General features: G+C 37.4%; 2 protein-coding genes across 2 annotated transcripts; both read right to left on the minus strand.

Annotated features, from left to right (window-relative positions):
- Window positions 1-44,939: 44,939 nt before the first annotated feature.
- Window positions 44,940-45,335, minus strand: LOC149223655 (uncharacterized). Its single transcript, XM_089387965.1, has one exon. It carries the CDS (start codon window positions 45,333-45,335, stop codon window positions 44,940-44,942), a length of 396 nt encoding a protein of 131 aa, XP_089244091.1.
- A 2,404-nt stretch (window positions 45,336-47,739) lies between these two features.
- LOC149223656 (uncharacterized) lies at window positions 47,740-48,723 on the minus strand. Its single transcript, XM_089387966.1, has one exon. The coding sequence runs from the start codon at window positions 48,721-48,723 to the stop codon at window positions 47,740-47,742; it is 984 nt and encodes a 327-aa protein (XP_089244092.1).
- Between the last annotated feature and the right edge of the window lie 23,366 nt (window positions 48,724-72,089).

Below are 72,089 nucleotides of genomic sequence, written 5' to 3' on the forward strand. Positions count from 1 at the left end.
ACTTTAAAGACTAGTAGTAATATTTTGCTCTTTCTAACTCTCTACTTCAGCCATATGTACTATGCAAAGTATGGTTAGAAAGTAGTGAAAGAATAGTCCAAAAAGCACTCAAAACCGACTGCAGGTTAGTGATATTCTGATCTTAAAAGATAACAGTTTATGATGAAGATCATTCATGTGTTAGCAGCTCTTTGAGAAATAAGATTAAAAATCAGCTATAAAAACAAAAGCAGCACTTGAATTTGTCAACTTCAAATACCAGTAGTTTGTAAAGCAAACACACACACATAAAAATAAATCCCGGGCTAAAAGAAACCTGCAAAGAAATAACACTGATCAGCTTGAAAGAAAGGAAAACAAGTAAATGAAACTATACATGCTTAAGGAAATAAATAAGAAAATAAAGAAATACTGCACATAAAATACTTTACAGAGGCTGAGATGAGCAGGGGCCCTCTATTCATTCAACCACAAGAAAACTCAAAGATCTGGAAACTTCAAAACAGTGCTATGTCTATTCCTCCATTTGCAAAAAGTGTACAAAACAGAGTGCTAGGATAGCACTAAAAAACAGAGTTCACAACGCTCTTAAATTTAACACAAGTTCAGAAATTACAACCAATAAAAGTCTGATGAGCGTACGCAGACGCAACTATTTATAGAGGTTTCTAAGATAGCCTACTCGTACAGCTAATTAACTGAAAAACAACAAACAGTCATGCGTATTTATGGTCCCTGGACACATCATACGGCTGCGTGGATGAGTTTAATGCTTCTGTCGTCATGGGTAATGAATCCCATGTTGGATCATGTCCCCTGCCACCTGTAGAACGTGGACAAGTCACCGTTTAAGATGACGTGACCAAGCAGCTCACAATCACCGTTAAACAGCCTTGAGTTGACCGTAACTTGACCAGCTTTGACCATGGGTAAAGATGACGTGGATGGCTAGAAAAATGGGACAGGAACCTCGAGCACGTTGATACCTAAGTGCCCATGTGGCTCATCTGGCAAACCGACACGTGGAACATTGCGTTTAACAAAAAGGCTGCAGGATCTTCAGATAGCTGCAGGATCGTCAGATAGCTGCGGGATTCCTGCAAGTAAGTCAAAATCTAAACGAATAGTCATTCATTAGCAAAACTTGCTTGATCATGCTTAATGACACCTAATGTAATGATCTGGGTGGTTTTATGGTGAAAATGAGGCAAAAGTGAAGGAAAGATAAGGAAAAACTGAGGAAAATGGTAGACAAGTAGGTGTAGAATAGAGGCTCTACATACCCCCACTCCGAGGGTATTGCATGTCCTCATGCAATGAAAACACAATTCAATCCACCTGCTGGGATGCCTCAGCTAAGACATCCAATCTCCTTCTCTTCCTTTGTGTGGAAACATTAACCTTTGGTCTCTTGAACATGCATCTGAATTTCAAATTGATTAAGGCTCTGTTCAGCCTTCTACATCTCTTCTTGAGTCTGCTGTGTTTCTTCTGCCACATGCTCATGTGAAGAAAGGTGTTATCTTGGATTGCTTTGGCAATATCAGCTTGCTGCTTCATTTCTTCATTTCTCTGTTTAATGTGACGGTTTAGCACCTCAAGTTCATAGATCTCTTGTTTGAGTAAGTCTATTTGCTGCTCATGAGGTATGACATTACTTGGGCCAGCAGTGTTCTGCTCCAATGTTTCAAAATAGTTGTACACCTCTTGTTGAATTGGGTCAACAATTGGTGACTTCCTTGGACTATATTCATGCTCAGTTTCAGTTTCAAACTCCGGCTGAAACGGACTGTCCTCCCTTGGAGGAGTAGCTGCCTCACGTTGTGGACTATCTTCAAGGTCTGTTTTTATAGCACCCTTCTCAGGTGTGCTTAGATCAACGAAGAGTGTCCTTGTGGCTTTCCCTTTATTCTGCAATCTACTACTCCTTCTTACAGTGGCAGCACTCTATGTTTCTTTTTGTGCCTTTTTCCTTGGTTTTTGTACTTTTACTTTCTTGGAGAGGGAAATTTTCTCATGGAGTTTAGCTAACCTTTGTGCTAAGGGCTGGCTATCTCTTTCTTCATCATTAGAATGCTCTGGAGTCTGATCAGTTTCTTGAATTACGGATTTTCCCTTGTCTTGTTTTTGTTTCTTTTTATCTTCTCTTCTCTTTTTGGCAGCTTCTTTGGCAAGTTCAGCGAGGGTTTCTGAGATAATCTCTTGAGCACTGTCTTCAGTAGGTTCAATCTCAGGTTCAGGATGATATACTTCTATTTCCTCTACAGTTTGTCCTTGAACAGTTTCCTCTAAGATATCAGTCTCAGAGATACTTTCTTTTCTCTTCCTTCTGCTTTTCCTAGGTATAGAAGATTCTCCAGGTTCTTCAAAATGATTCCTTACAAGGAATTTCTCCCATGTGTCTTGTTTTTCTTTTAATTGTTCTTCTATCAATAACTTAACAAGACTATGGTGACAGAGGTAAGCTTCTATGTTTCGTGGATTCCGTTGAGCCATGGAACACATTTTCCTAAGGCTTTGGAATAGAAAGTAGGGAAGATTTATATCATGTTCTCCTTGAAATTGCAGCATAATTTTACCATGATAAACGTACAATACTCCAAATCTCCCTTCACACGTGAAAAATTTTTGCACTAACAACAGTAGAACTTTCCATTCTTCTTTAACATGAGAGATAGGAATTCCTTTGGTGAAAACACTTGTATCCATACCTGGGTTTTTAAAAATCCGCTTCCATTGTTGATCCTGGACTGCCCGGTTTTTGAACCAACGTTCACCGGTTTGTGGAAGAGATGTAGCCCTTGCTATGCTTCCTTCACTGACTGCAAATGTTAAATCACCCACCTCTACTTGACTGTCTTTATCCTTGAATGACCTTGCAAAGGCTTTTGTTACTTCTTTGTGGTAGCCCTTAAACTTCTTGATGCACTGTAGCCAATTGGCTTTTTGCAATGCCTCCTCAACCTGAGGGTATGCCTCCAAGAATTTCGAACCTTCTGGTTCAGCCCTTAAAAGTTTTCCCATCGACTCCTCAGCTCTGTTTAAAACACGACTTTGATGGTGACTTTACACAGTAATTCCGTGACTTTACACAGTAATTCCTCGGTTCCTGTTCAGACTTTGTGGAATAGAGGATATATGGGTGCATCAACAGCCTCAGACACCGAGAATTCACGGCTTGAATCAGAGTTAAGTGGTGGATAACAGCGTGAACACAGTGAAACAGTGACTAGCAGTCGTAATACAACTGTATCACACGTTTACTGGCTATACAGCAGAGGGAAAAACAGAGTATGGTTTATGGAGGTAATCGTAGTGAGTGAAACGGAATAAGGGAGATGATAGCGAGGAATGGAGTGTTATGAGCGCAGAGGGTTTCGAAATGATGAATGGAACGGCTATATTCTCCGATTTCGGCTGTGGATTGACACATGGCTGCGGGATGAGAACTGAGAGACGTAATACGGTAGGTTACGTCATTAGGGTATGAGACCTTAATGACAGAAACAGCCATATGTGATTTCAAAAATCATGGGTATTATGAGCTGGTAGACGTGGAGGATTCGTAGATTTGTGGTCGCATGGGAAAAGAAAATGGGTAATCATTATGATTAGTGGCCAACAAGACATAATCCAGAAAATTCCGCGTAATGAAATAACTATAGGTTTAAAATTTTAAACATACCTCAGATCCGCATTTGATTTGGCTTCTGATAATTTGCTACTAACCTTTTGTTAACTTTATTGCTAGCACATGATTCTTTCCTCCTTGTCTTTGATGATTTTGAACTGTACATATTTTCTTCAGACAGACTGTGTTTCTTGTGCAGGTGCAGAAGGCTGCAGAAAGGCTAAACGGCTGCAGAATTGCCAAATAGCTGCAGGAACTGTAATGGAGTCTTCCAGCTGCATAAAATACTTTAGTTGCCTAAAAAAAACTTTATTAATGAAATGAAATGGAATGAATGAATGAGTGAAAAGCATTGAGGTGAAGTGAGGATGGTGAGATGGAAGGAAATGGTGAGATGGAATAAATGAAATGAGATGAAAGAGAGAGAGATTTTTTTTTTTTTGGAAAACATGAGGTGTCAGGTGACCCTGATTTTCACCTCATGTTTTCTGCATGAGACTGCCAATCAGAGATTGGTTTTCAGGCTCATACATTTATTTTTTTATTTTTTTTATTTTTATTTTTATATTGAAATTGAAAGAAACAGAGATTAGGCTAAGGGAGGAGAAGAATTCTTCTCAACCAGCCTCATTTCAGAATCGCCTTGGAATAACTTAGCAAACTCCTCTTTTGAGAGTGGCTTGTGGTAGACTTTCAACCTGTGGCCATTCACAATAAAGGGAGTTTGAAGTTCATCAATAGTCTTCACTCTAACTGCTCCATTATTAAAGACTTCATCAATCTCATATGGCCCAAGCCAATGAGTTTGAAATTTTCCTTTGAAGTCCTTAAATTTTGAATCAAACAAGAGTGCCCAATCACCCTTTTGAAACTTCTTTTCTTTGATATGTCGATCATGCCATTTGCTTCTTTGGTGCTGAACTAGATCGGTTCTTAGAATTGCATCTTGTCTCATTTCATCTAGTTCGTTTAACTGGTCCATTCTGTGCTTCTGGGCTTCTGATAAGCTCATCCCCAATTGAACTGCTGTCTTGAAGGTCTTGATTTGGAACTCAATGGGGAACAGGACTTCCTTCCCATAAACAAGTTCATAGGGAGAATGTCCTGTGGTGTTCCTCCATGTAGTTCTATAGGCCCATAAGGCTTCAGGAAGCCTTTCTGCCCAATCTCTTCTATGAAGATGAACAGTCTTTGTGATGATGCTTTCAAGAACTTTATTTGTAGATTCTACTTGACCATTCGCTTGCGGATGGTATGGAGTAGACGTTCTATGCTTGATCTTATATTCCTCCATCAGCTTCTCTATCATCCTTGATGTAAATTGGCTTCCCTGATCTGTTACAATTTCTCTTGGGACACCAAAACGAGTGAAAATATCCTTGAAAAGAAATTGAACAACTGAATTTTCAGTAGCAGAAGTTAATGCTATAGCTTCTACCCACTTGGTAACATAATCAGTACAAACCAGTATATATCTATTTTGCTTGGATGGCGGATTAATTGGTCCAACAAAATCTAGAGCCCATTTCTCGAAAGGTTCGATGCATACCTGTGGCTGTAGTGGCATTTCATTTGAAAGAGTTGGTCTCCCAATTCTTTGACAACTGTCACACCTTTTAACATATTGCTTTGCATCCTTAAAGAGAGAAGGCCAATAATATCCTGATGAAAGGATTTTATAGGCAGTCCTCTTATCAGAAAAATGTCCGCCACAAGGTTCGTCATGACATGCCTTAAGGATGTCAGGCATCTCATCCTCCCGTACACATCTTCTGATCATCAAATCTGGCCCTGTTCTGAACAATTCATTAGAAATCCAAGAATAATGTGAACTATCCTGAATGATTTTCCTTTTCTCATTAGGAAATAAATGTAAAGGTAACTTTCCAGTAACTAAATAATTAGCAATATCAGCATACCAAGGGGTTTTGGTAGTTACTGTAAACAAATACTCATCTGGAAATTTATCCTCTATAGGAGAGTCCTCATTAGTGTTTTGGATTCTAGACAAGAAGTCAACTACTGTGTTCTGTTTACCTGGTCGATCTAACACAGTTATGTTGAATTCTTGTAAAAGCAAAAGCCATCTTGTAACTCTACCATTAGTGACTGGTTTGTTCATGAGGTATCTAATGGCAGAGTGATCAGTGTGGACAAAGGTTTCATAGCCGGTTATATAGTGTCTAAACTTGTTTATAGCATGAACAACGGCTAGAAATTCCTTTTCAGTAACAGTATAATTTAACTCAGTAGGAGTCAAATTCTTACTTGTGTAATAAATGGCATAAGGGATCAAATCCTTTTGTCCCAAAACAGCTCCTAAAGCTGTATCTGAAGCATCAGTAGAAATGTGGAAAGGGAGTTTCCAATTTGGACCCCTTAAAATGGGTGCTTCAGATATTCTAGTCTTTAAAGCTTCAAAGGCAGATTGACATTCAGGATCCCACTTAAATTCACAATCTTTAGTAAGTAGTTTGAAAAGAGGGGATGCTATCTTAGTGAAGTTTTCAATAAATCTTCTGTAATAACCAGTAAACCCAAGAAAACTTCTAACATCTCTTTGGCAATTTGGAACAGGTAACTTAGAGATGACTTCTACTTTAGATCTATCAACTTTGATTCCATCTCCTGAGATATGATGTCCTAAAACAATCCCTTCAGTAAACATCATAAAACACTTTTCATGACTTAAAGAAAGATTTGTTTCCTTACATCTTACCAGTACTTTTTCCAAATTTGTCAAAGCTTCTTCAAATGTATTACCATAGACTGTGAAATCGTCCATGTATACCTCTACACAATCATGAATCAGATATGAGAAGATTCCTAGTACAGCCCTTTGAAATGTAGCGGGTGCATTGCACAATCCAAAAGGGAGTACTCGATAGGCAAAAGTTCCCCAAGGACAAGTAAAGGTGGTTTTGTCTTGATCTTCAGGTGCTACCTGAATCTGATTGTAACCACTAAAACCATCCAAGAATGAGAAATACTTTTTACCTACTAAAGTGTCTAATACCTGATCAATAAAAGGTAGAGGAAAATGATCCTTTAAGGTTGCCTTGTTCAATTCTCGATAGTCAATGCAAACTCTCCATTTACCATTCTTTTTGGGCACTATAACCAAGGGAGAAACCCATTGGCTATCTGAAATGGGGTAAATGAAGTTTACCTTGAGCAATTTCTGAAGTTCTTCTTTCACAATTTCCCTAAGATTTGGATTCATCCGTCTTTGTGGCTGCCTAATGGGTCTGCTGTTTTCTTCAATATAAATGTGATGAATACAGGTCTTAGGGTCGATTCCTTTCATGTCAGTATATTCCCATGCAAAGGCAGTGGAATGTTTTTGCAACAGTTTAGTTAATTCTTCTTGTTGTAGTCTTTCCAAGTTCTTGTTAATGTTTAATGTTTTTCCTGGAAAGATTTCAACTGTAGAACTACCAAACTCTTCCATTCAGAAGAGAGACATCTGTCTAGAGGAGAGATATTCAATATCTGCATCTAACTGAAACTGTGAAGAGTCATATTCTAAAGGTACCTCAAAATTTTCTAATGTATTTAGAATTTGACTATCCTCACTGATCTCAAAGATGGTTAGAACAGGTTGAAGAGTATCCTCATCATCAATCCACTCATCTTCTCCTATTTCTGTTATTGCCTTTGCGGGAGGATACAAGTTGAATTTCTTGGTAGAATTACCATCTGATATATACATGTCTCCAGACCTACAACTTATGAAAGCATCAGCTGTGGCCAGCCAAGGTCTTCCTAAAATAAGAGGATGTCCTCCTAGATTGTTCTTGGGAGTTAAAATCATAAAATCAACTGGATATTCCCAAGAGTCTAGTGAGACTGGAATATCTTCCAATACACCATCAGGTTTAATGATTGATCTATCTGCAAGTTGCAACAAAGTAGGTGTAAAGAGAAGGTTAGGAAGTTTTAACTGATCCATGGTCTGTCTACTCATGATGTTGATAGCAGCTCCTAAGTCAATCAAGGTATTTGGGATTTCAACCCCATTAATATGAGTTTTAACAATAGGGCTACCGGGATCTACATATTTTTGCATGGTAATTTTACCCATCATAATGTCTGCAATTTTTCCAACTAGATGTATCCTTTTGGTATCTCTGGTTCTTTTTATTGTTTTTTTCAAACTCATCTCCTTTATTGTCTTTGCTAGAATGGGAATCTCCTTAATGGCTGTTAACAAGGGAATCTTGATACAGACATTTTTCAATTCATCTAGAAAGCTATAGTCAGGCAACCAAATCTGCTTCTCCACTCCTTTATCAATTTGCAATCTTTCAGGAAAAAGAGGAATAGCTGAAGATGTGGGTTGCTCTACTAAGGGAGTTGATTCTTTTTCTTTTTCTTTAATGCTTGGGTTTTGAAGGGATACTTCAGAACCCTTATTGGCTTTGAGAGATTCTTCCTCAGAAATGCTTGGTTGTTGAGCACTTGTAGAAGGTTGGTCTAGGATTCTACCTGATCTGAGTTGGACCTCATTGAGAGGAACAACCATATAGGTAGGGAATGGTTGACCTTCCATGAGTGGTTGACCTTCCATCACATAAGCACTTTGAGGATTCCTATTATTGGGGTTTGGTTGAGGTTGAGAGGGAAGTTGATTTGGCCTCTGTTGAGATTGTAACAAGAGTTGAGAATTTTGATTTTGTGGAGGAGGTTGTTGTTGTTGAGGGAATGGTAATGACAATTGTTTACCTTGATTTGGAAGTTGGGGAGCTTGCTGATTTTGAAAGGATTGAGGATATTGATGGAATTGGGCAAATCTCCCATAAGGATTTTGCATTTGCATGCTTTGCAACCATGCTTGGAAAGGATTTTGTGGTTGTGACCAAGGTTGTTTCCAAGGATTCCAATTTGGTGGGGGTTGGAAATTCATAGAGTTATTAAACCCTTGATTTTGCTGCCCTTGCCAAGGTCTTCTTGCAACAAAACAAAGGGATTCAAGCGTACTTGGATCTTCTTGAAAGACTACTTTGAGGCCAGGGATTGAAGGACATTCCTTGGTCTCATGGGTTTCTGAGCAAATTACACAGGTTTCCACAACTTGTGCTTCCAAGGGACATTCCCTTAAAGCATGCTTCTTTCTACACTTCGGGCAAAAGATAGTCATAGCCTCGGCTTCTGCTTTTTGTTTATTTTGAATCTTAAGGGTATCAATTTGTTCACTAAGACTCCCTAAGATGTCAGTTTTAAATTCATCTAGCATATTACCGATTTCAGCCCTACTCACTGATCCTGTTGCAGATTTATTTGCCCTAAGGAGAGAAGGATCTCTAGGCCCTTTTTGAGTTTTTGATTTGCCCCTTGAGAGATGGATACAAAGTTCTGCTATATCATTGAGAGAAAGTTGAGAAATATCCCCCTTTCCCATCATGTTTAAGATATCTATCCATTCATCCCTAATGGCTTTTAATAAGAGGGCTTTTAAGGTCTCTTCATCCAAGGTACTCATTTTTGCTCTTTTTAAATTATATTGAAATCTCTCAAGTAAATCTTCTAAGCTCTCATCTTCTTTTTGCACCATTTTAAAAACCTCATCCTTATGATTAGTAGGCACACAATAGTCTAAATACCTATCCAAAAAGGTTTGTTTCATTTCATCCCAGGTCCTAATGGATTGAGTAAGTAACCCCATGAACCATTTCAAAGCTTGATCTTTTAATGTTGATGGGAACAGTTTGAGTTTCTGAGTATCATCCAGATAGTCATAGGTTCGACACACAACTTCAAATTCAAACAAGAATGTTTCAGGGTCCTCAGTTCTTAATCCATGAAAATTTGGGAGGACGGATGGTGATATGTTTTTCATGGTGGCTCGGGAGTCCTCATCAACAATGGGAAACCCAAATGAATTATCCCCGTCTCTATTTCCTCCAATGGGACCTCTACCTCTACCTCTACCATTGTTATTATTATTTCCTCCTCCTCCTCTACCTCTACCTCTACCACCTCCTTCTTCCTCTGCCATGATGATTCTCCTAGGGATTTCAAAATCTTCTGGTTCTTCTACAAAGGGTGAATGAGAAGAGATTTCTCCTTCCTCCTTAGGTGAGTCTATTTCCTCAATTACAATTGGTTTTCTTGTAGGAGAAAGAGAAGAGTCTCTTCCTAGTTCAAACTCAATAGAAGGTGTAGGAGAGTCAACTCTTGGCTCTTGAATTTCAGGAATTCTAGGACTAGGAGTTTCGGTTGGAGATAAGGGAGGTGTCTCTTGTCTATCTCTTGAAGCAGATGGACTTGTAAAAATTGAACTTCGAGCTCTAGCTAAAAACCTTCCCCTAGAATCTCTAGCTCTATGCATGTCATTTTTTATTTTATCTTCAAGTCAAGTTAAATAGTTCTTTTTCTGATCCTCCAGATCACTTCAAAGTGCAAGAGGAGAGCATACTTAGATAGGCTATTAACTTCTTTCCTTGAAACTTTATATTTTTTTTTCTAAGAATATGGCTACTTAATTTCACTTCCCCGGCAACGGCGCCAAAATGTTTAGTCAATTTAGTGTTATCTAAATTGCTAGTATTTATTGTCAACCCGGGGCTCGTAAGCTGATGAAGCGAAGGTGTACTATATGTACTTAAGCAACCTCTTAGAGTTTTTCTTATCGTTGGGGGTGTTGTTGTGGTTAATTATGTTCCTAAGATGGAGTGATAATTTATAAACAAGTGAGTGATGGTGTGTGTGTAGAGTGAATCCTAAATGAGTGAAAGTGTGTGTTTAGTGATCTCTAACTACTTGCTTGAAAGGAAATGCTTGAAAGGAATAAGTGAACTGAAATGACTTGAAATAAAATTGAAAGCAAATGACCACTTCCAATGGCACTAGACACCGTTCAAGCTGCTGCTAATAAAAGAAAAGAAAGTCACTTTTAAAACCCAAAAATAAAGATTATCTCTCTCTAACTCGATGCTTCAAAGCACATGTACTGTGTAAAGCACGGATAGAAAGTAGCTTAAGTTGAATTAGAAAAGTGAGAAAAATCTGCTTGAAAGACTAATGATAATGGTTTGCTCTTTCTAATTCTCTACTTCAGCCATATGTACTATGCAAAGTATGATTAGAAAGTAGTGAAAGAATAGTCTAAGAAGCACTTTAAAATCAAAACTCTACTTTAAAGACTAGTAGTAATATTTTGCTCTTTCTAACTCTCTACTTCAGCCATATGTACTATGCAAAGTATGGTTAGAAAGTAGTGAAAGAATAGTCCAAAAAGCACTCAAAACTGACTGCAGGTTAGTGATATTCTGATCTTAAAATATAACAGTTTATGATGAAGATCATTCATGTGTTAGCAGCTCTTTGAGAAATAAGATTAAAAATCAGCTATAAAAAAAAAAGCAGCACTTGAATTTGTCAACTTCAAATACCATTAGTTTGTAAAGCAAACACACACACATAAAAATAAATCCAGGGCTAAAAGAAACCTGCAAAGAAATAACACTGATCAGCTTGAAAGAAAGGAAAACAAGTAAATGAAACTATACATGCTTAAGGAAATAAATAAGAAAATAAAGAAATACTGCACATAAAATACTTTACAGAGGCTGAGATGAGCAGGGGCCCTCTATTCATTCAGCCACAAGAAAACTCAAAGATCTGGAAACTTCAAAACAATGCTATGTCTATTCCTCCATTTGCAAAAAGTGTACAAAACAGAGTGCTAGGATAGCACTAAAAAAACAGAGTTCACAATGCTCTTAAATTTAACACAAGTTCAGAAATTACAACCAATAAAAGTCTGATGAGCGTACGCAGACGCAGCTATTTATAGAGGTTTCTAAGATAGCCTACTCGTACAGCTAATTAACTGAAAAACAACAAACAGTCATGCGTATTTATGGTCCCTGGACACATCATACGGCTGCGTGGATGAGTTTAATGCTTCTGTCGTCATGGGTAATGAATCCCATGTTGGATCATGTCCCCTGCCACCTGTAGAACGTGGACAAGTCACCGTTTAAGATGACGTGACCAAGCAGCTCACAATCACCGTTAAACAACCTTGAGTTGACCGTAACTTGACCAGCTTTGACCATGGGTAAAGATGACGTGGATGGCTAGAAAAATGGGACAGGAACCTCGAGCACGTTGATACCTAAGTGCCCATGTGGCTCATCTGGAAAACCGACACGTGGAACATTGCGTTTAACAAAAAGGCTGCAGGATCTTCAGATAGCTGCAGGATCGTCAGATAGCTGCGGGATTCCTGCAAGTAAGTCAAAATCTAAACAAATAGTCATTCATTAGCAAAACTTGCTTGATCATGCTTAATGACACCTAATGTAATGATCTGGGTGGTTTTATGGTGAAAATGAGGCAAAAGTGAAGGAAAGATAAGGAAAAACTGAGGAAAATGGTAGACAAGTAGGTGTAGAATAGAGGCTCTACACATATTGAGCACATTTAGAGTTGGTCTATCAAGAAAGCTACGAACATTCTTTCCCAATCTATTGAAGAGTTAGGTTATCCTAGAATATGAGTGATAGATAAAGAAGACACACCCAAATTGGGATTGTTGTAGCGATAAGTTACGGGAAACACCCATTTTGTCCATGTCCTAGACTCTAGTACTCGAAACACTAAAATGGGTATGAAATTCCTTGCAAACATTGTTGGTTGTATCGTATGATGTTTCCAAATCTATAAATTTTGTACTATACAGTTGATGTGTAATAAGCTAGGGAAAATTTTCCCTAGGGTTTCCTGTAGCAACACTTTTTTTCTTTCCTAGTACATAAACAATAGTAACTAGATACTCCTTTTTATCCTTTCTTTCAAAATCAGGAATAAAATCATCATCAAACTCAACATCCTCTGTAGTTTGTTTGTCCAATCCATGCTTGGTGCTTCCAAGATTTTCCTTGGTGGTGTTACTATCTTTCACACAAGCATCAATTTCACCAATAGTCACAGGATCTACCTCTCCAACAAGAAACTTTGAGCTATTTTTAAACTTTTTCCTTAAATACCAAGCAGCATCATGGTTGGAAGAAAACTTAGATAAGAAGAAATTTTATTGTGACCAAATTCTCTTTTTCAGGTGCTTAATCTTCATTGATTGTTCTAGAACCTCTTAAAGTAGATGTCTACGCATTTTGTTCCACTTAAGCCAATTTTTGAAAACATTATTTACTACAACACAAGATCTTTCTTTAGATATATCGTTGTCAATCACAGTCTCAGTATTATTTATATGGTTAGTAGCCCTGTTACATTTCAAATTTGTATCTTGCACTAAAGCTTGCTGTGTATTTTCTTCATCAACAGACCCTTCCTCTTTGTCCTTTCCTGTATCAAATTAGACCTTCTGTCCCTTCCAGTGGACACTTACAATTTTCTTGGACTTGTTTCGAATTCCCATTCCTTTTTTACTTATTGTAGATTTATCTGATACAAGATTATACATATTTTCTTGGTCCTCCTCACAACATGTATTTTTGAAAACTTGAGCATTTCCCACATCACTATACTGAATTTTTCTCAATGCTACATGCTTCTTCACTCCAGAATCGACTCTAAGAATACTCCTGATCATCAACATGTGGAGGACAAATCTGATCCTATCATCATCATCACATGTGGCACAAATATGACTTTCCTGAAAACATTCACTATTTTGATCACATTCATTTATAGTTGGAAGAGGTTGCTTGATCCTGTAAATAGGGACAAAATCACCTCCTTAGAGTTGTTGTCGTCCATTACCTTCAAACAATACCCATGAATTACATTGAGCAGCACCAGAAATATTTGATTTAAGTTGAGTTGAATCTGGAAGTATCATAGGACAAAATGATAGTGAGTGGCGACATATTGGGGTAAAAAGCATGCATGGGACATTAGGACGCACTATGGAGCTTCCAGCTGATGTAGAATAGGTTGTGCTTCCAGTAGGGGTGGCTACTATGACTCCATCAACTTGCACTTTAGTTATAAGGTGGTTGTGCTCATAACATTCATTCTTACAAAGGTAATTATTGGAAACATGATCATCCCCAACTTTATTAAGGACATCAAACACGTTTCCTGGTATAGCTTTCCCATTGCAGAATATCCCATTACCTAGTCTCATTTTGAGTGTTACATAAACTCCATTTGTTTTAATATTTTCATGAATAATGGAATCCAAATTTCTTCGAAAACTTGTAAAATGATTTGCAGTGAAAAATCCTAGAGAGCCAAGATTGGAGGAAACCACAAGGAAAATTGTTTCATGAAGTATCACATCATCCCCATCCAAGCATGCAACTAAATCTTCTCTTTCATGGAGATAACATGCATACTAAATATGAATGGTTTGAATGAAGTCAAATCCAGGAAGGATGAAAAACATGTTCTCCACCTCAAGCTTCACTAAAACATTCATTTTTTTTTAAGTTCCATGGTTGGTAATATTGACAAAACTCCCAGGTAGTTTTCTTGCATTTTTTTCTTCTATGGTAAGCTTCTTATACTGACAAATTCCTTTCCTTGCTAATTCATTCTTCAAACTATCCACCTATTTTTTAAGTTCATTAAGTTCTCCACTACTTTTATTCAAGCGATCAATACCTGTTTCAAAAAGGGACACCCATTCCTCAATTTTAAGGATGTTTAATTACTCCTCATATGAATATGGTCTAGGACTTATGTGCCCAAACATCGAAGCCTTTGCCTTCCCCCTAATGAAACCTGAAGAAATTGAATCAATGTTATATTTCGATATGGCTATTCGATTCGTATGTGCCAATGCTGCAATAAAATCCCATCAAATGAAAGTGACTTATTTATGTATCACACCTCCTTCAAACGATCTCCAGTAACTTCAAGTTTATCCACCCTCTTACTTCCAACAATATCTACCAATTTGTGGCAGCTATAAAGGTTACAAAGCTATGGGGTTTTGCATCATGTAATCATCTATGAGAGTCAACATAGACATGGGTCTCCTAAAATGTCATTCATGTGTCTCATTCTTACTTTCTTACAAGACAATGTGTTATTTAATAAAAACTACACATCTATGTGTTTGTTTTTTTATATATTGTGCCCATACATATCCATTTTTTGGGTTCATGTTTCCAGGCATTCCCATTATGGAAACTTTTAGATGTTTATGTGTTTTGTCCAGCTTAGCCATATGGAGATCTTCTTCTGTTATGAAACCAGCTCACAAATAGATAGAAAAGATAGATCAACGCCTTATAATTCAACCTCTTTGAGGGGACAACCTCCTTTACATTACACAAATGAATGATTATTTGATGATTCAAATGAAAAAACCTCCTTTTTATATATAGGAGTCTAAGGAGTCACAATATAACCCAGTTGACCTAACAATAATAATATAAAGGCACAAAAATAACAATATAGGGATTCTATGGGGCACAGTAATAACAATATGGGGACAATAGGAGCAACACAATATTAATAACGGATACAACTACAATAGTAATGGGGTAATCACTAGTATTATAGGGACCTAACATGCCCCTCTTCTTCAAAAAAGTGTTGTCCTCAACGCTTGAGTAGTTCTGGATGCTTCTATATAAAATTCTCATCCTCCCATGTGGAATCTTCAATAGATAAGTTCTTCCACTTGATGAGATACTCCGAAATTGATCGATTTCGTAGCTATCGAGTTCTTGTTTCTATGACTGCTTCCGGTTCTAATATAATTTTTCCTTCCTCATCAAGTTCTAGCAATATTGTTTGAACTGGGAGCTTGTCGCCTATAACCTTCTTTAAACATGAAACATGGAAAACTGGGTGCACTCGAGAAGTTGCAGGAAGCTCCAATTTGTATGCCATAGTACCAATCTTTTGGAACACCTTGTATGGACCATAATACTTTGGTGAAAATTTATTATCCTTCTTAGCTTGCTTGAGGGACATTTGTTTATATGGTTGTAGCCGTAGGAATACCCAATCACCTACATCAAAACTTCTTTCACTGCGATGTTGATCTGCCTCTTGTTTCATTCTATTCTGTGCCAACACGAGGTTATCCTTTAAGAGTTGGAGGACTTGTTGTTGATGCTCGATGTGATGTTCCACTGCTTGAACCTTAGAATTTTCTCTGAAATATGATGTGATGGATGGTGGCTGATATCCATAAAGTGCCATAAATGGGGTCATTTTTGTTGCTATATGGAAGGAAGTGTTATACCACCATTCATCCAGAGGCAACCATTTGACCCATTGTGTTTGTTTATCAGATACAAAGCAACAAAGATATCCTTCCAAACATTTTTTTACAATCTCAGTTTGCCCATCAGATTGAGGATGATAAGATGAGCTATGAGCTAACTGAGTACCGAGACAAGAAAATAATTCTGTCCAAAAATTTCCAGTGAAAATGGGATCTATGTCACTTACAATAATCTTTGGGTTTCCATGTAGCTTTTGAATTGTTTCCATAAATGCAGTAGAAAATGTACTCGCTTTAAATGGATGTGATAATGCACAAAAGTGTGCATACTTGGTAAGTCTGTCAACTACCACCATGATGACACTCTTTCCCTCGGAATTGGGTAAACCTGTGATAAAATCCATTGAAACCTCCTCCCAATGTTGGCTTAGAATGGATAAAGGTTGTAATAGACTCGGGGTCTTAATTGTTTCAACTTTATTTTGTTGGAAAACCAAACATTCCGCCACAAACTTTTGAATATCCAATTTAAGGCCATCCCAAACAAATTCCTTCTTAACCCTGTGGTAAGTTTTTAAAAATACTGAGTGCCCTCCTAAGGGGGAAGTGTGCAATTCCATAAGAATCTTTTGTTTGAGTTGCGAATTCTTACAAAGGTATAAGCGATATTTGTACCATAACGAATCATTTTGCCAGCTAAATGTATCAGATGTACTGGTATCTTGTTGTAACTTTCGAACAAGTGCTAACACTTCTTCATCATTCTTCCATTCCTCCCTTGCTTCGTTTATCCAATCTGGTTGGATAATAGAAATGGCACACAACAATGCTTCCACATCCTCATCCTTTCTTGAGAGTGCATCTGCCACCACATTTTGCTTCCCTTTTTTGTAGATGATTTCAAAGTCATAACCCAACATCTTTGTGACCCTCTTTTGTTGCTCTTTAGATGATAATCTTTGTTCTAAAAAGTATTTAAGGCTATCATGATCCGTTTTTACCTTGAAGTGTCTTCCCATTAGGTAGGGTCACCATTTCTTAAGTGCATGTAATATTTCCAACATTTCCTTCTCATAAATAGCTTTGTGTAAAAACTTTCCCTTGATTGGATGACTTTAAAAGCAATGGGTCTTTCATCTTGCATTAAAATAGCACCAATTACATTTCTTGAAGCATCACATTCCACAATAAAGGTTTTTGTGAGGTCCGGTGTAGCTAAGACCGGTGCTTGGCGCATTGCCTCTTTAAGATGTTCGAAGGCCTTTGTTGCTTCTGGAGTCTATGAAAATGCATCTTTCTTCAATAATGTTGTTAGAGGTGCTGCTATTCTCCCATAATTCTTAACAAACTTGTGATAATACCCTGTCAACCCGAGAAATCCTCGCAGGTGCTTTATCTGCCTCTCCAACAACAAACTTTGATCTATTTTCAAACTTTTTGCTTAAATACGAAGCAACATCACGATTGGAAGAAAACTTAGATAAGAAGAAATTTGATTGTGACCAAATTATCCTTTTCAGGTGCTTAATCTCATTAATTGATTTGGAACCCCTTGAAGTAGCTATCTACACATTTTTCTCCACTTAAGCCTATGTCTGAAAACATTATTTACTACAATACACGATATTTCTTTAGATATATCATTGTCAATGAGAGTCTCAGTGTTATTTATATGGTTAGTAGCCCTGTTACGTTTCAAATTTGTATCTTGCACTAAATCTCTTGTGTATTTTCTTCATCGATGAACCCTTCTGCTTTGTCCTTGCTTGTGTCAAAAGAGATCTTCTATCCCTTCGAGTGGACACTTACAATTTTATTGGACTTGTTTCGAATTCCTAGTCCCTGCTTATTTGTTGTAGATTTCCCATTTCCCACATCACTATACTGACTTTTTCTCATTGCTACAGGCTTCTTCACTCCATAATCGGCTCTAAGAAGACTCCTCATCATCAACATATGCAACATAAATCTAATCCCATCATCATCATCATCATATGGAACACAAATTTGACTTTCCTGAAAACATTCACTAGTTTGATCGCATTCATTCATAGTTGGAAGAGGTTGTTGGCTCACGTAAACAAGGAAATAGTCACCTCTTGAGAGTTGTTGCCATCTCTTACCTTCAAACAATACCCATGAATTACTTTGTGAAACACCATAAATATTTGATTCAAGCTGAGTTGAATATGAAAGTATCATAGGATGAAACGATAGTGAGCGGTGACATATTGGGGTAAAAATCATGCAAGGGAAATTAGGATGCACTATGGAGCTTCCAGTTGATGTAGAATAGGTTGTGCTTCCAATAGGAGTGGCTACTATGACTCCATCAACTTTCACTTTAGTTATAATATGGTTGTGCTCATAACATTCATTCTTATAAAGGTAATGATTGGAAAGATGATCATCCCCAACTTTATTAAGGACATCAAACACGTTTCCTAGTATAGATTTCCCATTGCAGAATATCCCATTACCTCATCACATTTTGAGTGTTACGTAAACTCCATCTGTTGTAATATTTCCATGAATAATGGACTCAAATCTCTTCGAAAACTTGTAAAATGACGTGCATTGAAAAATCCCAGAGAGCCAAGATTGGGGGAAACCACAGGGGAAATTGTTTCATGAAGTATCACATCATCCCCATCTAGGCGTGCAACTAAATCTTATGTTTCATGGAGATAACAGGGATATTGAATATGAATGATTTGAATGAATTAAAATCCAACAAGGATGGAAAACATGTTTTGCACCTCAAGCTTCACTAAAAAATTCCTTTTTTTTGAAGTTCCCTGGTTAGTAATATTGACAAAACACCCGAGAACTTTTCTTACATTTTTTTCTATGGTAAGATTCTTATACTGACAACTTCCTTTCCTTGCCAATGCCTTCTTCAAACTGTCCACCTATTTTTTAAGTTCATGAAGTTCTCCACTCCTTTTATTCAAGTGAGCAGTACCTAGTTCAAAAGGGGACACCCATTCGACAATTTTAAGGGTGTTGTTGACTCCTCATATGAATCTGGTTTAAGACTTATGTGCCCAAACATCAAAGACTTTGACTTCCCCCCTAATGAAACCTAAAGAAATTGAATCAGTTTTCTATTTTGATATGGATCGTGGATTCGTATGTGCCAATGTTGCAATAAAATCCCCTCGAGATGAAAGGGACTTATTTATGAATTGCGCCTCCTTCAAACGATCTCCAGTAAATTCAAGTTTATCCATCATCTTACTTCCAACAAGATCTACCAATTTTGGGTTGCTATAAAGGTTACAAGATATGGGATTTTGCATCATGTAATCATTTATGAGTGTCAACATAGACATAGTTCTCCTAAAATGTCATTCATGTGTATCATTCTTACTTTCTTGCAAGACAATGCGTTATTTAATAAAAACTACACATCTATGTGTTTGTTTTTTATATACTGTGCCCATACATACCCATTTTGGGGGTTCATGTTTCTAGGCATTCCCATTTCAGAAACTTTTAGATGTTTATGTGTTTTGTCCAACTTAGCCATAGGGAGATCTTCTTCTATGCTTAATTTCAACATCTAATGATTCAAATGTAGCCTTGAGAGCTTAGGAAGTAGGGACTACTTTTGAATATCAAGCCATGGGCTCTTCTTAAGCTGAAATAAGAAATCCATATCCTCTTTTGTAAAGAAAAACAATGACCAAGCCCTTCATAAAAGGGATCCAATACTCGATTATCTAGATATCAGGGTCCTTGTAACTTGGCCATTGCCCCATCAACTTTCCAACTAAGCTTTTCTCTACAACCAAAAGGGATTTTCTTTGGAGAGTGGGGGTTTTGATCATTATTTCTAGGAACTCTTCTAACTTCCTCACGAAATGCTCATGATTTGAGTGCACCTTCCTTCCTTGCTTTGTAGATTCCACAAAAAGGAGTTGGAAATATGCTACCTCCTCCTTGAAATCCTGATCACTAGGAGTTTTGAGATCTTCCATGGAAAAGAGCTCATCTGAGCAGGGTTGTCTAGCTATCAGTAAAAGAAAAAAGTGGTTTCCAGAGAAGAATTCCTAACCATAAAAAGAAGCTATACTTAATCTTTGCATTATTTTCCTCTATAACCCCCTTAGTGTCATTATCCAAAATAGTTTGTTATTAGTTTATATCTTCATCTTTTGTTGTGAATGGATTTGTTCATTGTCTTTTTTTGCTTTAGAAATTATCCATTTCCTCTTTGTGTCTGTTTGAAGGCCTTTTTTCACTGAGAGAAATGCATGCACAACTTTGTATCTTTTTTAAAGAAAATTGTTATAAATCCATAAGTTTGCATCACATGTTTAATATTTATAGTTACTTCTATGCAATACGGGTGAGAAACTACCACAACACACATTATATCAACAATCATGGAAAAAAATAATTTATGGTTAATTTTGGTGCGAGTAACTATTTTCTTTAGGTTATGATTATCATATATGGCATTCTTTATTTTCTTGCTACTAATTTTCTTTGAGATCATATATCTTCGGGGAAATTCTTATGTAGTGTGATAATATTGGAGTTAAGAATAATTTTCAAAGTGTTCTCCGTGGACGTGAACCAATTGCTTCTTTTTCAGGTTAGTGATGGTTCTTTTTTATTTAAATTTTCTTTGTGGTTTAGTTTTTGTTGCAGAATATAATATTTTGAAGGCTTGTTTTCTTCCCAACATTAGGTGGCCTAAAGACTCTTTAATTTCTTCAGTCAGAGTCAAGTCTTGTGATAGCATATAGTAGTAAGGGGATTGCTGAGTTTTCAAAACTTTTGTGTTGTTCCAATCTGCAGTAGGGTTGGAGATTCTATGTTTGGGAATTGTTGGGATGACGTCAATGATGAAACTAAATGATGACAAACATAAATGACACTAAAGAATGCAAGCTATTTTGGATGCAAGAGTTCCCTTTAAAATGAGGCATCATGCCTGGTTCATTATGTACATGGTGCTCCCAGCTGAAAGAAAGTTACATAAAATAGCATTAATAAACCAGATTATAGCAATTGCCGGAATCTAGAAGATGGTGGCCATGCTTTTTGGAGGGACCCATTTTCTATGTGAAGGTCTAGACTAGGATACAAGGCCTTTTTATAGGTATGTTTATGTTACAACTCTACTAGCATGTAGTAAATCTTAGGAGTCCTTGGTGCTACCACAAATCTGTCTAAATTGTCCAGCAGCTGACTAGGATGGTCACTTTCCAGTTTCCACCTTTTGTGGCAAAAGTGATATGCTATCAAATTTGAAGATTTCCCCAAAAGAGGAAATTAAAATTGACAAATTTTGGGTTTTCTACTCCATAACTATTCAATGTTCATTTTCATGATTTCCTTAAGAAAAGATTGTAAAAATCTAGATGTAGGACCTGGATCTCCTGCATTTGTCATATTTCAATGGAGAGGATAAAGGGAAGGCTATTCTGATTAATGATGGCTTAGCAGATTCGATGACTTAGTAATAGTATGTATTCTTTGAAGGAATGATCAATGTTTCCCCTTTAGTAATATAAGATTAGGGCATTTCTGGTTTGGAAAAAAAAACATTTAACAATATTTGCAAAGGTCCTTCTACAGAGGGGGCTTGATGTTAATGATGGGAAGCCAGAAGTTTTACCTGGCACATGAAGATACCAATGAGGACACTCAGAGGTGGGATCGAACTTATGGCAACACATGGTGGCATTCCATCAAGATGGATTGGTCATGTGTGTTAATAGGTAGTTAGGTCACGTGACCAGATTACAAGCCTAAAAGCTAATTTTGTGATCTCCTTAAGGCCTACCATTTTTTAGTCCAAAAAAATTGTGATCAAGTGGCTAAGGCAAAGCATATTATTGCTCTCACCAAGGTTCAATTTTTCTAAAGATAACAGTAAATTTTTTATTAGAAAACAAAAATAGATATATGGGGTAACTCACATCATATACTGTAATTTCAACAAGAATGGCATATCCAGCATTATTTGTAGTTTTGGCATTGTATTGCTGGCAGAAGGTCATGATGTTAACTCCTTTCGATCCCAATTCCGGATCAACAGGGGGAGCTGGAGTTGCCTTACCAACTTCACCATCCCAATCACTGTTGTTACAAAAACAAATGGGCATGCACTTGGTCACATGGGCATTCCATAAACCAACTGAAAAAAACACAAACACCTATGACATGAACTGGCACCCAAAAAAATAATTCCAAAACACATAATTGAAGAGACTTGTACACAACACTGTTAGAAAGAAAGACCCTATAATGAGCATTATTGTGCTGACCTTTCTTGGGCTTCCCTCCTGGCTTGGGAGGAGCCATGGCTAAGAGATTTTGGTATATCACCTGCCTCTAGAGTCCCTATTTGGAAATAATATTCCATGGACTTTTGGTAGCTAGAATGTTGCCAAAGAAGTGAATGTATTTGAAATCCCAACCTCTAGTTTCTTTTGGTTTAGACAAGGAATAGCATTTGACAAGTGGAATGACCTCTTTCTTCCTCTTACCCATCCACAAAAACTTTAAAGAATTTCTTTCTAATTATTTCAATACCCCTTAGGGATGTAGGCCATAATATGCCAATAGATTGGACTTGCTTCCAACACTGCTGGTTAGTTTTTTTTTTCCTATATTCTTTATCAACCACTTCTACTGATTCTTGAAATGTGGATACTTAAAGCCTTCTTGAAAAGTTGAGCTCTAAAATGAGAACACATACAAGATCATTCTAAGTTATGTCTCCTATAGCCTATTAAAACCAAGTGAAGATTTATACATATTGATTTCGATGCCAGAAACTGTACAATATAGTCAAAGGTTTCCTTTAACTTATTTAAATATTGTCAACATGAAACTGTTCAATGGTCTTACGAAATTTCACTAATAAAGACATGATTATGCAAATCCATGTTGCATCTTTCCATTAACAATGTTTATTTGTGTGATACAATGTTGTCTCTTTTATTTTATTTTGAATTTTCTTTCGGTGCTGCAATTGGAATATATGATATTAATTTATGCCTTGCAATTATAGTTGTTGAGATACTATTATTTTTCTCTATTGTACTGTTATTTGTGGTCCTTTGGGTGCTTTCTTCTTGTTTCTCTTTACTAGTTGAAGGGATTGGTAATTTTATATTTTACCATATTGCTTGCTAGTTCTATGTAGATTTAATTGACATATAATAGGTTGTTTCTGTTTTTGGGATGTCTATGAAGTTTTTGGTACATGAGATTGACTTTCTATAATGTGCAACTCCCTAACATTCAGATAGAACCTTCATTGAAAATTATGAGTGGGGTTTCAAATTCATGTTGGATAACACCATCCTCTATGATAAAGTTTTTAACAAACACAATAATAGAGAAACCATCAGTGACGTCACCAAAATATTAGCCTCTTCAAGGTCTTCCATCCCCTCATCAAGGTCAATAATATATGCACCAAAGATGTTCTATGGCAATGGTGGTTTAAGAAACACAACCACATGAAAACCTTTAGTGAGAACAACCAAATATAAAGCTTCTTCAAGGTCTTCAATCCCCTCATCAAAGTCAATTGTGTTTGTATCAAAGCCAACAACAAAAAAAATTTCAGTGACAACACCAAACTTTGTAGCTTCTTCAAGGTATTATAACCTATCTTTAAAGTTAGTATTGTTTGCATCAAAGTTGTCATCAAGGACATCCATGCAGTCATCAAAACCACTATTTCAATCTTCCATGCCACAACTAAGTCAGAAGAATTCAGTTCCTCCTCCAGAACCTTCTTTTCTGAGAAAAGCTAGCATCATGTCATCTAGAAATTCAGTAATTCCACAAGGAACTTCTCTCAAAGTGAAAACAAATCCTTTGTAACCTTCTTTAATACTTACTTTTTCAGGTGGAACACCTCCAAATTTAAGGACCACAATTCATGAAAAGACAACTTTAGCTAATAGCTGTAGACCTAGAGCCTCCAACTTTGCACGATGTAAAAATGAAGCTCCTACTACAAGCAGTCCAAGAAGACAATCATGGTCACCGAGCAGAGAAAGAGAAAGCATTTGGTATCACAAACTTACCGGTGATAGGTCTAGTTTGCAGACTACAAAAATACAAGGCAATGTCATTCATAACATGACAATGCCCATTTCACTTGGCATCAAGATGGTAGAGAAAGGTATAGATGAAAGAATATCTCTCTCTCAAAGTATAATAAAGCAATCAACTAAGTATGTCAATGCCACCTTGAAACCCTAAGAGATTGTGAATTCAATGTCATATCAAGAGAGCACTGGCTTTGGGAGGACACTCTCAAAGGAAACCTTCGCTATGGCTCTAAAACACATGGTAAGTATTGACTCAACAACCTTGTCTAGATAATTTGACCTTGAATGGACCTAAATGTCATATTATTCTTTTGCCTAAAATGAAAGAAATTTTCCCTAAAACATTTGATAATTCATACTAATGGAACATGCTTGTGTTGCAATTCTGAGAACATCTGATGTATGCATAAGCTTCAATAAAAATTGATAAAAGATGACATTTCTTCTCTGTTGTTTTCGAGATTTAAAGAAAATTACACCAAGTAGCTTCCAGCCTCATATGACCATCATGTCGAACTCATCTCAGGATATTGTCCGAGCAAGAGCCACCAAAAGCAAGCAATCTAGTATACATGACTCTCCAATTTCAATTAACAACAATGATAGTTCTGAGTATGGTGCAAGCATTGCTCCAGATCCTCAATGGGGCATGTTTGATGATAATGATTTTGGGAGTGAGAGAGGTCATTATTACAATAGAATTAAATTCCAGGGAGATGGTAGGAGCACAAACTGGTTGAACAATCCATAATATGGAGAGAATAAATATGGTCAGACTCTCTTTTCTGACCAAGGAGTTGAAATATTATCTGATCCAATATATAATGCCACAAAATCATACATTGGCAGTGAATATTATAAGAATAAAATTGGAAATGAGTATTAATGAAAATTGTATCAGCCAACAAAAAGAAAATATATCATCAAGAACCATTTGATTGGGCATAGTTGCACCATCCTGATATGTTTGTCATGAACTTGTGTACTGCACTAAGTTGTTTTATGGACACATATGCAACCTCCCACTTCTAATGTAGTGTTTGACTTTTGGGTGTTTCCTTAGATAATAGAATTGCAACAAAAGTATTATCAGTATTTTGGGTCATTACTTTTAGAGCCAAAAGAAAAAGTATTTTAGGGCTTTCAAAGCTCAAATAAAGAAGAAAAAAACCGAATCTGCATCAAATATGTCAAATGTTCACACAACTAGGACTCCAAAGCCGTACATGTTTCATGCTTGACAAATCTTCTGCAAATATTTATGAGTAAGATCCATTGTATTTATGGATACATTTGCGGAAACAATTTTTGTACCATGCAATTAGTCTACTTGACAAATCTCCAACTTTTTTTACAAAAATATAAAATATTTTAAAATTATTTTCTGCAAATATTTATGAATATTTGTACCATGTAGTTAGCATGCTTGATAAATCTCCATTTTTTTCCACAATAATATAAAATATTTCATTTGAATGTTATCAGACGCTGGTGTGGGCGGATTACAAGAAATAGGATTGGAAAAAGGATGGAGAGACAATTTAGAGAATCTCTTGGATATGATTCATTTGTTACTAGAGATCCTTTAGGTACCCGATCCATTGACTTTGGAAATGTTTCTAGGAAGGATTCCTATATTTTTTAATTTTGTGATTATTTCACCTCATGGTTATTTTGACCAAGCAATTTTAGGCATGCCAGACACTGGTGGATAGGTATTTTTTTTTTTTTAAATTGCAATGCCCATTCCATGATATCTTCTCTTTATTGTTTGATTGTATTTTCATCTTTTACTTTGATTTTTTTTGTATTTAACTACAAAATTGAACATACTTGTTATCATATCCATTTAAACAACATCCAAAAATTGAAGATAATATTAGTATTATAGTTGTTTCGTGTTAAAATATTTTTAGATTCAAAGTTTATAGATACAAAAGATAAAAACAAATGTCAATGCCTTCGTTTTGTTGTTACTTGACTCTGGTGTGGGCAGGTTATAGGGAATGTGACTGGAAAAAGGATGGAGAGACAATGCAGAGCATGACTTCGATATAATTCATTTGTTGTTGGAGATCCTTCAGGCACCCGAGCCATCGACTTGGAAATGTTTCTAGTAGGGATTCCTATGGTTTTTAATGTTGTGATTCTTTTACCTTATTGGTTATTTTGGGAAAGAAAATGCTTTAGGAATGCTAGATACGACATTGGTGGACAAGTAAACAATTTTTTTTATAATTGCAATATCCATTCCATGATATCTTCTCTTTATTGTTTGATTGTATTTTGAACATTTCTTTTAATTTTTTGTCTTTTAACTATAAAATTGAAAATACTTGGTATCATGTCCATTTAAACAACAACCAAAGCTTGAAGATGAAATTAATATTACACGACATTGATTGAAATCCTTTTAATTGTTTTGTGTTAAAATATTTTCATGACTATTAGAAAAGTTTACTTTCATGTTGTTATTTGAACACATGGTGTTTATATACTTGACCAAGTTCACGCGTTAGAGAATGAAATGTTGTTGTGAATAAAATGACAAGGATTAGACATCATATCTCATATTATTTGTTCTCACAAGTTAGCTACAACTTGAGATTTTTAACATGTAACTTGGTTGGCATGATTATTCCTAAGCTTTCCTTGAAGGTTGAATACTAAGTTACTAATGTGTTCTTTTCTACGGTGAAAATGTAGTTTCTTTGTTTATACAGGTCATCAAGCCACATAATGGCCACTATCGCCCAACTAAAGAAAACTTGTTCAAGTTTCTTTCTTTTATGGGGAAAATGGCTTTGACATTACTGATGTTGAGGTATATGTTGTATAAATCCTTTATAGTCTATTTTAGTTTATATTCTAGTGCTCATCGTATTTCGTGGCTTACACTCTGCACTGTATCTTCTTTTGTTTTTAGAAAATGAACTCAATATTGATGGTAAGAAGCAAGAATTAAAGAAAGAGGATAACAATAACATTGGAGCGAAAAATGAAAAGAGAGAAGGAGAGAAGATAATCGGTTTAGTTATACCCTTAGATCCAATATTCTACATAAGGCACACACATAGAGACTAATGGTCAAGTCTTCAGAGTTAGTGAATTCACCTGCAATGGCTTGGAAATGCAATGATAATGTTTTGAAGTAATGAAACAACATTTCATGTGTAAATTTTAGTCTAATGAATATTAAGTTGGAAACTCATATTGTAATAATTAACATTTGATATAATATAATTTATGTGGTTGAAATTATTTATAGTTGCACTTGATATTGTTTAGTATTGTAATTAACATATGCAACTTTGCTTTTTTTTATTAGATAAACATGCACATTGTATGCTTTTTTTTCTTTTTTTTTTTCTTTTTTTTTTTTTTTTTTTTAATTTTTAATTTAGTCACACAATCATACTAATTAATTTATATTGATTACTAATGAATACATAAAATAAATCTAAAACTACTAAATTAATAGTTTATATTGATTAATGATGAACACAAATAAAATGAATACGACTAAATTAGTTGTTTATAATGATTATTAATGAAAGTAAAATAAAATGAATATACATTACTAAATTAGTTGTTTATATACTAGATATGAAACTACCAAAAAAACATAAATGACTACTGCAAATGATAAATTTGTGGTTATAGATGACGACTAAATTTTGCATATATACAACTATTAGTAGCTAATTTACAATATCTTATAACACGATCAAAATTTAGTCATATTTATTTGGTCATTAATTAGTTTCAAACGATGACTAAAATTTTCATATATATGACTATTGGTAGCTAATTTATAGTATCGTATAACACGACCAACATTTTGGTCATATTTCTTTGATCATTAATTGGTTTTCTTAGGTGATCATATAGTAATATATTTTGTTGTATGTTTGATCATTAATCGTGGCAACTAATGACTAAATCAATGACTAAATTAATGACAAAATTAATGACTAAATATACTACTAGATGATGAAATTGAGACAATAAATTAATGACTAAGCTAAAAATAGCTAAAAGTTGGTTGTGTTATAAGATATTGTAAATTAGCTACTATTGGTCACTGACTGAAAAATGGTTGTTTATATGCAAATTTTAGTTGTTTTTTTAGTAACTAATTAGCCATTTTGTACTAGTGCATGTTCATGATTGAATGATTTTTGCTTTCTGCTACTCCAATTTGCTGTGGAGTATATCTTCTTGTGTTTTGCATGATGATTCCTTGCAGTCGACAAAAGGATTTGAAGTCATTGGAACTATATTCTCTTCCTCTATCTGACCTGAGGACTTTTAAAGGCTTTCCACTCTATTTTTCTGCTTCTGCTTTGAATTCTTTGAACCTTGAGAATGTATTTGATTTATTTTTGAGAAAATACACCCATATCTTCTTGCTATAATCATCAATGAATGTTAGAAAATAAAGACTACCACCAATGGATTGTGTTTGCATTGTGCCACATATATCTATATGGACTAGCTCTAAAGGCTTTTTTGCTCTAGAGGAAGATGTGGGAAAACTATCTCTTTTATGCTTGGATAGAACAAAAATTTCACAATTACAATCTTTTTCATTCATAATAGGGAGACCAATGATGATTGAATGTTTCTGAAGCAAATTTAGATTCTTGAATGGGATGTGGCCATACCTAGAATGCCATAGATGAGACTCATCTATTCTTGACACATTTTGGACTAAAGACTGTGAGATATTTAGATTTATAAGAGTTAATGGAATCATCCTATTTTTGGTTTTTTCGACTTTTGTTATGAGTATTCTATTGGGAGGTTTGTCATAGATATAACATGTGTTTCCTTGAAATATTACATCATAACCATGTTCCATCAATTTTCATACACTAATAAGGTTATGCTTCAGATGTGGAACATAATAAAGATTAGGTATGCGTTTGTGCTGATTCTATTTAGTACGAATAAGGATAGTACCTTTCCCTTCAGCTTTAATACAAGAACGATATCCAAGAGTAATTTCTGATGTTATGGAATCAGGAAGATAAGAAAGCAAATTTTTTTTTCCTGTTATATGATTGCTGCAGCCACTGTCCAACAACCAAAGGTCCTTGTTGTGAGTGTCTTTAGAAAGATGGTAGGAAAGAAACATTGTTTTAGAGGATTCTCCTTCATTGTTGGAGAGATGGACACTGCCTCTTTATTGATTTGACTGTTTCTTTCTGCGTTCATGTTCATAATGCCCAAATTTCTTGTAGTAATAACATTGAACATTAGATTTGCTCCATGTTCTATTTATTTGAGTTTTGTTTTGTGGATGTCTCCATTTTTCTGTTGCATGATTAGTTCCTGATTTGCCTTTGCCTCGACCTCTATCTCCTTTTTTCCTCTGCCACGAGAGAGTTATGCTTTTAAATCTTGTTCCATGGAATCTTCTGCCAAGTTAAGTCTTGTGTCGCGTGCCAGAAGTGATACAGTCAATTGATTTACTAAGAAAGTTGTAAAATCTTTGGATTCCAAATTGGTTGTTACAATCATGTCATATTTCTTGGGAAAAATTCGTAGGGATTTTTCAACAGTCTTCAGACCTATAATTGTTTAACCAATGGGTTTGATCTGATTGACTATTCCCATGACTCTAGTCATGAAATGATCCACATTCTTTTTGTCAGTCATCTTTAGGGTTTTCGAACTGAGCTCTTAATGTCTGTAATTTAACAATATTCACTGTATCAATACCTTGATACACAACTTTCAAGATTTTCCAAGCTTCATTTGCTGTGGATGCACCAGTTATCTTATCAAATATAGAGTCGTTGATTGAGTTTTGTATCCAACATTAGGCTTTGTGGTCTTTCCTTTTGAGTTCAATAGTTGCATTCCTCTAATAATTAGTTATGTCCGCCCATGCCTCTTGGGCCGACTCTACATAGGCGTTCTAAAGTGTATCCCAACACTGTTGGGCTTGCATAAATGTATTCATTCTTAAAGACCAAAACTCGTAATTTTTTCCAAGCAAAGTCGGGGTTTATGGAAAAGCACTGGGTGAAGCCTTTTCTTCAAATACAGATGTGTGCCTTTTTTTTTAAATCCCCTTTTTTATTTAAAAAAAAATTAAATTAAACAATACCTCCTTTAAAAAAAAACCCCTTTTCTCAATGGAACAAGCACCCTCGACTCCTTTTTAAAAAATCTTTAAAAATACTTTTAAATAAAACCCTCTTTTTAAAAACATTTTTATTTAAAACAACTTAACAAAAATCCTTTTAAAAAAATATTTTCATGAATAAAGCCTTTCAATGAAGGCACTAAACTAGAGTTGAAATTTATGAATAAAAAAACAACTTTTTGAGTTTGTTTTGTTGTGAACCTTTTAAGATTCCAGGATCCAAAACAAGTAAACCTTTGATGAGGCTTCGAAAAACATGAAACTTTGACCTTCAAAATTCTTTGACACACTTCATATTTTATTATAAAAAATTGCCTCATCATTTGCGCAACTTCGATGTGTTTTTCTGCGGCATTTTGCGCACTCCTTCAACTCACCTGGTGCACACATATTTTAAGTTTTCGATAATTTCATAAGTTGGAGATGATTTTGCATAGTTTCTTCTTGGCTGAGAAGTGAAAGTGACAAAGTGATCTCTCTTGACAGATGCACAATTGATGTACTTCCTATTCTTCACAGATGCAAAATTCAAGTTACTTTCTCACAGTCTCCTCGGCCTCTCACGACCCTTACTTCTTCTTTGCGTACCTAAAAAAAATTGAAGCACTTCTCTTTGGAGTCTTATGCAACTTGGACATCTGATACTACTTGTTGGTAATCATGATTGTCATTAGACCAAAACCCATAAGTATTAGTCAACAATCGCGTCACCAGAGATAGGATCCATGAGAGGTGGCTAGTCCATGTCATGAAATACAAGGGGAATGTTGGTTTATCCAATGTTTAACAAACTCCCCCCCCCCCAACGCGAGCTGGTTGTGTATCGAACTCGTGACCTACGCTCTGATACCATAACAAAGAATGGAAAGAAATCGTGTCTAAATAGATTACATTGAAAACATCAACAATCTTAGCGGACAAGGGAATCAAATGTGATGACACTTAGCATACAACGAGATTAATATCTCAACATTGCAAGCAAATTCTGTGGTGCATCCATATTTAGAGGTCAATCAGGTCCATTAATGAGTTTCTGTGAAGGGAGCCTTGACTGATTTCTCTGGGAATTTGAATTTATCTATGTTTTTTCTAATATTTACGAGCAAATTGGTAGCTACCTAATAAATTAGTTAATTACATTTACAGAAAGAGAGATGATTCTGCAACAATTGGGTGATTTTCCCATTCAGCAACAACAATAGCAAGTGGGGGGTGTTACATCAAAGAAGCTTTTTAGACAACTCAATTTTTCACCATTCTATGGAGGTGGCTACGCCTCAACCCTGTATCTGTTCTTTAGACCCCGATTTACGAACTTCGCAACTTGTTTTGTGTATGCATTCAACCATTCATTTTAATTTACTTTCCTTTTTCAATTAAACAAAAAATAGCTTTAAAGGGGCAAGTTATTTTCAAATAAACGCTAATTATTTTATTCGCTAGAAAAACGAGTTTTGCAACATGAATATAATTGTGCTTTTGATTGCAATAATTTGAATGAGTGTTGGTGTCATAAGTGAGTCATGGTAGAAGTTAAGTCATATTAAAGGATTATCTAATTTGCCCTCAACAAACTAAATTGATTTCAAATTTGTAATCTCTTTTATTTGGCTTTGCATATGCATGATGCATCTACTTTGATTGTAATCACTGTGTCCTGTGAAGTTTAATACCATTTAAAATAACTACATTTGTAATTTTTATAAGGATATTGTGTTTTGTAGCCTTCGAAATGCCAAGAATTAAAAAAAAACTGTAAATTTGTAAGGTTATGAGGTGATATTTAAAGTGTCATAAATTTATTTTTTCTTATAGGAAATAAAAAAACATTTTAAATAACCGATGTGGTGGAGATGGCTACCCACCAAGATTAATTTCCCGAAAGGCACCTATCAGTGGTTGGGACTAGGCACAAGTCCTAGGTGTTTTTTGTGGAAGGTTAGGCTCTGTTCAGGGATCTTAATTAAACAAATGTGATTATGATAAATGATTCAAAGGCCATTCCTCCTATAAAATAGGGCTCCTTGTGTTGCCTCATGTATTCATGGAAATTATGTTACTTATGCTTTTTTAAGGAAGAACTTTCCAAAAACAAAATAAAAAAACATGGAATTTGGAATTGGAATTGCCAAAGTATGTTAGACAGCTAATCCTTAGGATTTGGTTTGTGTTTTGGGGATTAGTTATTAGAGTATAAGAAGACCCAGAAATTGAATCAACAATTTCACTATGCATTTTTATGTACACATTGTACATCATTCATTGAGATAAATATTTAATATATGTTTGAGTTTCGTTTCTAGTTTGTGTGTCTTACAGTGGTATCAAAGAGTGTAGTTCATTCACCCTGTTGATTGAATTGTGCCACTGGTTTTGTGGCCATTTAGAGCATTGGAAGGAGAAGGAATTTACGTAAAATTGGAGCAGTTGGAATGTAAAGGTGTATGTGGAAGTGGATAGCTGAGAAGGAAGGATGTGTAGACGTATCAAAATATGTAAAGTCTTGATTAAGAATCAAGAACTTTGTATGCCTGAAATCTGTCCATGGCATCGAATGTTGGTCTACGGTCATTGGTGCAGTTATTGTAATTTTCCAACAATGAACATATGCATTTGTTCATGGCTCCTTGAATTGGTGACGGGAGGGTGAGTAGAGTAACACATTCATATATTGTGCCTAAATTATTTTTTTCTTCTAGTTTCTACTGTGAATAACTATTGTCTCAAAACCATAAATATAGAGCGTTAAACCAACTATTGGAATTGGTCGTTTGAATATGTTTTTATTATTATTGTGGCTTGTCTACTTATGTGTAGTAGTAAGCTTTAGGCTTGTCTATGATTGGTACTTGAACCTCATCACATTGGTTTGTGGCGTACAAGGTTTATAGCAAAGGTTGGAATGTTGTTTATATGATATTGGAATGAACACTATTTTTTTTATGAAATGTTTTATTAATCAACTACTGAGCCAATGTCATGGAGATCATAGCATAGAGTGGTGTGGTTCATAAATTGTGGTGAAATAACTTGACTTTTTTACGCTGTGGGCTTGGAACTGTTGTGTATGTAGTTGTTTGTGCAAACTTTTGTCTATTGTTTTGGGGAATCGACTAGCAAGAGTCTCCAAGTACTGATCAACAGGGGCTCAGAGAATTGTAGTTGTACGATTTTTGTGGATAGTGAACTCCTTGCAATGTGGTGTCTGCTCCCCGAATTCTTTAGCGTTAGCCTTGTCGCAGTGAAGGTTGTTGCTCTAGCGAAGTTGAAATGTTAAGGTATTTTTTTGGAAGATTGAGGATTAATTGTATTCAATGCATTAATTCATTGAGACAATTTCCCATACTAATTGAATACAAAACCCCGAACCTACTCTATCTCACGATGATTAGAATCCATCTCTATATATTCTTTGAATACCCACAAAATCTTGGATCAAATCAGTCATTTATCAAGCAAAATCTCCATGTTCAGAGACTCCTTGTGACTGCCAGTCAAATTGATCTGAGACTTCCACTCTATAAATCCATGGAGCTGAATGATTAGATTCCTCATGTGTGGTGGTGTGTAAATATCCTATTTGAAGAAGTGTGATTTGTCTCTTCCCAAATCTGTTATTGAGTCAAACTTGTGTACCTTATCGCATAGGCCAAGATTTAATGAGGAGATTGAACCGTCAGACACACAATGTTGTTGCAAGGGTTTTGGTGTGAATTCCACGATAGTTTGTGCATTATATAGTGACAAAAGGTTGGAATTGCATTGTACAGGGACAAAAGCTTGAAATTTCGTTGCACAGGGACAAAAGCTTGGAATTTTAAAATTCCTATTTTCGTCTTGAAGACCATGTTGCATTGCAAAAGAATTTAACATGAGGTTTTGTTTTTTTTAGCATTGATTTGGTTAAATTATAAAATACTTTAGTATAAAATCAAGAGAGAAAAATGGCATTACGTTTAGAAGAACTCATTTGGTATGTTAAAAATAACAAGGTCATTTTGGAAGAAAAATTTTGTGCCTTTTACCAATAAATTTGTTAAAGTTGAATTCAAAAAGTCAAAGTCTGAATTGAAGATTCAAAGTTAAATTTATGGTTCAAAGTTTAATTAAAATGTTTATTATCAATGTTGTAGATGGGTGTATGATCGGTTGAATCCGACACCTGATTAAATCATTGTAAATTTGTTTATATTGGGTGCAATTTTGGTGGTAGCTGACATCCCTTCTGCTCAGTTGATTGCAAGTGATAGGAAATTGGAGAAAATGATGAAACTCAATGATTTGTTACAATTATTAAGTAGTCTAATGTCATCCACTATTCATAACAGTGTTCAAATCAATAAGGATACACTTTTTGACATTAAAATCTATTTGCAAAATGCTCAAGAGATGATGGAATTTCTTAAAATAGAGTCACAATTACAGAGAGAAAAACTACATGACTTATACAGAAGAATTCAAAACTTATTCTTGTTCAGAACAACTATTTGTTTGAGCTTGATCATTAGTCAGAGAATGATCAGAATAATGAACTGATTTCAGGAGAAAATTTGGATGCAGTTAAAAGTCTCAATGATAAGTCTGTCATTCCCAAAACCTTTATAAGACCGTTGGAATAAATTACACATAACAATAAAAGAACTGGTTTGGGATATAATGTCTTGGATATATCTTTTCATATTCTTGATTTTTCTAAACCTATACAATTTCGAAGTGTTGGATTTCTCGATGGTGTTGTTCCAGAACAAATTGATCAGTGCCAACATTGTGACAGAGTTGGACATGTGAAAGATCAATGTTTTGATCTTCTTCCGTGTAAGCATTGTGGAAAGAGTAATCAACATTGAAACAAGTGTTCCAGAAATAAGACTACTGCAAGAGAGAAACTACATTTCGGATGCATTACTTCTTGAGATTGGTTGAAAACAACTAAGAAGATTTATAGGTCATACCACATGATATGTTTGAGAGTGTTGACCAACCTTGTAATGATGAAGAATACTTCATCTTCTCACTCTATATCTGACAAAGGGGGAATTGCTCATGGTCGGCTACAAGTTCGAAGATTTGTCAAGCGAGCCTAAGTGAGAGATCCACAAGTGAGCCTAAGCCACAACCTATACTGATTAGATCCATAGTTGTAGCCAAAGAGACTTCAATTTTTGCTGAATGAGTTGTTTGTGAATGAGCATTTCCAAATTTGGAATTTTTAGAGGAACTACATTGATGGTTCTAGAACTGACATATTTGATTGGTCTGAGAATTGTTATGAAGGTTTTAGATGAGGGTATCATTTGTGGTTTTCTCTTAAAAACCACTATTCTTGGTTTGTGGTCATGCTTGAAAACCATTTCTGAGAGACACTCAGCTCTTGGCTGAGATGCCTTTATGCATTTTAAGCTCTCATTCTTGGACTTTGATACATTCCTTCGGATTAAGGGGGGAATGTTAGACAACTAACCCTCGGTATTAGGTTTGTGTTTTGGTGAGTAGTTATTAGAGTCCAAGAAGACCCCAAAACTAAATCAATGGTTTCACTATGTATTTATATGTACACATTGTGCACCATTCATTGAGATCAATATTTAATATACGTTTGAGTTTGGTTTCCAGTTTGTGTGTCTTACAAATAAATTATCAAGTTCACATTTAGTAGAGTGAGTTCAGTTTGAGACATGTTTCCTCCACAAGCCTTCTTTGAGTAGAAATTTGTAACTCTTGTTGTCAAAAATTAACTCTACAAATATTATGGTAGAAAGTAATTGATTGAATGTCTCACTTGACTTGGTTGATAGACTGAATCTTAGTAGTCGAGAAGTATGCTACTGTTTTTAAAGTGGTTGCATTCAGTGGTTAGTAGAGAGCCCTAGTAACCCGAACTACTGCAAGTACAAAATCCAAGGGTTGGCATATACTGCCCCAGTGCATTAATAGAGCTATACCACCAAAAATATTGGTTTCCCTCTACCATGTGTTTGCTAAATGCTTTGTTCAATTCACACCTCTGCACATATAACCATTGTGTGAAGATGAAGCTTTCTCAATATTAAGATGTAATTTTATTTTATGTATTATTCTTTCATTTAATCAACTATAATAGTATTTGTGATTTTAAAATATTTTATTATTATTAATGATATTTTAATATCAATGAAAATAATTTAATTTTAAATATTATAAATTATAATAAATTTATGGTGATGATGATGATGATTAACGTCCACTAAGATCAATGTGGTCTATCAAACCTCAAGAAAAAAGTTTAATTGTCATTCTTCAAAATCTTGTTTCTGTGATCAAGGATAAGGGAAAGAAGCACTCCAAGATCATTATAGTTGGGTTGGCTTAATAAGTCAAGAAGATTGGAGGTGTGGCTAATGATAGGGAATTGAGAGCAGATGTGGGCAAGAGTCAGGCAGTCTAAAAGGAAGTGTTTTTCATCTTCCACCTTCTTAGTATCACAAATCTGACAGATTCTATCGTCCCAGGGAGTCTTGGGAGTAGACCACTGCCCGATCTCACTTCGAAGCTCATGAGAATTAGTTCTTATCCTAGCAATGTTCATTTTCTTCTTAGTGCTGGTCAACATAGAGAGATAATTTTAGTTATCAAGGGTGGGGTTGATCACCTCCTTATAGTATCTTAGCTTCCTTTTACCCTCCAGCTCCTTACCATCCCACATCTTGTCCTTAAAATTGGAGGTAATAGTATCTTTGATACTATCCTTGCTTCCCATGATGATCTCCTCCTTAATCCCCCAAAGGTTGAGCCAAGACTGGGCATCCTTATGCCACTCGCGCTTGAGGTGTAGGTGGGGGTTTTGACTAAAATTAGAAGCAATTTTTGGGAGCCTCTTAGATTCCATGTTGTAAAGCTTCTTCTTATACATCAAATATCTAAACATAGCTGTAATTTCAATAGGGTATATACCCGCTTTGATCAAGAGGATAAGATAAGGAGTATTTCCCTTAAGCTTAAGATTATATGTTATGAATTGTAACTGCGACAAATTTCGAGACATCCTTTCCATTTGTAACTATGCCAAATTTGCCAGAGAAAAAGTGTGCCAAGGAGTTTGTCTCTTGTTTACATACAAATTCCCAACATACACATTACCCCATATTTCCTTTCTCCCCACATAAAAATAGAGCTTTCGTGAAAAATCAAAATGCAATCCGAAATTAATGATCTAGAGCAAAGTCATTAAAGATCATGAATTTGATAGCAAAATGAAAGCTCTCACCATTTGGATTAAAAAAAACATAAATATTATTAGGTTAAAGTCGATAAATAGTAAGTGAGATTGTCGCAAACAAATTTGACAAAATCCCACAACAAGCTTCTTCTATTAACAAAAAAGCACCATTTCCGCCTTAGCTTCAGCTTTTTCCAGATGGCTCTTTGTCAAATAAAGAAACCTCCGTTGTCTGGCTAGAAAAATTAATGAGTAAATGTGATTACTTCTGCTGCTAAAAAGAAGAGGAACTTTTATAACACAGAAAGCGTTAGTCATCGAAGCTGCTCCATCAATTGCCTTAATTTTAACTCAACTGATAAATATTTATCATCCGATTTCAATTGGAATTTGAATTCGATTCCAAAATTAGAATTAGAATTCGATTCCATTAGATCTATAAGGAAATGAAAAAATTGGGTTATGTAAGGAAAAAAAATAGAAATAAAACTATTTTTTTACTTAATTATTTATAAATTAAAATAATTAAAAATATTATACATGTATATAATATTACATAATTTTATTTAAAAAACTATAAAATTGTATCATATTTGGAAAAGTGTAATTACATTAAGTCATCAATATTAATATAATTAATAATTTTATTATTAATTAATAACTAAAAACATATATGGCTCATTATCAATTTTGCCTTTCTAGCGCATGTGGTTGAAAGTGCACTCTATCTCTTATTATAAATTTTGCATTTCCAGTGCATTTGGTTGAAAGTGCACTCTGTTCATTCTTAAATGCTGCACATTCTACTCCATTCAAAACATACAGCAGGGGGAAAACACACCTAAATCTTAATTCATAGTTGTCAATTTCGTTAACAGTGAGGAAGAGCATTAGTGTGTACCAAGTATAGCCATTAAATTTGAAAAAAATATCACTATGGAAAAGAATGTGAGTATAAAATTCACTCTTGAAAATAATTGAAATTATATAGCTTACAAATATTTATAAAAGAATTTACTATCTTTTGTTATAAGAATTTATTATTTTTAGCAATTTTAAATTTATTATCTTTTACTATATTTTAAATATAAATGAATTTATTATTCTTTGTTATAAAAATTTATTATTTTTTAGTAATTATAAATTTATTATCTTCTACTATATTTTAAGTTGAAACTTATTATAAGGTAATTTTTTAAAATGTAACTTATAATTTACTGTATAGAAATTTTTGCTTTTCTAATTTTTAATATTAATTTTGTATTAACAAAAATAATTATTAAATTAGACTAAAATTGTAATTTCTTAAATATTAATATAAAAATTTTAGTTTTTAATTTTTTAAATATTAAATTCAGTTTCCTTACCAAAATTCTTTACCAATTCTATCAAAATGTAAATTTTTTTATAATAATTTTGTTTTTTTGTTTTTTGTTTTTTTTTTATAATATTAAAATTCATAATTACGATAATTGGTACCTAACTAGAATCACCGAATTTTCAGCCGAACAAATCGAATAAGCGTATTTTCGATTTTTTTGGGCCAATATGGTTTAAGCTATTGAAACTCACAAAGTGAGCTTGAAGACTCTCCAAGAGAGCTTGTCAATTACATTCAACATCTGTTTATTTATACATAATCTCAGTTGGAGATTCAATAGTGAATTTGCCGACTATCATTTATATTTCAACAACTCTCACCGACTCTTGTTGAATTTTAATTCCCCGCAGACTATCGCCGACTAGCTGTCATGGGAACAGGGACTGAGATTAATATTCTAACAAACCTCCCCTTAATCACAACGACCTAAACTTTAAAGTGCTTGTTGGTCTCAGTCTCAGCTAAGACTTACAACAATACATATAAAAAAAACTTGATAAGGGGGCTTTCATTTTTGCTGTTGGTTTCACACAGCACAACTCTCTTCAGCGGACACAATGTTGCAGACACTCCTATCTGCCAACATTCCACTGGAAACTCTTTGCGATCTACGCCACACAAGCGTCACGGTCTACACAACCTTCTTCAACGGGCACTCAATTACAGACACTATTATCTACCAACACTCCACTGGAAACTCCTATGCCACACAGGGGTCACGGTTGGCAGAACCCTCTTCAGCGGACGCTCAGTTGCAAACACTCCTATATGCAAACACTCCATTGGATCTATGCCACACAGGGCTTAAATAATGCTTTCCAACATTGTCAATAGTAGGGAAAACTACACTTTCCCTTCACAACCAATGAGCCCTCTTCTCGCTCTTCACACCACAGATCCCACAACTTTGCACACCATCGAGCTTACAACTTTGGCTCTAAGCTCACATGCTCATAGGATCACTCTTATGCCCTCTTCCAGGCAACACTGAACCACACACAACTCCACATGATTTTTTCTTCACACAGTGATGAACCTCGAATGGAGCAACTCTTCCAGCTCGATTTTCTCGATACATAGAGCGCAACTCTAACAACAACACGTGCACATAACACAAATTGAACAACAATCACCAACCATCGCAATGCTACTACTAATTCCCAGACAGGCTCCATGACTCCCGACCTTGCAGGTCCTACCTAGAAAGGTTGGCGAGCGCTACACTATTTCTGCCCACGCGTTGGAACGATTGACCTTTCTCAGTATCAAAGTTCACATGATATAATACACCGAAGCATTAACACCTTCTCCACATCTATACACAGTTCATTGTCACAACAAGCTTCTCCTCCCGTGACTCAACCTCCTCAAGCCATGCAGATCCAACACTACTCCAAGCAACTTCACATTGGGTTACATAATACTTCCAGCACTACTCCAGCAGCAGGAAATCAAAACCTACACTTCATCACCAAGCCAAGCAACGCCACTCCACATTCTCTCTGGTTCCACACAAGGCTTGTATACTGTCAACTGATCAGGTGCTTAGTATTTAGCTCAAAAATCAAGGTTCTCAGAATTGCTCGAAACTTGAATGACCACACTCGTCTCGATGCAATGATACCAAAGTAACTCGTTTCACTCAAAACCAAGTTCGTATGAGGAATATATTGCGTTTTGTCCGCTTTTCCAAATAGTGGAATGTTTGAAAAAAATGTACAGTCACTGCATAGTCAGCAATCTGTACTATTAACATGGGAGATGATTAGGCAGGGTCACAGGTCGGTCAACGTCCAATCAGATTACGTCAAGTGCCGAATTTTGGTTGGTCCACAAGTGTGGTGTCATGGCATGATTTTATTGGTTCAGGAAAGGACCAATGAGGAGGGGACAAGTGGCAAGCCCGAAGGCCGCCATGTGTCCCTCTCCAAAAGCTGGCTATCAGTGCGCAATATGGAAAAATAATGGGCAAGTCGATGGGCTTGAACCCATGACCTCGCCCCAACAAACCACACAAAATATCGTTCTACCACCGTGTTGCAACTTAACATATAATAGAGTCAACACATATTTAAAGTTTAATGTGTTTGAAGTTGGCGGTTAGGAGAGAGCCAGCTCGCAGGCTGGCCCCCTCCCGTGTGAACACTCCATCCAGCGGGCGACTACGGTTAATGGTTAACCACAAACCACAACTCAAACCATTGCCACAACATTCAATGCCACCACATATGACCAGTACCAACCATCCGACGGCCAACATAAAACCGTAACTGTTTGCATTAACTGCACCTAGTAATTCGCAGATCTGTCTACTATTGCAAAGACCGCTAGGTTAAGGCTAACTGTTAGCCATTAAAATGCATATTTACGCTAATCACGTTTAGTGATTAATTAATCACGCTTATATTTAATTAAACTGGGGTTAAATTCAATAGATATTTTGGTAGTACCTCCTATTTCGGGGGTAACTCCAATTTTAGTGGAGTTAAGTGGAGTTCCTCCAGTTTTAGAGGAGTTTTATGAGGGAAAACAATTTTGGTCATAACTTTGGAAAAATTTGACCAAATTGAGAGCAAGAAAATATGTTCCTAGCTAATTTGGATATTCTAAGCACGTTGAAGCAGGTTTCAGGAGAAATAAAGCATTGCAAACAACATTTTTTCCATATTGAGTTAATATAGAGGCCCAAGCCATAGAAGTTGGACCAAGGAGATGTAGCCTAGGAGGGGTGAACTCTTTCATCAAAACACTGTGTTAAGTGTTCAATTTGATGATTTGCTATAAATTTACTTGCTGATGTTCAACACTTGATTTTCATGTTATTTTTCTCATGAACTTAACATAAAACTTGATAAAATTTACTTGTTTCATTCACAAGTACCATAAGGGAACCTATGTACATGAAGCAAATGAAAAACATTTGTTTTTAAATCTGAAGTTGAAATTAGCACAACAAAACTAACATTCAACAACAGATCAAGTTGGTATCAGAGCAAATGTTATTTACTTTATTACTTGAGTTTTGTACAAGTAGGGTTTTAATGGTTGCAAATTTGTGATGCTTACAAGGTTAAAGTTGCAGAGAGGAGAAGGGAAACTATTGGTTGCAACTCCTAAGGTAATGCCCAGAAGAAGGAGAGCCACAAGGCCAAAATATCCACCCAAAGTTCCAATTCCAGTTGCACTTGAAGCACCTCAAGTTTTACCTTCAATTGAGATTGAGGAGGTACAAGCAGTACCAGAAGCTTTGCTTGAATCCAAAGCCATCATGTCTAGAGAAAGAGAGACTAAAGGTCTTTAAGAAGAGGAAGCATTCAAGAAATATTTCTATGACTTAACTGACATGGTTAGATTCCTCTATGAAAAGAGCTCAGAGGAATACTAGAATGGCTAGAGAGAGTTCTAAGCCTCCACATGGAGAGGGAAGCCTAAGAGATAAAAAAGATGAAAAGAAGGATTCAAAGGGTAATAAAGGAAAGCCTCCTCCATCTCCACCATCTTCATCTTCCTCATCATCTTCATCATCCTCAACATACAAATCATCTTCCACTTCCACCACAAAAACTGTTCATACTCATTCAAAAACCCCAAAGGAAAAAACTCCCTTACTCAAATAGGACTTTAAGTTTGAACTTCCCATGTACAATGGTGAAGTGAATGCAGAAAAGTTAGACAATTGGATTTGACAATTGGAGCTTTATTGCAGAATTCAGAACCTTTAAGAAGATGACATAAATATTCAGTTGGCTTCATTGAGGCTAGAAGGAGCCACATTAGTCTGGTGGGAAGAAAAGACTCAAGAGGAAATGTGAATTCATGGTAACATATCCATTTCTTGGGTTGAATTTGTTTCTGCAATTAAAATATAGTTTTATCCTTTAGCCTATATAAAAAAAGCCATTATGAGTTGGAAAAATTTTAGGCAACTCAAGGGCCAAACAGTTCAAGACTATACCTATGAGTTTAGAAACAGGGCTTTGTTGTTAGAAGTAAATTTGAATTTCCAAGATACACTGTTGAAATATATTGGGGGTTTACATTCCTACTTAAAACATACTATCCTTATGTTCAATCCAAGTAATTTGGGTGAGGTATGTGAGCAAGCCACACTCCTTGAAGAAAGAGGAAAGAACATTCAGGAAGAGGGTAGTAAGAAGAAGCCATTCAAGGGTAAGGAAGAAGAGAAGGGTGGAAAATGGAAGGGAAAGAAGAATGCAAGTGTGAAGAAAGAAGGGGAGAAAACTATATGCCAACATTGTTCCAAAGCTGGGCATGATGAAACCCATTATTGGAAATTACATCTTGAACTAAGGCCTAAGAAACCAAACAATAAGGGAAAACAAAAGACGACTGCTACCACACAACATGATCTTGGATCAGATTCTGGTGATGAGACCAAGATTTTAGCCATGGTCACAAAAGGAAAAGAAGTTTTTGCAATCACTAGTTCCTCACATAGTCACAACAACACTTCAAATGAAGAATGAAGAATAGAGTTGTTCCATGTAAGGGTAATCTCAAATCATACAAAGATTGATGCATTATTTTGATAGTGGGTCACAATCAAACTTAATTTCAAAAGAATTGGTCAAAAAGCTTAAACTTGAAACTATACCTCATCATAAGCCATATCCATTGGGTTGGATAGTCAATAGTGCAAATTTACAGGTTACAAGGAAATGCTTTTTTTTTTGCAAGCTAACATAGGACCTTTCATATTCTATTAATTCGAGTTGAAACCTGTATAGGCATACAGTGACCTCAACCCGCCCCGAAGGCAAACCGGGTATGTTGGCCACCTTAAATTTTTATAGGCCATCTAGAAACAAAAAATACTAAGTCTGCTTGTCCATGCTAAATATGCTAAACAACCAAAGAGACTAATCTTGTTTCCTGTCTGCATAAAGAACTATGACAAAAGGGAGAGCATGCTCTCAACAACCTATCTAAGAGAACCTTATACATGTCGAGAGGTATCAGTCTGCCATGGTACCCGACTGATTGTCCTCTTCCTTTGCTCCAGGAACTATCTTCTTTAACTGTTACTGAATGTCCTCAAGCTTGCTATCCTACATGAGAAGAGTTATCTGAAGGTTCTTCATCTCTTTTTTCAGATTTGGAATGCCCCGGGCCATTTCTGCCATCTCCATAGCTACCTGTTCCATTGCTTTTGCCAGCAATCTCTTCATTACCCAGTAAACATGAAGGGCCTGCTTATATAGCGATATACGGCCTCTGGTATTTCCTGGGTCTGGCAACAAATATTCCCAATCCTCCATTTCAGGGTCTAACTCCTCCTGCATGGTTTCTTCCTCCAGCTCCTGAATTCCGAATGTCAACATTGGTTTCCTCACTATACGCTCTCTCCGCCTCCTGGACCTTATGCTTCAGCATTTTTCTGCCACGACACTTTCCAATTGGTGATGGGGAGCTCCTCTCCTGACCTCCATCTTGGTATCCTCTTACTCTGCCTCTGCGTTCCCTTCCTTGATCTGGGCGACCAGCTTTATTTTCATCTTTTGCTTTGCTTCCCTGACCAGCTATGACGGAGGGGGCTTCAGGACATCCTTCATCTCCACGCCCCTTGGCTTTCTTCTCCAGGTTCATTGCCTCTTCCAGTTTCCTATCCTCAGAAGGCCTTCCCTTCCTCATTCCACTTTTCTGCGTCTGCACATGATAACCCTGTTCTGGGTTTTTCACCTCCTCCCCTACTATCTTTCTCTCCATACCCAACTGTTTCTGTTCCATAGCTTCTTGGGGGTCAGCTATGCTTCATTCATGCCCAGACCAGCTTCCTTCCCTGCTCGCATCAGTTTCTATCTTGCTCATGCTTCTCTCTGCTGCCCTTCGTTTGGTTTTTCCAAGGATGGGTGGCCGGTCCCTCTGCTTTCGCCTGCATGCTTTATACCTTGAGCTTCCGTCTGAATCCTTACTCCTATTCAAGCTATTGCAGAGGGCAATTACGGATTTCCTTCCTGCACTCCTCTTCCCGTATCCAATTACCTTATCCCGCCGCCCGTCTCTGTTCTTCTGCACCTCCTCCCTCTGCCGCATGCATTTTCCATGATCGCCCACTCCTCCTTTGCTTAATCCTGCGCCAGCTAACCTGTGTCCCATCGTTGTAGCACTGCCTCTCTCACCACCTCTGCCTTTCATTGCTCTGTCTCCACTGCATCTTGGAATTATGTCCTGCCTGCAGTCCGTCCTGTCAACCTGAGTTATTATCCTTGTGCAAGGTGGCTTATCATACCTCCTTCCTGTCATTACAATGATCTCCCTCGTCGCCGCCATTTTCACCCCGATCGGGGACCATTGGTGATCCTTTTTATTAAGCTGTGATTTCATTATTATCCTGAATGATAATTGAGTTGAGAGTCTCCCATTGAGGTTTGTTCATTGATGTTGGCCAAATGCTGTCTACCTTCCCCTCCTGCTCGTTGCATCCCCAGTTTGCGAGGAAGTCTGCTGCTTTGTTTCCTTCTCTCCTAACATGGTTAATAATTTTATACTCAATACGTTTCAATATGTCTGCCAAGTCTTGAATTATCCCTGCAGTCCTCCAGCTCTTTGCTACCTGTTCCCAATTCTTCCCATTATTAAGATTCCTGAGCATTTCAACTACTATCTGTGAGTCACCTTCAATTTCTAGGTTTGTGTATCCATTTCTTATTACTATTCTAATGCCTTGGTAGGCTGCCATAAATTCTGCTTCATTGTTGGTCATTATGCCTCCCCAGTCATCCTACACCCATCTAGTGCGACCTTCATTATCTCTAAAGATACCTCCGAAACCTGCTGGCCCTGGGTTTCCTTTGGAAGCCTCGTCAAAATTCAATTTAATGAAGTTTTCACTAGGATAATTGAACTGTGTAGGACTCTGGACCTGTATTCGCTGGTTTCTTTTCTTTTGGGGACACACCATGTTGTAATCCATGTTTAGGTTGGCTAAGATTCGAACCTCATCTGGAGTCGATTTCCAGTCTTCTTCCTCCCAAGTCTCTACTAGAACAGTCTCCCTTATTAATTTTTGTGATCTTCTCCAGATCATTTCTGGTGGATTGTCTTTGTCCTGAAAGATTCTTTGGTTTCTCTCTTTCCATATAAGCCATATGAAAAATCCCATCGCTAAATTCCAGGCTCTCCTTACTACCGGGCATGAAAATTGGCCTTTTCCCCATTGAAAGATGGTCGGTTTGATATCAAGGGGGTCCCTATTTGATTTTCCAAAGAGGTTCCTGACTTCATCCCATTGACTAGGAAAAGGGGCAAGAGTTCAGAAGGTGTTCCTATGTTTCGATTTCTTGTTTGCATAGGCTACATCTGGGGGGTCCCTGGAATCCTCGCTTCTGTATCTGGTCCCACGTCAGGATTCTTGCTTTTCCTACTAACCACGCGAACATAGTTACCTTCAGCCACCACTTGTTCCTCCATATTTGCTTCCAATCTAGAACTTGCTCTTCTTGTTCCTATTGGGTGATTAAATAATAGGCTTCTTTGACTGTGAAGGTCCCCCTTGTGGACCTTCCCCATCTAAGTATATCTAGTCACGTTCTAATTTTGATTCTTCTTGATTCCATCTCTTTTACTAGTATCTCTTTATGCTCTTGGTCTATATTTTTGTCCCATTCTTCTGGTTTCCTCCAAGTTCGCCAAGTCTCATCTAGCTCCGCTTCTTTCCAATATTCCTTTACGTACTTTAATCCCCCCATTACAGCCTTCTGATATGTACTCTGCAGGGCTTGTATTCCTACCATTCTTTCCCTTTGCTGCCATGCCTCCTCCAAAAATTTAGCTATACTTCCGTTCCTAATTTCCCAGAAGGCATATTTGCCTATGATATCTCTGTTCTGGCTGGCCAGGTCCCATATTGCGGATCCCTTTGGAACTTCCTCCAATCTGAGAATACCTTATGTAGTTGTGGGCATATTATATTTTTGGGTCCATGTCCTTTTCCATAAATCATTACCACCCCTCATCCACCTCCACCACAGCTTCGCCCCTAGAACTCGGTTCAAGATGCTCGGGTCCCTGATACCTAGTCCCCCTTCTTCTTTTTGTTTTGACAGACCATTCCAAGACACAAGGGCCCATTTCCTTTGTTGTTTAGGCCCTCCCCAAATGAATTTTCTGAAAATTTCCTTCATTTTTGTGCGTACTCCTTTGGGGGCCGCCATCACCGAAAGAGGATATATTGGAACCGCCTGGAGAGTTGATTTCAGGAGCACCAGTCCTCCTGCTATGTTCAGCGATCAAAAGGACCAATTTGCAAGTATATTCTTGAGTTTTTCGATTGTTTGCTGCCAGTTTGCATTCTTAGAGGGTTTAAGGCCAATTGATTCCCCAGGTATTTTGTTGGTAATTCTCCAGAGCGGAAGCCCAATGTTCTGGTCAAGTGGGCTTTGATCGGTTCTGGGGTGTTAAAGAGAAATGTACAGGATTTGTCTTTGTTGATTTCCATGCCAAGGCTTCCATAAAAAGGTCCAAAATCCTCTTTACCCTCTTCACTTCTCTTAGTGAGACCTCACAAAAGAGCATGATGTCGTCAACGAACTGCTGATGAGTAATAGGTAAGTTGTTCCCCCATAGCCTCAGTCCCTTGATTTTTCTTTCCCTCATATCTTTCTTGAAGTATCTTCCTAGACCTTCCGCCGCTATAATGAACAAGAAAGGGGATAAGGGATCACCCTGTCTCAGCCCTCTTGTGGCGTTAAAGGTCGAAGTTGGCGTCCTGTTCAGAAGGATAGAGAAATTGGGCGTTGATATCATGTTATAGATCCAGTCAATCCATCTATTACTGAAACCAAATGCCATAAGAATTGCTTTAATGTACTTCCAGTTTAGTCGATCATAAGCTTTTGATAGGTCCAATTTTATCATCATTCCCCTCTCCTTTTTTTGTTTTAGAGAATGGATCACTTCCACAAACCCAGTTTGTTCCAGGGAGATTATACTAGAAAGAATTGGTTTCAATCTCTTAGACATTACCGTAGCAATTATTTTATAAATTACATTACAAAGGGCTATGGGCCGGAAACCTTGGGCATTTTCTGAGTTTGCAGATTTAGGAATAAGAGTCAACAGAGTAGAGTTAAGACCCGGACATACCTTCTGGTGTCTACAAGATTCCTCTACCACCTCCAGAATGTCTTGTCCAAGAAAATTCCAGCCTGCTTGGTAAAATTCTGCTGTAAATCTGTCAAGTCTCGGGGCATTGTTTTTTTCATTCCTTTCACTATATCTTCCACTTCTTCCAATGTTGCTACCCTCATTAGGGCCATGTTTTGGTCCCTTGTTATTATTTTTGGGATTTCGTTACAGACCCTTTCTATAGCCTCTTCTCTGTCAACTTGGGGTTCGGTCAGAATGTCTTTGTAATACCCAACTAGGACCTGTTCAATTCCCTCATGCTGTGTTATTCTTTGCCCTTCGTCATTTTTAATGGAGAAAATTCTGTTCCTTTGTCTGTGTTGGATCATGGCTTGGTGGAAGAACTTTGTGTTCTTTTCTCCTTCTCGAAGCCAGTTTATCCGAGACTTTTGTTTCCATAATATTTCTTCCTGTTTCCTCCGTTCCTCTATTTGGCTAATCAATATCCCCTCTTCTCTGCTTCTTTCCTCATTTTGGCCTTCTGCTATAATTTTTTGTTGCATCTCTTCCATTTTTTTCTCTAATCGTTGCTTCTCCGTGAATATGTTCCCAAACTCCTCTTTATTCCATTTTTTGATTTTCCCTCTGAGTTCTTTGAGCTTTAACTGAAAGGTTTGCATCTTGCTTCGTCCTCTTTGTTGGCTCTGAGTCCACCATTCCTCCACCTTCGGCATGAATTGCTGATTCCTGAGCCAGAAGGCTTCAAACCTAAAGGGCCGTTTGTTAGGGCTCTTATTGATGTCTATCTCCAATCTGATGGGCCAGTGATTTGAGCCCATGGTAGGAAGGATCATTGATTCTACAAATACGTCCCTGTTTATGATCTGTTCCGATATTAAGAATCTATCCAGTCTCGATGCTATTTGGTTTCTGCCTCCTCTTCTATTATTCCATGTATGGATCCCATTTATCGTTGGAATATCAACCAGTCTTTGCTCCGTTATCATTTCACCGAAAGCCTCCATGTCTTGGTCTGATCTTTTTTATCCTCCTCTCTTTTCTCCTATGGCTTTAATCATGTTGAAGTCCCCCCCAACAATCCACGGAATCTCTGGAACGATCCTTCGGATTGCTCTCATGTTTTGAAGGAAATTTTTGCGGTCTCTTGATAGGTGCGGGCCATAGACTCCTGTGATGAGTATCCACTCAGAAGATCCTATCATTCTAAAAGTACCTGAGAGGATTCGGGGAAGGCTTACCCAATCTTTGAATTGCACTTCTTCAGGGTTCCAAAGGACTGCCAACCCTCCTACCGTACCTGCTGCGTCCTGACCCATTACCTCATAATGAATATTGTGTTTTCTCATTATTTCTTCTAAATTTTGGGAACTAATCTTGATTTCTTGGATTATCATTATATTGGGTTTTTCTTTCTTCAGCCCGTCCTTCAGATACCTCTGTTTTCCTTTACTATTAAGACCTCTGATGTTCCAACTTGTGACTGTCATTTTAAAATTTTGGATGGTTGTTGAAATACCTCTGAAAGAGGTATAACTCTACCTGATTTTACCAACGTCTCCCCTACCACTTGAATGGTTTCGCTCATTGGCCGTCTCCCTCTTTTCCTGCCTCCTTTGCCAGTACTGCCCAATCCCATGCTCTGGGCTCCTTGCGCTCCTATTTGTTCCAGTTGACTTGCCAGAAGGGTTCCTTTCTTTTCCTTGTATTTCTGGAACATCTCTTTATACAATTGCTTTTGGTCTTCTGGTATGAACCTCTCATCCAGGTTCTTCCATTCCTGTAGCAGTCTTTTCATTATTCGCTCCTCATCACTTCCACTGTCCTTTTGTAAGTCAATCTCCATCTGAGATTGCTCAACGGGCATGTCCATATTTTCCTCTGTTCCTTCTTGTTCCATTTTTTTCTGGTTTAAGTCTGTCTCCTTTGCTTCTTTAGCTAATTCCATAGGTTCTTCTTTGCTTTCTGCTTTTTCCATCTCACCTTCTTCTTCCTGAAGGACTTTGAACTTATTTTGGCATTCTACTGGCGCTGTTTTGACAGGTTGTTGCATTCTTGGCGTCCGTTTCCCCGGTCTTCTTTTTATGGGGATTTCTTGAAAATCCTCCTCCCCTCCTTTAGTAGCTTCTGTCCCCCTCTTCTCTTCTTCTTTTTCTTTGATGTTTCCTCTGCGGAATTTAATGGGCATTGTTTGAAGAGATGGCCATATTCATGGCATCTTCTGCAACGGAAGGGGATGTGTTCATAATCCATCGGTTGCTGCCAGACTTCGTCATGGTATTATAACTCTATGTACTCCGGTATAGGTTCTGATATATTCATGTATATGCATATCCTTGCATAGGATGTATACCTCCCTCTTTTTGTGGTCTCTTCTACTTTGACAAATGATCTGATTGTATTACCTATTCCTTCAAGAATCTCAGGGTCCAAAAACTCTATTGGTAAGCCAAACAGTCTTATCCAGATGGGCGCCGATAACATTTTTTCTTGGTCTGGATTGTAGCAGTCCTCCCAATGCCTCATGAATAAACCAACATTATTCATGAAATACGGTCCTCCTCCAAAGATTTTTTCCTTGTCCTCTAGATTTGAGAATATAACTATGAAAAATCCCTTTGCCCCTAGCTTCAGATCTATATGCCCTTTCGGTTTCCATCTTTGCTGTATCCACTTCCACAGGTCCTTTTCGGACGGCCAAAACCCTACAAACTTACATATTAAAGCATGGTCTCTCATATAGTATCTGTATTCTTCAAGTTTGTTATTCGGAATTACGAACCTGGGTTTTTTCAGAGCTCTGGGAAGACATCTGCCCCCTAGTCTTGTTTGCCATCGGTTTCCCATTACTGGCGCTTCTCTACTATTTTCCTTTGGGTCTCTTTGTAGTCCGCTTCCACTTGATTCTCCCGCCGTTACGTTTTTGTAGGAGGGGATCTCTCCCCTCCCTAGTTCCTCTGCCATGGCGTCTTTCAGTTCCTCCCTATTTTATGAACCTGCCCTCCACTTTTCTATGCCGTCACTGGTCTGGTTGAGCGCAGGGAGCTCGCCCCCCTGCCCTGATCTCAGCTGTTGCTCCTCGTGCAGTCCCGCCGTTGCTAACCCTAATCAGGTTACAAGGAAATTCTTATTCAAGTTTTCCATTACTAAAAAATTCATTGATGAAGTTGAGATAAATGTAGTTCCATTTGACATCTCAGGAATAATTTTGGGAAGTCCTTATTTGTATGATAGGAAAGAAGTATTTTATCGCCATGATAACAAATATCTCTTGCTCAAGGATTGGGTGGGGTATATTGTGAGAGCCCATCGCAAAAAGTTAAACATTTCTTTGGTTAATGTAGGGCAAATGAAGAGACTAGTAAATGCAAGTAAAAACTTCGTGCTTCTCATGATCAAGAAAAAGAATGATATTGATTATGAATCTTTTGACGGTTGTGATGAAAAATTAAAATATGATTTGTTTGATGTGGTAAGCAAGCATGGCGAGATGTTTCAGGAACCAAAGGGGTTACCTCCCAAGAGGGGATTTCAGCATGAGATACAACTACAACAGGATGTTCCACTTCGAAACATTGGCATGTATTGCATTTCGATTATGGAGAGAATGGAAATCAAGAAGAAAATTCAAGAATTGCTGAACAAAGGTATCATACGCCGATCTACTTTTCCATGTGGTTCACCTATTGTCTTGGTGCCAAAGAAGGATGGGACTTGGCGCATGTGTGTGGATTTCTATGCACTAAACAAAATAACGACAAAGAATCATTATCCACTCCCAATAATTGATGATTTGCTTGACCAATTGAGGTATGAAAAGTATTTCACTAAGTTAGACTTACGAAGTGGTTATCATCAAGTTATAATAGTTGAAAAGGACATTTGGAAAACTGCATTTAAAACTAAACAAGAATTGTTTGAGTGGCTTGTTATGCCTTTCGGTCTTACAAATGCTCTAGCTAATTTCGTGAGAGTTATGAATGATGTATTGAGACCATTCCTAGATGAATTTTTCATTGTTTACATAGATGATATTCTCATATTCAGCAAATCCAGAGATGAACTTGTCATGCATGTAAACAAGGTACTTGATGTCTTGAGAAAAGAACAATTATTTTTAAAGATGTCGAAGTGTGAATTTGGCAAGAATTATTTAGTGTATTTGGGACACATTGTTGGAGGAGGTGAGCTAAAGATAAACCCCTCTAAGGTTGAGGTCATTCTGAATTGGCCCAAGCCCAATACAGTTACAGAGGTAAGAAGCTTTCTAGGGGCAGCACAATATTGGAGGAAATTTATTGCTAATTTTTCTTCCATTGCAACACCAATACATGCATTTAATAGTGTCAAGAAAGTCTTCCATTGGGGAGATGTACAATAAAAATCATTTGATGCTTTAAAGAAAAAGATCAGTTCAACACCGGTATTGTCTCTTCTAGATCTTAGACGGCCATTTGAGATTCAAACAATGCTAGTGATTATGCCATGGGAGCAGTTCGTATGCAGCATGGTAAGCCCATTTCATATCATTCTGAAATTTTTAATGGAGCTGTGACTAACTATTCCACTTATGACAAATAACTTTACGAATTGGTACAAAGTGTCAAAAAATGGAAACACTACTTGATGGGGAAGGAGACCATTATCCATACCTACCATCAACCATTGCAATACTTACAATCACATCAAAGTTGCAGCAATCATGACACTTCAGATGGATGAGTTTTCTACAACAGTTTCATTTGCTTATCAAGTACAAAAAGGGAATCTTCAATAAGGTAGTTGATATGCTTTCTAGGCCTATTGTAAATTCATCTATTTTACTTAAGCACAATTCTATTTTACATGAAAGTTACATTGAGCAATATGCATATGATAATGACTTTCAAGATGTGTATGCAAGCTTGAGGCAAGGAAACCAAATTGAAGAGTTAGATTACCATGTACATAACAGTTTGTTGTATCACTTGGGCAAGTTATGTATTCCACAGGGAGAAAAAAACAATATCATAAGGGAGGCACACACTTCATTGATTGTTGGACACTTTGGTGTAGGAAAGACAGTAGAAAATCTCCAAATGTATTCTTATTGGCCACACATGTTTGATAATATATCTCCTTTCATTAGAGGATGTTCTTTGTGTGCAATAAGTAAGCCTAGCAATAGGAAATTAGGATTATACACTCCACTTTCGGTACCTTCACGTCCATGGGAGAGTATTTCAATGGATTTTGTAGGAGGTCTTCCATTGTCAAGGAAAGGTCATGATTACTTGTATGTAGTTATAGACAGGACAGGAAAGGTCATGATTACTTGTATGTAGTTATAGATGTGTATTCTAACACCATGTGTTGGGCACCAAATCAGGCTATCTTTCTGTTGCCTTTCCATCCCTCTATTTGTCCTTTTTGCACTTATTCACCTATGTTTACTATGCTAAATCTGCAAGGTAATTACCCCTTTCCTGTCTATTGGAATATTTTATTAATGAAGTAAAGTCGCGGGGTTTTACCTATTCACAACACTAAAACATATGTTTGACCACAACTTCTGGAGAACAGGTACCAATCTTTCAGCATCCCGCAACAGATCCATAATTCACAACAACGACCAGCCATAAGGAAGCTGCGTAGCTAGAGTCATAGATCCCTAAACCATTCTTGGACCATTCGCTGATCTTGTTTATCTGGTGTTGGTGCCATTTTGAACTAATGTATATTTCTGGGTATACGGTTACCAGGTTTTGGGGAAAGATGTTGTTCTCCCTTGTTGTGTATAAAAGACAGGTTATTCCTGTAAATGGGGGACTCCCCATCGATATTGTAATAGCTCTTTCCAGATTAATAAAATATCATCTCTTTTGCTGCTCCATTCTTCGTTGTGATTAACGCAACCCTGATCAGAGAGCTAGGCCCGCTCTTCTGATCAGGTGTTGCATATTTCCTGTTGTGTGTTATTTATTATTTCATGGTTGTTGTTACAGCTTGTTAATTCTTGCAATTGCTTTTCTTGAGTACTGTAGCTAGTTCAGTTTTACAACAATGTTTTGAATCTTAATCACGAACCCTTGGTCGTTAACAGATGGTAATATTGCCCCTGCATATACCTTACGTGTTGCCTTGAAAGGATACGCACCTGGATTGATAAATTAATGTAGGAAAAAGGGTGAATAGATTGTTCATACCTGGCCACCAACATTTTGGTGCCGTTGTCGGGGAGGCTAACAAGGTGCAAGACACGATCTGGACCAACCAGAGGGTCAATCTCTCGTCCTGGGGAGAGAACGAGTTTTCTCACTTTGCTCCAAGTCCTAAGCGTAGGTGTTTCTTTCTACGTGTTTTTATTTGCTTCCCTGTTTTGATTGGGCCGACCTCTTGTCCTAGGGAGGGAGGAGTCTTTTGACACCCTGCTCTAGGCCCGAAGTTAGATTTATTTCTTTCAAATCCTTGTGTGTTTTAATTTTGGGAAACCCTAGCTTTTGCCCTGTAGAGGGAGGAGTCTTTTGACGCCTTGCTCTAAATCTGGAAGTATTACGTCTTCTTGGAGGTGTGTGTTGTTCCTGGTTCTTGTCCTGGGGAGGGAGGAGTCCTTCGACGCCCTACTACGGGTCCTGAACCCTAGATTCCTGTTTTTGTTAGCTTTCTCTCTTTTCATAAGCTCTTGGGGAAGGAATGATCCTTTGACACCTTACTTTGAGACTAGAGCATTGGAGGTTGATACCAAGACCTTCTATTATATCAACATTTGTATTAACACAAAACCAAATAAGAGGGGCAGAGGAAGAGCCCCAAAGAGGGGAGGACTAAACTTGGGAAGAAAGACTTACATCCAACAAATTATAGCAAAAGTTGAATTAGAAGCATCCTCTCACGCAACTGTGAGGCTAGGTGCACAGAGAGTAAAATCTAAGGGACAATAAATAGATCAACCAATGCTTTCTACAACATTCTTTCGTGATTCGACACAGCAGGCCCCCCCAGCAGTTGAGGAGACATCCAGTAGTATACCTGACCAGGGGAACCTTACATTGGTAATAGAAGGGGAAGAGGTTGCAAGCAGAACATCGACAGGGTCAAGCCACTCCAGAAATGGAAAGGAGGTCGTAGCTGAGGGATCAAGTCCTCAGGATGCAGAAGAAAGAAACAAAGGGGCACTCGCATCACTAAGGGACTGGGGAAGTGCTGTCAAAGCAACTCGAAATCGAGTGGTAAGGAACCCTCGACCATCTTCCACAGAGCCTGTTGAAATAACCAGCGGTTATTGGAGGATATTTATGGCTCTTACAACCTCCACTATCGAGTTTCCGATCGGGGATCTGGGAGCTGGTGCACCCACAAAGCCTATCCCATTAGCAGCCTTACCAAGCTTTTGTGGGCTTGTTTCAGAAGACCCCAACACATTTTTATTCGAATTTGACATAGTGTGCCAAGGGTATGACTACATGACGAATATCCAGAAGTTAAAATTTTTCTCTGCTACGTTAAAAGGGACAACTTTGTGATGGTTCATGGGCCTTGGAGGAAGTTCTATTTCAACATGGGATGATATGTGGACAACTTTTCTGGAAAAATACCAGGATTACTGCAAATCCTAGAACATCAAGGAGGAACTTTTTAAGTTCACACAAAAAGAAGACAAGAGCTTGGAAGATTGTGTGGAACGATTTAAGTACACATTACAGAGGTCAGGTCACTCCGACCTGGATAAGGAGATTTTAAAAATTATCCTCCTCCGGGCTTTTCGTGAGGACTCTTTGGAATTGTTGAACATCGTAGGAAAGGGAGACATCTCTAAGGAAATCTTCGAGGTTATCTGCGAACTATGCATTCAGTTCTCGAGGGGGCTCACAAGAAGCAGACAAGGGATTTGCTCAAAAAAGGTATCTAGTGGGGGTGTTATGAAGGTAGAAATTGGAAACCTGCTAGACAACTTGAGAATGGATATCCTCAGTACTCTATCGGCACAGATGGATATGCTACAAGTAAAACAGAAGCAGCTGGAATTGGACAGGACCATGGCTATATTCTGCCTGAAGTGTAGAAAGAAGCATCCAAAGAGGGAATGTCCATTGAACTCCATGGAGGAATGTGCAATATGTGAATTAAAATCATGCAACAAGCTCATGCCTGTCCTTGCCAGGCCTGAAAGCAGTATTTCAAGGGACAAGAGAAGACACAGAGCAACTGTACCTCATGGGGTCTAGAAATCCATGGCAGCCTCGACCACCAATGGGAAACCAAGGTATGTATACAGACCCATCTTAATGTTTCAGTAAATTCCATATAAATCCTCAGTGCATGCCCTATCCACCCATGTGGCCATAATACCCATTTCCACCTTGGCAGTAGTGGAACCCTCAAGCTAGTTCGAGCTCTCCATGGGCTCCAACTTGGCGAGGATCCTCTCTTGGGCAATTTCCTTAGCCGATGCCACAATAGTGACTTCAACTGCCCTCTAATGTACCTCCTGGTAGTCAACCTGTCTATCTCCAGCTTCCAATCCAACCTAACCCGAATCCTAATAATAAGGGAGTTCATCAAACCGCCACTCTTAACCTAACTTTGTATAAAATTTCAACTACAGAGTTGTATGAAATGAATTTGCGATCAGGGTGGACAGTCGATGTTCAACCTCCTCCAGTTATCATTGAACAACTTGATAGTGAAGGTAAGGGATCATAATTAATTAATAAAGAACCAAAACAAATTGGTAGAAACCAAATGCCTCCTGCAAAACAACATCAATTTGAACCACCTTATCCAGAGAGACTGACTTTGAGTAAATCAAGCCCTCAAGCTGAATTCAACTTATTAGGTGAATTATAGAACTTATTTGTCAAAATTCCCTTGTTACAAGCTATGAAGGATGTACCGATATATGCAAAGACTCTTAGGGAATATTGTTCAAAGAAACCTGCAAAGAAATCCAAAGACCCCCTTACTATTCATGTCATGGGAAAATTATCAGATTTTATGATGGGAAAGTCAATGCCTGTAAAGTATGGAGATCCAGGGAACCCAATTATGACATTACAAATTAATGGGGTAGAAATTCTGAATGTGTTGGTAGATCTGGGTGCTGCCATCAACATTATCACCACTGAAACTATGCATACATTAGGTCTTCGTAACTTGAAACATACACCTACAGTGTTAGAACTGGCAGATTGATCTATAGTAAAACCAGTAGGGAATTTAGAATATGTAACAATTTCAGTGGATTCATGGCACTATCCCATAGATTTCCTTGTCTTACATAAACAATCTTCGGTTGGCGGCCATCCCCTGATTTTAGGTAGGCCATGGTTGGCTACTACACATGCTTACATCGGGTGTCGTTCAGGGCACATGGTCATTTCAAATGGGCACAACACTAATAATTTAGTGTTATACCCACCTATAGAACCAAACCCATCCACAAAACTAGCAGGTGGCAAGAAAATTTTATCCAGGAAGGAGCCTGAAATGGAAAATGAGGAATTAAGACTAGTCCTTACTATTGGGCAGGCCCTCTAGTTAAAAATGGAATTAGAGGATGATGTAATCACCTCCTTTATGGATGATCCTTGCTCTATTTCAGAGCCAAATCAACAAATCCTAGAATCCATCCTAAGCTGTGAAACACAGGAAACTATTGAAACAGCAAAAGGATCAGAGGAGCTACCCGTAGATGCACCCCATGGAAGTATCCCAGTGGAATTAGAACCAGGAAAGACCCTGAACATTAACCCTGACCTGTCAGAATCCCAGAAGAAGCAACTTGTAGATGTCCTTCGGAAACATAAAGAAGCCTTCGCTTGGGAAGGGGATTCCTGCTAATTTATGTACCCATCATATATATATTAAGGAAGATTGTCGTCCTGTGAGACAACCTCAAAGAAGGATGAACCCTGCATTGAAAAATGTTGTGAAAGAAGAACTTCAGAAATTACTGGACGTAGGTTTTATTTACCCCATTTCAGATAGCCAATGGGTTTCTCCATTAGTAATGGTCCCTAAGAAAAATGGTAAATGGCAAATATGCATGGATTATAGAGAATTAAATAAGGAAACGCAGAAAGATCATTTTCCTTTACCATTTATTGACCAAGTTCTGGACACATTGGCTAGCAAAAAGTTCTTCTCCTTCTTAGACGGATTTAGTGGGTATAACCAGATCCAGATAGCTCCTGAAGATCAGGACAAAACCACTTTCACATGCCCTTGGGGAACATTCGCATACCGAGTCCTTCCTTTTGGCCTGTGTAATGCACCTGCAACGTTCCAGAGGGAAATTTTGGGGATCTTCTCTGATTTGGTGGACGATAGTGTTGAAATTTACATGGATGACTTTACTCCATATGGGGATTCATTTGTAGAAGGGTTGAAAAATTTAGAGAAAGTTCTTGAAAGGTGCATATAGGCGTGTGTCTCCTTAAGTACGGTAAAATGCCATATGATGATGGAGGAAGGAATTGTTCTGGGACATTTGCTCTCGGCTGAAGGAATCCGGATGGACCCAGCTAAAATAAAGGTAATTCTACACTTTCCGATACCCAAAACACCCACGCAGGTACACAACTTTATTGGTTGTGCTGGTTATTACAGACGTTTTATATAAAAAATTTCTAAAGTAGCACAACCACTTTTTCAATTGCTGACAAAAGATGCAAATTTTGTGTGGACAAATGACTGTGATGTAGCCTTCATGAAAATCAAGGAATTGGTCTGTAGCGCTCCAATCCTTAGAGGGCCAGACTGGGCATTACCTTTCCACATTCACACGGATGCTTCCCAAACAGCGGTTGGTGCAATATTAGGACAACAAGAGGACAAGGTACCATATGCAGTTTACTATGTTAGTAAGAATTTGGCTCCTGCTGAATTAAATTACACAATGACTGAAAAAGAGTTCCTTGTTATCATTTATGCCATCAACAAATTCCGACACTACATTACCAAGTATCCTACCTTTGTACATACTGATCATGCAGCTATTAGGTATTTAATGAATAAACCTGTTACCCCTGGTCGCATTACAAGATGGCTTTTGCTACTACAAGAATTTGACATTACTATAGTAGATAAACCAGGGAAGGACAATGTGGTTGCAGATTTCCTGTCTAGGATAGAAAATGATGGTAAGAATACACCAATTGAAGATAATTTTCCAGATGAACATATTTTTGCAGTTTCTGCTAACACTCCGTGGTATGCAGATATTGCTAACTATCTTGCTACAGGGAAGGTGCCTCGTCATTTGTCATATAAGGATCAGAGGAAGATTATTCATCATAGTACCCAATATTCATGGATGGCAAGGTATCTCTTTCATACAGGGGTTGACCAACAGATTCGACGTTGTGTGCAGAGGATGACATCTATGAGATATTAAAGGCCTTCCATGACAGTCCCTATGGAGGACATTTTGCAGATAATAGAACAGGCCATAAATTGCTGCAAATGGGATATTACTGGCCTTCCATCTTCTGTGATGCTCAGGATTATGTCCGTAGATGTGATAGTTGCCAACGGATGGGACAACCTGCAAAAGCAGATGAAATGCCTCTATAGCCCTAGATAGTCCTCGAACCTTTTGAGAAATGGGCCATTGCTTTTTTTAGACCTTTCAATCCACCTTCTTATCAGAAGGCTCACATCTTGGTCTGAACCGATTATGTGACTAAATGGGTAGAATCCAAAGCGGTCGCAAGAGCAACATAGCAAGTAGTGGCAAACTTTCTTTTTGAAGAAATCTTTTCTCGATACGGTACTCCAACAGAAATTGTGTTGGATGGAGGGGCGCAGTGCACATCTCACATGATAGGGAAGCTGATGCAGAAATACGGGGTTAAACATAGAGTGACAACCCCTTATCATCCCCAAGTGAATGGACAGGTAGAAAGTACAAACAAGATACTCAAAAATATCTTGACAAAAACAGTAGCAAGTCATCGCCAAGACTGGGCACAGAAACTTCCAGAAGCTTTATGGGCATATAGAACAACATGGCGGAACACAACCGGGTTTTCACCATTTGAGTTAGTCTATGGGAAATCCCCCTTGTTTTCGGTTGATCCAGGTGGATATTGGTGGCCACCTGCCAAGTACACCTGGACCCCCACCATTGTCTTTCTCAGCATTTTCAGTTTCCTTAATTGTAGCACAACTTACTATTTTTAGCAGTTTTTCGGGTCCTGAATTTCCGGAGCCGTTTTGAGGCCCTAAACGACGTTTTTTGGGAAATCTGGGGGCAACATGGGTCCATGGACCGATGTTGCCCTTCCCAAAGTGGTAGTGCTCGGATAGATCTTTCTAACGAGCTATTGTACGCGTCAAACGGAGATCGTATGCCAAAGTTACGACCCCGGGAAGTTGATGTACCAATTTACCCAAACGGGGCCCACAGTTTGACGTTTCATCTCCTAGGGTTAGGTTTTGGAATGTTAAGGGTTGTCCATTGTTTCTCAACAATAAATAGGCCTTCGAGCCTCATTGTAACAGAGTTCAGAGGCATGTAGCCATCACATCTCTTCTCAGAGATAAGCTACCATCGCCCTAGCTAGTTTATTGCCATTTCTGTTTGTAAGCATATTTCAGTATTTTCCATTAATGAAATGAAGTATTATTTCCGCTGCATCTTTGTGTATATGGTTATCTCTGTAATTTGTTGCGTTCCTGTTTAAATCCGGATCATCGGTAGAATTTTAGATCAGTACGCTCAGAACAACTTTATCAGTAGGCCTAGACCTATGAGAAGCACAGAAACACTGACTGGAATAGCTGAATGAGTTGGACAAGATCCGATCAGTAGCTGTCCAAAAGACTACTGTCGTTCCACAACAAAGAATGAAATGGCATGATAAATTTATCAAGAGCAAGATGTTTCACGTGGGGGATTGGGTGTTACTTTATGACTCCCGATTTAAGGATTTCAAAGGCAAGCTTCGCACTCGCTGGCCGGGACCATATGAAGTGAAAGCAGTATTTGACAATGGAACATTCAGACTAATTACAATAGATGGGAATCATACCTCGTTCTTAGTAAATGGACACCATCTAAAGCTATACCACCATCCAGCCTCTAAAGATGCCTTTGTCAAACACCTTTTTGATTCATCTGGTTTAATGGTTGTTGGTATAAAGGACACTCTCACTCTGCTCTAAATAATAATAATAATAGAAATCCAAAAAAAAATACTGTTATTACTTACTTGTTTGTATTTTACAGGAATAACAAAGGAATATGGCCAGGAGAAATGTAACACCCAATGCTGTTACTCCATTAGTGTTGCCACTAAGCTATTGTTGTTACTCCGCTGGTGATGTTACTCCGCTAGCACTGTTACTCCCCTGGTGCTGTTACTCCACCGGCGCTATTCTCGACCGTTGTTGTTACTTCGCTGGTGCTGTTACTCCGCTGGTGTTGTTACTCTGCTGGTGTTATTACTCCGTTGGTGCTGTTACTCCGCTGTTGTTGTTACTCCACTGGTGCTGTTACTCCGTCGTTGATGGTGCTGTTACTCCGCTGGTGCTGTTACTCCCCTGCTGTTGTTACTCCACTGGTGCTATTACTCAACCGTTGCTGCTACTTCGCCTGTGCTGTTACTCTGTTGTTGTTGTTACTTCGTCGGTGCTGTTACTCTACCTGTGTTGTTACTCCGTCGATGCTTTTACTTCGCCGTGCTATTACTCCGCCGGCGCTGTTACTCCGTCATTGTTGTTACTCCATCATTCCCGTTACTCTGTCATTACTGTTACTCCACCATAAGGTAGGTCCCCAGGTACATCTCCACTGAATTTTACGGATTTAATTAAAATATTCCAAAAAGACACCAATATGTGCCGTGGACGGCTGTAATTAAGTTGGGGGGGTACCATCATAATAAACGACGGCAGACCAACGAAAATGCATTTATGTCACACGATTCACACCAAAATAAATCTAATGATTACAACATTTTGTAATCATGACCTTGATGCATTGGAATGCGCATTCATATGCAAAAGTCACAACCACTCACCTCCCCAACATTCCGCATTAAACCTCTGAAAATATCCAATCATATTGCCATAACTCGCCATCATTCTCTGAGATTTCTTCAAACGTACCAGTATTGTTACCATCCTTTTTCCCGAGGTGACCATGATGTTATTACTGCTACCAATGGTTTGGGTCCCTGTCATTTTCCCCTACCAGTTAACTGTAATCGTCGTGCTGATCCTGCCTCTACAGTGATGGGTGGATGATTTGTGCAGCATGAGCCAGAAGATACAACAAGAGTTTGAAACAGTTGGGAGGCATGGCAGGTCTTCAAAAACACAGGTTGGGATGTCTACCTTGACAGATTGAGGGGATTCAATGAGGAAATTGCAGTAGAATTCGCACTCAACCTCGAAGAAGAAAGTTCTCGGGTCTGCGGGATAGAAGTCCTTGTTACAGAGGAAGCCATTGCAGAAGTTAGCAAGCTCCCTCAAAATGGACAGAGATGATTTTCAAGGAGGACTTCTCTCCTAGAATTCCCCAAAGCCTTTTTGCAGGCAGGAGAAAGCATCACGCAGAAGGGTCGAGGATACGACCGAAACTCGCTACCGCATCCATGGGGAGAGGTAGCAGAGTTTGTCATAAAATATATAACTTGTGAGGGGAGATACTCCACTGTGTTCAAATATCATCTTTGAATATTATCTCACCTCTGATTCCCCTAAGCAGAGGCCTTTTCATTAAATGTGCCTTAATTCTTACTAAGGAGTCTTCACTTGATGGAAAATTTTGCTTAAAGGTTGCGATAGGGGATGGCGGTCATTACCCACCACGGGTTGGTTCAGCTGTTGGTGATGAATGCAATTAGATGAATTCTGATTCCATGGGAATTGTTTCGGTATTCCATGGAGGAAGAGATAGCAGCCGCTATGGCCGCCAGGGAAGATGAACCAAAAGAAATGGAGGAATAATATGCAAAAGGAGATGACTATGTCGACCAAGAGGAGTTGGAGGAGATGGAGATGGAAGCCGAAGATCTTGAAGAAGAGGCTACTCCTCAAGAGCAAGCCGCAACTGCGGAACCAATGGAAGACACAGGAGTTGACATAGAAAGACCCACTAGTACTGCAGTTGAGGTTGTTCCACAAGAACCAGCCTCGACTGTGGAGCTAACAGAACAAATTGATAGCATGAAAACAACAAAGGAAGTACCACAACAAGAAAGGACAGAAGAATTGGTCGATATTGAGACTGAAGATATCCCACAAGGACCTCTTGCCACCGTGGAGCCAATGGAGGAAGACAACCCGAATGAAGAAGAGGTCGTGACCACCCCGACCATAGGACCAATGGAAGAGGATGAACCAGGACAAGAAGAGCTCAGAGCTGGGAGAACCATGGAACATATGGAGGAAGTTCTAGGAGAACTAGGGCATGAGGCTGGCGCTGCTCCACAAGAACCAGCATCAACCTCAGGACCAAACACTGAAGAGCCCTGCCAGTTTTCCTTTTTCTCTTCTATCCCAAGAGGAGCAAGGGTATCTCATTCCCCTTGGTGCACAGAAGAAGATCTCACTGTTCCTCTTGCTTTGAATTTATCACAAAGACCACAACTGGGTGGGATAGATGTTGCCCAGGTAACAAGCACTTCGGAGCCTGAAAGGAGAGAGGAGGTAGAGGTCCCTGAGGCAAGGAAACTAGGAGAGGTTTCAGTAGACACATTAACAAGAGAGCATCTCAAAAGCGCACCACCAGTCATGGTGAGAACACAACAAAGGGAAGCAGCTGTTGGCAAAGAGGAGGGACAAAAATACCAGTTGCAATTTAAAGAAACAATGCGGCTTAAGATGGAGGTTAGGAAACTAAAGGAGAAGGTACAAAAATTGCAGAAGCAGATGAAGAAATAAAAGTGACAGGCCAAAAAGTCCAAAGTCACAGTAGTAGAAGCAGGGACTCAGGTGGACTAGATAGCCACAACTTCTGCTGCCACTCAAACAGACCCGGTCGAGCGACTGTTTGAAGACCGGGAATATGCCCTAATGGCCGAAGTGCAGACTTGGAAATCCACTTTAGCTCGGTATCAAAGCAAGGTTAAGAGAAGTCAGGAACAAGACTCCACAACCATCTTTGAATATGTGGAGCGTATAGATGTCATGAGATTGAGGCATGCGAAGCAGCAACTCAAGATGGAGCAGCTGGAAAAGCAAGTGGCAGAGCTGAAAACTGATAAGGAGTATATGTTTAACTTGGCGCAAGAGGTGATGGCATGTCATCCCCCTGCTTCTTGTTATTCTTTATTCTTGCATGAACGTTTTCTTTTATTCTACATGGAGAGAATCAAGAATGAGATTAGTTAAGAAATAGAGGATGGTGTACAATTTCTCTACATAATGAGGAGCCATGACATGCCAAATCAGCATATGATGTGTGAGTTTTACATGCATGGGTACCTACTACACCTGGACAGAGAATTTAACCCGGTCCCGTATGTGGGGGACATTCATTTAAGGGCTCTCACCTCTTACACTTTTAATCAGATCAGCTGGCCGAAGGCTTTTAATAAATTTGAGTCCAATTAGTTTACAAAACCATTTATAATAAGAGGAGAACATGAAAGGTCAATCATCATGTTCACTAAACACAACACCTTTTCGGGAATTGAGGGAAACAGGGAAAGAATGCTAAGGACACAAAAATGGTGCCTTGATCTTTGTGTCAAACAATTAGTCACATTTCAAGATGAAGCCCTTGATTGTTGTCAGAGAAGGTGGATGATGTCATCTAAAGTTGTCCGGAACAGGGAACTGTTTGGAGCACCAAATTTTGCACGAGCACTCACCAGAGTGCCCAGGTATGTGGCGTGTGTCCAAACATGCGGGGTCCGATGGATGGGGATCCGGTTTCAATTCCCCACCATCTGGTTGCCAGTGGAAAATTACACCCCAGCATATAATGTTCCAGGTGATTGGTGGAAGGAAGTCCTCCTCTCAGATGGTTTTAAAGTTCCAGGGACAGAGATGGCCGAAGAGTATGATCTCACTCAGCTCCAGGAAGCCAACAGTCTGCAAAACCCAGACCTGTGGAGGCAACGAACTGCATGAGGACATGCAGAAGGCTAGTTGGGGGGAGATGTTGGGCACCAAATCGGGCTATCTTTTTGTTGCATTTCCATCCCTCTTTTTGTCCTTTTTGCACTTATTCACCTATGTTTACTATGCTAAATCTGCAAGGTAATTACCCCTTTCCTATCTATTGGAATATTTTATTAATGAAGTAAAGTCACGGGGTTTTACCTATTCAAAGCACTAAAATGTATGTTTGACCATAGCTTCTAGAGAATAGGTACCAATCTTTCAGCATCCTGCAACAGATCCACAATTCACAGCAATGACTAGCCATAAGGAAACCGCGTAGCTGGAGTCGCAAATCCCTGAACCATTCTTGGACTGTTCGCTGATCTTGTTTATCTGGTTTTGGTGCCATTCTGAACTAATCTATATTTCTGGGGATACAGTTACTAGGTTTTGGCGAAAGATGTTGTTCTCCCTTGCTATGTATAAAAGACATGTTATTCCTATAAATGGGGGACTCCCCATCGATATTGTAATAGCTCTTTCTAGATTAATAAAATATCATCTCTTTTTCTGCTCCATTCTTCGCTGTGATTAACGTAGCCCTGATCAGAGAGCTGGGCCCGCTCTTCTGATCAGGTGCTGCGTATTTCTTGTTGTGTGTTATTTATTATTTCATGGTTGCTGTTACAGCTTATTAATTATGGCAATTTCTTTTCTTGAGTACTGTAGCTAGTTCAGTTTTACAGCAATGTTTTGAATCTTAATCACGAACCCTTGGTCGGTAACGGATGGTAATCTTGCCCCTGCATATACCTTGCATGTTGCCTTGAAAGGATACACACCTAGATTGATAAATTAATGTAGGAAAAAGGCTAAATAGATTGTTCATACCTGGCCACCAACAACATGTAAAAAGAAAATTACAGTTGAAAAAACAACTAATCTTTTCTTTCAAAATATTTGGGTTCATTTTGGTCTTCTTACTTCCATTGTAAGTGATCAAGATTCTAGATTTGTTGGGAATTTTTGGTCAAATTTGTGGTACATGATGGACACTAAGTTGAAGAAGAGTACAACCTTTGACAAATAGTTAAGTTCAACCTTTGACAAAATTTTGCTAGTAAAATAAATGACATAGGGAAGCTTACCTTTGAGTTTTCCTAGTGCAAATTTAACTTCTTTATCTCATGCATCTATATGGATATGGAAGGGAAAAGTCCAATTCGGACCTATGAGGACATATGTTGTCATTAGCTTTTCTTTAATTTCCTTCAATTCTTTTTGGCATAAATATGTCCAACAAAACTTTTCATATTTTGTTAGTAATAAAAATAAAGGATAAGCTTTATTTATTAACCTTGGGTTCATATAAACTTAAGAGGGGTTGACACTATGTCTATAGTGAGAACTATCTCTTTCTTTTTCTAACTCTTATATGAGTGGAATTTCTAAGATGAGATCTGGTTATGCATAGACCATTCTAGTTGTTCTATGCTACAAACAAAACTTTAAATCGTAGGGAATGAAAGAAAACGAGCAAATCTATGCTAATTGAATTGAAGGAAGGAAAACCATATTAATTGTTGTGAAATAAATAATATCTATTATACTAAGCAAAGAAAGTAAATACACAACTAAATTAAATTCTTGTAAATAAAAAACCCTAATTACGTAGGAAAAAGTTAAATTCTACAACAAACTAGGTCAACACATCTACTTGGTCTCTCTAATTGTAAATTCAATATTAAGGTTTCTAGGGACATTGTAAGACACTATAGAAGATGAATCATGAATTGGATGCAATATTGGACAAGTTTTGGAAGAAAAATGCAAAAAGCTACAATAGTCTATGTTTCACTACAGGAGATAGTACAATGAGCAGTAAAATGTGCCAAGGGAGAGGTTGGAAACAAAAAGGGGCTAAAAAAAGGCTAATAAATGATAAATCACTCATGTAAATTTCATTACATAAGTGATAGAAATGTTTACTTAACAAAACATGTGGTTGTAGAGTCTCTTGTAGCTGCAAAAGTAGGGGACTGGGCAGTCATGGTGAAACAATAATGATGGAAAACAAATAAATACTAGTAACTAAAGTGAAATAAAATTCATAATAATACTTGAACAATATAACCACTGCTGATCCTACCATCCAATGCTTAAAATCTTTTCAAATAAATTATATTCATAAATCATCTAACCAATCATGCATAAAAATAATATTAAAAAATAAATTGCATGAATGAAAAAATGCATAAAGAATAATGATATAGAAGGGATCTTGAGCACCTAGGGTGGGCCCAAACCCAAGGAAGATCATACCCTAAAGGAGAAGCAGACTAAAAATGGGAATAAAAGATGGCTTTCATTAATTGAAAAATTGCTTGTACAAGATAAAAATTTGCAAAACTTGAAAAATAAACCTCCTAATGCTCTCTACTACTATTCTCTTGCTTATAATTTCTTATGAATGGGTACTTGTGCCCTCTATTATACAAAATGAATGAGGCGAAACCTCCTTGAAAAGAGGATTTCTTTCCCTCCAAAAATCTTTGAAAACTAGATCATGTTCCAAGATTGACCTAACAACTACAGGGAGGAGCATTTATTATCTTAAGGCAAATGAGTTTGAACCTTATGCAGTAAGCGATAGTCCCATGAATCTATCTTGCTGAATATCCTCATGATCTATTCAAAATAATCTTAATATCCCACACAATAATCATATTAGACACATAAAACATGGCAAATCTCTTTAACCATACTTGGAACTCATTTAAGCCAAGAAAATGTTATTAAGTGAAGAAAGGAAGGTCTAATACAAACTTTATGTGCCTAGTAAAGGTTATATGGGCCTTATGTTTTACCTAATTTGGAGGCCCATTAATATATTTGAAGCATCACGCTATAATGCAAGAGGCACTACTAAGAAGGATCATGCCATAAAAAACCTAGGCATGATTTAAGCTATTTATACCTTCTGAGAATCAAATTCCATGGAGGCAGTGAAATATTCATTCAGATTATAGCTTCCTACTCAAGGATTCAACCATGAGAATGCAAAGAATGGGGGATAGGAGGCATCCCTGCCTGAGGCCCTAGAAGATTTAAAGAAACAAATCACAAATCCATTAACAAAGGGGGCAATCCAAGGCCTGGATATACAAGCATTGATCCAAGATATAAAAAAATAAGAGAACCCATTTTTCTTAAAATAGTAAAGAGAAAAGAATAACACACATGATCAATACTGAGTGCTACGCTAGAATTCATATTCTTGTTATCAAGAAATGCCCCCAACATATTAAGTAAATCCTTTATGGCGTGGTCCTTTTATTTCCTTTGTGCGCTATCATGTGTGCAACATTTGTTGTTTAGTGTAATCAATCCAAATTCTGCATACAAACATATAATATAAATTAACCTCTTGCACCACATATGACAATATTTTATTATTTGAACACTAAAATCACATACACTCCATAGGAAACATATAGATATCCCTAATCCCATTTTTGAGACAATAATGTCTTATACATTTAATGAAGTCATAATCTTGACACTTGAAAACATGGATGAGATTGAAGCTAGCATTAATATATAGGGAAATTCTTGGCTCACCAATGCAATGATATAACGCAAGTGTCATAAAATACTTGTGAAAATAATCCTAGATGATGAGGTTATAGTTAAACATGATTAGAGCTTTCACAATGATAATCTAGGGTTTCAATAGCACACAAGAAAAGTGGTGTTTTTCCAAAATCTAATGCAATTGATAGAAATGGTCATGACGAAAATGAAAACATTGACAGGGTTCACTAGTAACTAGGACATTTGATGATCTTCCCAATTCAAAGATGTAACCTTTGAGACCTTGACAAGCGGGGGGGGACCAAAAAATTTGGTAATACGTGGAATTATAGGGTGGTGTCATTAGAGAAATTTTTAAGTAAAAAATGGGACTCAAAACAAAAATGTACAACCAAAATAAACTCTATAATAACCAATAGGATTCAAGATGATCATGTCAAAAATGGGGGATGATTCACTATTTTTTGGAGTAAAAAATTAAAAAGATTAAAAAATAAAAAACCACTTTTTCAATTTGTATTTTCAACTTATCTCCCTACGATTTTACTCAAATTTCAAGTGGGATAACTCGTTGGATGCATAATTTATTTCCTTACCTAAGGAGTACCCATGTTGGATACTTTTAATGCACCCTGCTATGCGAAAAAAAAGAGATACATGAAAAACGTGATTGCAATCACATTTTTCATGTAGTATGGTCCATCGAAAGTATGCAACATGGGTATTTATTTGACGAGGAATTAAACTATGCATCCAACGAGTGCTCTCGCTCAAATTTTGAGTAAAATCGTAGGGAGATAAGTTGAAAATAGAGTTGAAAAAGCAGTTGTCTTTTTTCCCTCTAAAATTTGATGATGTAATCTAATCTTATTTTATCATTTCCACTATTAATTTATAATATTCCTTAGGAGGCCCATTTCAGACCTCAAAATTCCTGTAATGTGTAGTGGCTACAAAAATTGGCGAACCACTGTGTATCGCATGGATCACTTGACCTTTTATAGATATGCCCCTTCCCCGTCTCTCAACTAGGTTCTATCAATCTTTACACACTAGAACAAGGGATCACACATATAAGTCTTCAACGATGATGCATAGAACATGACAGAGGGCTTATTATATTTAGAAATTTCCAGTGGTTCTCCACTGCCAACAAGCCTTTTCAGTACCCCGATGGAGTCACTCAAGACATCACAAGAATTGCTTTGCTCCCAGTAGTCCTGTTTAGTACCTCGATGAAGTTGCTTGAATCACCTCTCTATGCAGGAAGTATTTCTTAATCCTTTACCCTCTATTTAATTATTTTTTCTTTTGCATGCACATTGGCATCATTTATTAGGAGTTCATTGTGCCAAGGCAGAAGAGGGATCCAAACTTATTTTAGGGGCAAGTCAAGTTGTTTCTTGTTTGAAAATAAATGAAATATCTTCTAATTTAGATTTTCCCTCATGCCACGCTTCTACATCTCATTTTCAATTGGTAGGTGAATAGTGAAAACATACTATTGACATATTCAATACAAATCTAGACACATGATTTAGGTTATAGATATATGTCATTTGAACTGATTAGTGTTCCCCATAAGCACCTATTTGTATTTCCCATGGTAATGAACCAAAATCACAGGAAACATGTTTAGGATGCAATTTTGATAATTGGATCTATGAGAGATTGTCTCTTGTAGTAGACATCATAGCCACATGCAACCATTTGTTTAGGGTTTCAATATTAGGGAAAAGTGGCAAGAGGAGATTTTCTAGGGTTTCAAATGTGCAAAGAGGCCAAAGAAGTTCTTCTAGGTTTTCATCATGTGCAAAGGGGCATAAGGGAAGCTTATTGCAACATACAAAACTTGTAGTGAGTAGACATATAACAAGGCTTGCAAAGGGTGACACAGTGGCATGCAATATAGAGAACAAATGTAATGCTCGGGTCAATAACATGCATATGCAATGCAAGGAGAAAAAATATTGCATGATGCAATACAATAGATAAAACTACTTGTGATACATGAAAAGAAATGTATTGCAATGCAATATAGGGCCATGAAACTAAGCTATGTAATTCTTATTTAGATAATGCTTAGATGCAATGCAATGAAGGGTATTGTAGGAGGATGGATGCAAGATAAATGCATAATGTTGTGCAACAAACCAAACTATTTTCAATAAATGAAATTCAACAAAAGCGTGTCTAATCATAAATAATCTAAACCTAAAATCCTAACAAGTGAACCCTAACAAGATTAAAACTAAAACCTTAATTGGTAGACTAATAATAAAAACCTAAAACCCTAACTAATCTAAACCTAAAACCATAATTTAACCAAAGAGGAGACCAGGTTATGTGAAATCAAACTTCTAATGCAACCACCACAGTTGTTCTTGACCTGCAAAAAAAAAGGTCAACAATTAGACCCAATACAAAGTATTGTGCAAAAATAGAAATGCTTACTCGTAAAACATGCATAAGAGTAAGAAGGTCACATTTGCTGGAAATAAAATGTGCCATAAAATGTTGTTCTAACCAGGCCGCAATTCTATCTTGATACACAAAATGATAAACTTGAAAACCCTGAGCATTTCTCCATAGTATGCATTCATTCATGTCTAACCCTAAATCATGCAAAAGAGAGATGAGAAGCCACCTATTTGTAGAGGAATTTGTTAGATAAGACTCTTCCAACCAATCAATAATGTTATCATGGTATTCAAAATGAACAACTTGAAAACCCTAAAAATTTGTCAAAAATGAGCATTCATCGGAAACCCTAATTGGGGCCTATTCATGGATTTTGTCAAGGATGTGAAGATTTATCATAACTATTGATGAGAGCTGAAGTAACTCACTGTACTAACAAAAATCTAAACCCTCAAATGGTAGAGCGTCGAATGTCAGTGGTTTCATAAGATCAACAAATGAATGTAGGCTGTCATCATCAACTATGACAACAAGATCATCATTGACTATATTGCCGGTATGACTAGATTTTCTAGTATTGATAATCTGGTTGCTCAATGGGTAAGATTGTTATCCTTTCCAACATGGGAATAAATCATTCATATGAGTCTAATGAAAGAGATGAGTTATTTGATTTCTTACTTTTCATATAGTGGAATGTAAGACAACACCAACTTGTTCCTAATCACAATATGCACCAGCTATGCAAGAATAAGAAGGATTTGAAACAGTGGTCGGTGTTGAAGTCCAAATTGTTTTCTTTTTGATAACCCTTTTTCTTTCATTTCCATCCTTTTCATGATAATTTTGCTACATTTCCAAGTTGAAATCTCACCTCAGACATGCTCAAACATCATAAAAGGTTTCATGGTTTATAATCTATTGTTTATTTATGAAATTTAATCAAAACATTTGTATAACTACCGAATTGCACTCGTTCTGTAACTAACCAAAGATTCTTCAGCTACATCCATGGTCATATAGGTTCTAGCGCACTTGATAAGGAATAAAGGATACAGGTAGATGGAAAATGATCAACATATGGACATCCACCTATCACAATGGTCTAGCAGTTCATCGAGTTCAAGAGATATAATGGTCAAACCAGAAGTCAACACTAGTTATAATACTCCAAATATGCACAAGATTTGAATGAGGATTGTGGAATTATCAAGCGAGCATGGAATTGGACGAGAATAATTTGGAATCATAAGTTATGATATGTCAAATCAAAATATTCTCATGATTTCCTCTTCTAATAGCAAATCATGAGAATAAATAT

Source organism: Pinus tabuliformis, chromosome Q (assembly GCF_031772625.1).
Source record: "Pinus tabuliformis cultivar Carrire ecotype Pingquan chromosome Q, CPIR1, whole genome shotgun sequence".
Taxonomy (NCBI): domain Eukaryota; kingdom Viridiplantae; phylum Streptophyta; class Pinopsida; order Pinales; family Pinaceae; genus Pinus; species Pinus tabuliformis.

Coding starts and splice junctions, on each gene's coding strand:
- LOC149223655 (XM_089387965.1), bottom strand. CDS start 45,335: ATGACCAACAATGAAGCAGAATTTATGGCAGCCTACCAAGGCATTAGA.
- LOC149223656 (XM_089387966.1), bottom strand. CDS start 48,723: ATGGAGGCTTTCGGTGAAATGATAACGGAGCAAAGACTGGTTGATATT.